Source organism: Lactuca virosa, chromosome 7 (genome assembly GCF_052849685.1).
Source record: "Lactuca virosa cultivar CGN04683 chromosome 7, Lactuca_virosa_CGN04683_v6, whole genome shotgun sequence".
NCBI lineage: Eukaryota > Viridiplantae > Streptophyta > Magnoliopsida > Asterales > Asteraceae > Lactuca > Lactuca virosa.
Window position 1 is genome coordinate 32,072,940 of NC_136432.1, and position 72,089 is coordinate 32,145,028.

The 72,089-nt window shown below is 38.1% G+C and overlaps 2 protein-coding genes, 1 long non-coding RNA gene and 1 pseudogene across 4 annotated transcripts; 2 read left to right on the top strand and 2 right to left on the bottom strand.

Annotated features, from left to right (window-relative positions):
* The first annotated feature begins 626 nt into the window (after positions 1 to 626).
* On the top strand, positions 627 to 5,864 carry PCFS4 (PCF11P-similar protein 4). The gene is made up of 7 exons (XM_079059545.1): positions 627 to 1,193; positions 1,645 to 1,746; positions 1,850 to 2,104; positions 2,401 to 2,997; positions 3,468 to 4,214; positions 4,404 to 4,955; positions 5,665 to 5,864. Exons 1-7 carry the CDS (start codon positions 840 to 842, stop codon positions 5,698 to 5,700), a joined length of 2,643 nt encoding a protein of 880 aa, XP_078915671.1. The 5' UTR covers positions 627 to 839; the 3' UTR covers positions 5,701 to 5,864.
* A 1,676-nt stretch (positions 5,865 to 7,540) lies between these two features.
* On the bottom strand, positions 7,541 to 8,320 carry LOC145126520 (uncharacterized). Its single transcript, XM_079061877.1, has one exon. The coding sequence runs from the start codon at positions 8,318 to 8,320 to the stop codon at positions 7,541 to 7,543; it is 780 nt and encodes a 259-aa protein (XP_078918003.1).
* An 11,785-nt stretch (positions 8,321 to 20,105) lies between these two features.
* Positions 20,106 to 21,284, top strand: LOC145125515 (uncharacterized). Of its 2 annotated transcripts, none has more exons than XR_013716020.1 (3): positions 20,106 to 20,332; positions 20,544 to 20,802; positions 20,887 to 21,284. It is a non-coding gene; the product is annotated as an uncharacterized LOC145125515 (long non-coding RNA). The 2 variants fall into 2 exon arrangements; XR_013716021.1 differs by having other exon boundaries at positions 20,547 to 20,802.
* A 693-nt stretch (positions 21,285 to 21,977) lies between these two features.
* On the bottom strand, positions 21,978 to 24,354 carry LOC145126521 (uncharacterized; annotated as a pseudogene).
* Positions 24,355 to 72,089: the final 47,735 nt, after the last annotated feature.

Genomic DNA, 72,089 nt, shown 5'->3' on the forward strand with positions numbered 1-72,089 from the left:
GTCCCTCACATCTCTCTTGATGTGGGTAGAACCCGCAAGATTGGTTCTTTCAAGATTATGTAAGTAAACATGTAGGTTTGCAAAACTTTCTTCATAAACTCGATTTGACGAACTCATCTTAGATTTTCCAAAAAGATATCTAACTATGCATAAATGTTGCAAATCATGGATGTGTAGTGCTCGCGAAATGAGTAATGAAGAAATTTAGTGCAAAAACAATGAGTATAGAAAATAAAATGATGATTTTTGTAACTCCGGAATACTCTTACATTCCACATGTCATCCGAAATGTAAGATGTCAGTACGTGCATTTCAGAATGTACAATGTTCGTTCCAAAATATCCCATACAATGTAAGTATATATACCCTATACATTTCAGAATTCTTTTACGTCACATCTCATGGACAAACACTGACTTTGGAACAGACACATCTAGTTTGAAATGCCGTATTTAGGAGAAAATAGCTATTTTTCAAATACCGATATAATTAGGTTATTTTTTTAATTAGTTTGTTTATAGAAGTTATTTTAATCAACATCTTTTAAACAAATAAGTTAAAAATCCAATGTTTTTATGCGTAACTTGAAATTTGAAGGGCTCAAAATATAAATTACTCATATTTACCAGATGCACGCATCGACCCCTCGTCCCTCTGCAACTGCAATTTCCCCTCCCAAAACTCTCGCTCCCTCTCCTCCAGACGCAATGCTTTAAGCCATGAACTACAGCTCTCAAACCTTCATCAAAACCCTAACCCTAACTTTAACCCTAATCCTAACCCTAATTCAAAGCACCATTCAAACAATATCCATTTGAACGCCAAAAAACCCAATCCCAATGGAGGGTGCGAGTTTTCTGAGTAGTAGAAGTATCGGTTACAGACCAGCACCGAATGATTCCGTCGTGGGGTTGCCGAACAACAGTAGTCAGAAGTCGTTAACTCCGATTCTTGATCGTTTCAAGCTTTTGTTGAAGGAAAGAGAGGAAGAAATTAGGGTTTCTAGCGGGGGAGACGATGATATTGAAATTCCACTGCTTAGTACTGAAGAAATTGTAGAGTTATATGAAGTTGTTTTATCGGAGTTGGTTATTAATTCGAAGCCAATTATTACTGATCTCACGATAATCGCTGGGGAACAGAGAGAACATGGTGCGGGCATTGCCGACGCAATTTGTGCTCGAATTATTGAGGTAAGTTTGTTCTGTTTACTTATGGGATTGAAGTTCTGAAGATCTGGTTAGGTTTTCTGTAGAAATTATCTTACACTATTCAATCATCCAATATTCTGTATATTCATGATTGTCTTTGCTATCAGTCGTGAGTTATGGAATATGTTGTGCTGATTTCTGAATGCCAAATTTCACCTGTGGAATCCAATTATCGAATTTTATTATGTGACTTGGTCATCTGGCTTAAAAGTTCATTAAAGTTGTTGACTTAGATAAGAAGAAGAGAGCTATTTTCTTACAACAACAGCCATTTTATCCCAACCACCTATATTAGGATTAAAGGACTTGAAAAGAAGCTAATAAAGCATGGAACTCAGTAGCAAACATAAAGAGCTGGACCCTCATTATTTAACAAAAATGGAGGTTTCTTTTGAACTTTATTTGAGTTTATTGTGTTTACTTTGTGACCTAGGTTCCAGTTGAGCAAAAACTTCCTTCTTTATATCTTCTGGACAGTATTGTCAAAAATATTGGCAGAGAATATGTGAGACACTTTTCTGCACGCTTGCCTGAGGTTAGTACCTTAAAATTTTGTCACATTTACACAGTTAAACAGATTACAGTTTCAGAAATATGATCCTATTACTCTTCATTTTTGTGATGACTTGTTCCTTTAGGTCTATTGTGCAGCATACAGACAAGTGCACCCAAGTCTGCATCCTTCCATGCGTCATCTTTTTGGTACATGGTCAACAGTATTCCCAGCTTCTGTTCTTCGAAAGATTGAATCTCAGTTACAGTTTTCCCCTTCACCAAGTTATCAATCTTCTGGTTTAAAAGATGCTGAATCCCCAAAACCAGCTCATGGTATACATGTCAATCCAAAGTATTTGGAGGCAAGACGTCAGCTTGAAAGTTCATCTACAGATACTGTAAGCTTTCTTGATTGAAAAACACTCTCTTTGTCTCATTTGTTTATCATTTCGATTCCCCATTGGGACAACTTTGTTCCATTGTAAGCAATGAAAAAAAAGTTCCCCTCTCCCCTATAATGAAATTCAGTCTTTTGAGACGGAAGCACATGCTCCATTCCATTCCTTAATGGCAAAAAAGAGATCTTTTTCATTCCATAGTAATGCTTCATTCCATTCCCTCTCTGATTACTGCATACCAAACACTACATAAGTATAAGTGTATAACTATATAACATATCTTACAATCGTTGCAGAAACTTCAACATGCAAGACCAATTTCAACTCCAAAGAGTCTTGGACAGCCTTCAACTGCATTTGATGAATACGAGACTGATAATGGACAGTCAATAGGGTCAACTAGTCAACTAGGTCATACTCTATTTGGTCATGGTCATACAAGACCTCCATCACCAGCTCTTGAAGATTTTCCCATGATTGATTCCCCTAAAAGAGTGGTTGAAGTTGCATCACCATCACCATCACATCATGGCTATGGTTATAGACCACCTAGTGGCGGTGGCAGTGGCACACATGGTGTAACTGTAAGTAATGGATTTGATGTTCAAAGACCAAGGGCTTTGATTAGTGCTTATGGGACAGATGAAAGAAATAAAATGATTAATCAGAATCATCAACATGGGAAAAACTTAAACACAAATGGATTAGGTAGTAAAGGTGGTGTGCTGACGTGGCAGAATGCTGAAGAAGAGGAGTTTGAGTGGGAAGACATGAGTCCTACTTTGGCAGGTAGCTCTAAAAGGGGACAAATGGTGGGACCCAATCGGACCGGTTTTGGTAGAGGCGATTGGTCTAACCAGGAGCGGGTTGCCTCCAACAATGCGGTTTCATTGGTAAGTTTGAAGTTTTTTAGTTTCTTTTTTATGAGATTTTTTTTTTGTCTTTAGTTGTTCTTTGACATGTGGATAATGTTTTTATTTTGTTTTCTGGTCAAAAGTATCTGATAAATATGTTCTGTTTTTATGTTTTTCTTTTTCCAACTTGTCTTATAAAGCACCTTTAATGAGGGGTGTGTTTTGTACAGTTTAAAGTTTAAACCCCTTCATTGATCATATTTCATTTTTCACCCTGGTAAATTATATTTAAACTTCAAAGTACATGTCCTAATAAGGAAAAAAGAAAGTACAAAATGCTTCAATTGGGCATAGTTTTTAAAGTACAGCTTTCTAATAAGAGAAGAAATGGGAAATACAGTGTTGTAATAGAAAGAAATGAAAGTAAGATGCTACAATAAACAGACAATTGAAAGTACATTGCTATTTCTTGCATTTATCCCTAAAAAGTAATATTTGTCATTCTGCAGTCTGATCGTGGATTAAAGCGAAAAATGACTGGATTCCAAAACGAGGCTTCAGATATTCCAGTTTCTCGTTACTCTCAAGAACCATTAAACCTTTCTCATGAACAGCAGTGGGCCCCTCAGCATCATTACAATCCACGGGGGCAAAGGCCCCCTCTCATTGATACCTATCCAATTCCCAATCCACAACATCACTTGTCCTCAGCTCCCAGATTGAATCTATCAAGCCCCGGAATTATGAATCCGGAGTTGTCGATTCCAACTTCAAAACCAGCTTGGCGTCCATCTATTCCGTTTCAGAAACACGTCAGGAGTCCATTTGACATGTTGAATCCTTCCAATTCGGTAAATGATAACACATCGTTTTTGCATAATCAGCCGTTTGATGGCAGTGAAACCCAACTACTACCCAAACTCCGGAATCAGCAATTCCCAACTCAGATAGAGGTTCGGCCACCTGCTTTGGGGTTTAACCCATCTCATCTAACAGCACGACCCATGATTCGTGGGTATACCCCACAAAGATTTGATTCCAATCATTCCTTGAATCCAGTCCCTGGAATGCAATCATCAATTCCGTTCCATTTACATGGTGTAGGGTTGCCACCTTTACCCCCAGGACCCCCTCCACTTCATCAACCCCTTCCATCAAACACCTCAATACCTCCAGCTGGCGGTGCACTTTCTGGTTTATTTAGTTCTCTGATGGCCCAAGGGCTGCTCTCACTCACTAAACCGACTCCTGAACAGGTACAGAGTAAATTACATTTTTGGTCCCTGAGTATTACTGCTTTTTGCAACTATCCTTAGGTTTTCCAAAAAATGCAAATGAATAGAAAATCCATGTCCCACCTTTTTGTGCAGTACAACCTGTTCTGTCATGTCAGCTTTTTCCTGTACAACAGTACATCATACCTAATTTTCTAATTCCATTTACAGGATTCCGTGGGACTCGAATTTGATCCCGATGTTCTAAAAACCCGTCATGAGTCCGCAATAACTGCATTATACATTGATCTTCCAAGACAATGCAAAACATGTGGGCTCCGCTTCAAATCACAAGAAGAACACAGTAACCACATGGACTGGCACGTAACAAAAAACCGCGTGTCAAAAAACCGTAAACAAAAACCATCTCAAAAATGGTTTGCAAATGTCAGTGTATGGCTCAGTAGTGCAGAAGCGTTAGGAACCGATCCGGTCCCCGGATTTCTAATTCCATCAGAAAATGTAATCGAAAAGAAAGATGACGATGACGTAGCGGTCCCTGCTGACGAGGATCAGAATGCTTGTGCGTTATGTGGTGAGCCTTTTGATGATTTTTACAGTGATGAAACGGAAGAATGGATGTATAGAGGTGCGGTTTATATGAATGGTCAAAGTGGGTCAACTGTGGGTATGGATAGGTCTCAATTGGGCCCCATTGTTCATGCTAAATGTAGATCCGAGTCTACTGTGGGCCCGCCTGATGATTCTGGGAGTAATGGACGGGTATGCAAATATGCAACTTGTGATCTAACTCTTTGTTTCTTTTTTTTTTTTTTTTTTTTGAGTAAATTACATTTTTTGGTCCCCGAGTGTAACTGATTTTTGCAATTTTGGTCGGGTTTTTGTAATGTATTTGGTCTCTGTTCCAAGTTAAATGACTTTCTGATCCATGGGTATACATATAATTTTTGAAAATTTGGTAAAAAAATAGTTGCTTTATATGGAACAGGGACCAAAGTTGCAGGAGAAAACTTTTTGGGACTGAAATTGAAAAGGTCAGCTATACTGAAGGACCAAAAATATAATTTGCACTTGTTTTTTTTTTTTTTTTTTTGTTGTTATCACTTATATCAGTCATGCGTTAAACGTGGAAGTTGTAAAACTTTTAAATTGGAAAGTACATATTAGGTCCCTGAGTATTGTTGATTTTTTCATTTTTAGTTCCAAAACGTTTTTTCTTGCAATTTTGGTACAAATTTGAGGTTTTTGTTATGTTTTTGGTGGTTGTTCAAAGTAAGTGAGTATAAATTTTGGGACCAAACATGCAAAAATCAGCTTTACTCAATGACCAAAAATTGTCTGTTTATTCGGGACATGGATCAAAAACGTTGCAAGAGAAAACTTTTAGGGACCAAAATCGTAAAAATCAGAAATGTTTAAGCACCAAAAATATAATTTGCTTGTTTCTAAAGCATTTTGGTGATTTTTGCAGGGATTAATGGAAGAACGGATGCGGAATGTTGGATAAGATAAAATGCGGATTTGATTTTAGGTGGAGTTATGTAAGTTAGAAATGAGTTTGTGCTTCTTACATCAATCTGCTTAAATGTATGCAGATTCATTCAGAGTCATCATCATGTACATGTATAGTTGGATAAAATGGAAAAGATTGAACTATTCCTTTCCGGTGTTTCTGTTTTTTTGCTTATTCCGATCTTTATTCTTGATTTTTTAGACATACCATAAACCATTACCCTCCTTATGAAAAATTTGCAAGAAATATCAAGATTGTTTGGAACTTATGCTTGTAAAGTATTATCTGTAGATGTATGCATATTGTTTGTTTCTTACAGTAGTTGTTTGGAAGGAGAAACTATACGTCATATAATCAATGAATTAGTACTTTATATTATATTCTAAAATACACTAGCCATGAACATATTGGGATCTATTGCGTCGGTGTAACCATCAACGATCCTCAAATAGTTGGACACATGGACACTTTAATCGACTCTTATCCTTATAGGGTACATTTCTACAATAATGTTTAACACGTTAATAAATGTCACATCTTTAAAAGTGCTCGTGATAAAAGTAAGACACATCAAACACATGCTAATAAATGTCACATCTTTAAAAGGGCTTCGGATAAAAGTAAAACACTCCAAAGTAGGGGTGAGCGTGGTGCGGTTCGGTGCGGTTATTAGTCAAAACCTCACCATTAACCGCAAATGCGGTTAATCTATTTTCAAAACCGCTTGGTGCGGTTATTTTTGCGGTGCGGTTAGGCGGTTATTTTTGCGGTGCGGTTTTGTTTTTTCTGTGCTGCGGTTATTAACCGCATGGATTTGGTGTGGTTTTTAACCACACTTTGGAGCTCAAACGGCTTTAAGAGTTCAAAAATATTATTTGCAATAATAAAAAAACCATAAGGTATAAGACAATTAACTTAAATCACAAACAACTAATATCTTAAAAACGTCAAATTAATAGTAATTAACAATAAATATCTTAAAATTGTCTAATTTCACAATTTTTCAAAGTTAAACATCACAAAAAACCAACACTTTTGTCTTCTAGTATTTTATCAATCTTTCATCCATGAAACTTGTCTTATTTTTAATATTTAATATATTAATAATTAATAAAAAAAATTGTATATAATAAATGCGGTGCGGTGCGGTTTTTTTACGGTTTTTTGAAAACTAATAACCGCACCGCACCACAAATTTGCGGTTTTAGAAAAACAGAAAACCTCACCATCGGTTTTTATTGCGGTTGCGGTTAATCGGTTGCGGTTTATGCGGTTAATTTTAGTTGCGGTGCGGTTTTTGCTCACCCCTACTCCAAAGTACGGATCAACATAAGGACCATACCGGCACTGGAATTGGTGATTAGAGAGGACCGATAACAGGACCGATTAGCCTACATGGGTGCTGGACTTGGTTTTTTGGTCAAATATCCAGTTGGAACTGATACATGTGCTTATGCAGTTAGTACAAGTAGATAATGTTGAAAAAGAAAACAATTCAACTTTCTTGTAACCCTAATTACGCCTCTATAGTAGCAATTCTTAATCGAGTTCTTCTGAGGCAGTGGATTATAATCATTCAACATACTTTGAACAGGCCCGACCCTGACATTTCGGAGGCCTTGTGCAAAAACTAAAATGAGGCCTCACAAAAATTTCTTGTAAATGTTATTAACTACATTTGCTACCATTAATTCAAAACATAAAGTTGCTAAAAAACATCTCATAAATTCACTACCACAAAATAATGTCTTCATCACTCATTAGTAATCAAATAAAACTGTAAAACTGTTATAAACAACTTTTCAACAAAAAAAAAAAAAACAACAACGCATTACTATTTTCTAAACATTGACCTTCTAGCATTTTTAGAATAAAATTCATCTATGAGACTTTCATAATCAAGAAACTCGTTCTCAATCGAAATCAATGCCAAAGCGTTTAATCTCTCTTGAGACATGGTCGAGCGCAAATAAGATTTTAAAAGCTTTAGTTTTGAAAAACTTTTTTCCGCTGATGCAACTGTAATAGGAACAGTCAACAATATTCTGTATGCTAGATAAGAAACTGGATAAGTGTTCATCATTTTTAGGAAATTTAGTATTTCGTTAGCTGTATTGTGTTCAACCGGTAAATGTTTTTGTAACAACTCCAGTTTGTTGAATAAATCATCAACATTAATGTCTGAGATATGACCATTTTGCAGCCTCTTTTCCATATTTTTGCAACATGACTTTAACTCGCTAGTATTCATTGACTTCAACTTTTCTGTTGTGAATAAGAAACCAAAAATGTCTTCATATTGTTTGTATTGTTCAAACCTTCGCTCCAATGAACCAATAGCTTGATCAACTATGTACACAAAATATTGAATCCTAAATGACTCTTGAGGTGAAAGTTCATGTACCGGCTCTGATGACCCAATGTCATTCTCATCAAAATGTCTTTTTTTAACAACTTTTCTTTTATTATTTTTCTCAACAAACACTGGATAAATTTCCAAATCAGAAGCTATAGCTCTCGCACAATCCAAAGCCTTCCCAAACCCATTCTCTCGATAGTCTTTAAAAAACTCAATAAGTGCTCCCACACTACTCATTGTCTCATCAATACACATAGTCTCAGACTGAAGTTGTTTGCTCAGGTTATTTACTTTAGCCAATATATGATACTATATAACCATACCTGTTATAAAGTCAAATCTACCAAGTTCATACTCTGCTAGACAAGTAGCTTTTACTATTTCAGGAGCTTGAGTAACTATGACTTTCACACTTTCAATCCTACTTTCCCACCTTGTAGTTGACAATGATTTTAAAGTGAGACTTTGTTTCGGTAATTAAAACGCATCGGAGGCCAAATGTTAAAACGCATCTAAAATTGGAACCAAAAGTTACCGGGCTAATTTTATTTATTGATAAAACATAAAAATAGATTTTACAAAAATACCAATACTATAACTATAAATTATCCTAAAAATCGGAGGCCCCCTAAAATCGGAGGCCTGGTGCGACCGCACCGCCGGCACCACCCCAGGGCCGCCACTGACTTTGAATCATTGTCGTGTTCTTGTTCTTAAACTGTTTTGAATCTAATCGATATTTCAAGGATTATTATCCTAACATAATGGAAGAAGGGATGTGGATAAGATAAAATGTGGATTTGATTTTAGGTGGAGGAGTTATGTAAGTTAGAAATGAGTTTGTTGATCATGTTAATCTTATGCTTCTTACATCTATCTGCTTAAATGTATGCACATTCAGAGTCAGCATGTACATGTATAGTTGGATAAAATGGCAAAGATTGGTACTATTCCTTATTACTATTCCTTATTTCCTTTCCAATGTTTAGTTTTTGCTTATTCCGCTCTTGATTCTTGATTTGATTTTTTAGACATACCATAAACCATTACCCACCTTATCAAATATTTGCAAGAAAAATCAAGATTTTTTTTTTGGAACTTATGGTTGTAAAGTATTTGTCTGTAGATGTATGCATATTGTTTGTTCCTTACGGTAGTTATTTGCTAAATATCGCCTCTTTGAAAGGGATTAGGGATTGTGATAAAATACTCCAAAGGATGAATAACAATATATTGAGCGTGTGCACACAAACAAACACACACTTCAATCACAAGAAACTTAATCCTCTTGCCAAACTATCTCCTCACACAACTGAAGACTCCCTTTTTCCTATTTACCATTTGTAATTAATTTTCCATTAACTTTTGTTTACTTATTTTAGTTTTTAGTCCTGTTTTATTCATCTTTTCTTATTAATTTGGGCCTTTAATATTACAGTCTTAGATTGTTAATTTGCTTTGTTAATATAGAGTTATTGTTTACGTTTAAATATTGGATGTATATTGTTATTGTTTGTATAGAGCTATAATTTAACATCTAAATTCTGTTCTATCCACAAATACACACCTAGTAGATTACTATTCGATACCTAGTTTGTTAGTATAGGGTCTTCGTTTTCCTCTTAAGAATGGTTCCTGTAATGAATAATTTTTTTCCTTGTTTTGTAGCTACGTATGTCCCTAGATTTGTTTAAGGGAATCGAGTCCCACCTTATTCAGTTCTAAAACTCGGAATCGGGTAATGAATAATTTTTTTCCTTGTTTTGTAGCTACGTACGTCCCTAGATTCATATTTTAGTTTTCTATTGGGTGTTTTTTCAATAAAAGTTTAATGTTTTGCATGGATTATGTTAGAAATATGGGTTTAATGACACTTGGAAATCTGAAAATCGTGATTATCACTTTCAAATCGAAGTATTTGGGTGGTACTCCCAAATCCTCAATTGCATAAGACTCTAGAAAATCAGAGAAAAAGAAAGAGAATGAGAGGGTATGTTTTCGTGAGTACCAGAAAATGAGACCAAAACTGTCTGAAAACTGTCATATGATAGTTTAAAACTGTCACAAACCACCAAAAACGGTCATAAAAACGGGTATTCGAACCCAGCCAAGGGCTCTGCCCCTTGGACCCCGCCAGGGGATGCCGCCCCTTGGACCCCGCTCCCAAGGGCGCTGCCCCTGGACCCCCGTTCGTTCAGGGGCTTCGCCCCTAAATGACAGTGCACTTTAAAACCTGATCAAACTTAAACAAGTGTGTACTCCACACCTTCCTTACTTGTTTAATATTTATCAAGATCACTTTTGGTCAACAAAGTAATCCCATTACACTTAAATAACATTGATGATAACAAATCTCCCATATTTAAGTGTAATCTTGATTAACTTAAAATGAAACATAATACCAACAAACTGATGCATAAATGAATTGTCGTGACGATTGAATTTCACATTAGTATATTATACAATCCAAATATTCGAATATCAGGGTGTCACTAAGGATTGAACCCTTTCTATCCATAGTGAATAAATGAAGATAATACACACAACAATTTACATTCTCACAAGTTCTAACTTGACACTATATTTTTCTAGCTTGTGTCCCATCCTTCAATAAACATATCAAAGCCAAGTCCTAACTTCTTGAAGCAGCTAAACTTCATGCTTATATAGGTAGTCCTTTTATTCTTGCACCTGCAAATGCAATTTTTCAAAAGAACTATTAAGAATATAAATTCAACCTCCTTTACTTGCAGTACTGAACACATACATTGGGATGATGATAATAATGTGTTCCAATCTTCAAATATGAAGCTTTCCACATTGAATTAAATATCTAATATTATATTAGATGGGAATTGGGTATCTCGATATAAAATATTTTAAGTGGACTTTAAACACATCCCTATAGCCGCCTTGTGCACAAGATCTCTTGTTAACCCTTTGGTTAGATGATCGGCTAAATTCAATTGAGTTCTTACAAACACTACTAGAAAATAGGGGGTTTTCCTATAGAAAATAGCTACGGAAAATTTCCGTAGCTAATTAGCTACGGAATCGCTACGGATCAGCTACAGAATAGGATGCCCTAAAATAGTAACATAATAGCTACAGAATAGCTACAGAATAGCAACGGATGCTAATCCATAGCTAATTAGCTACGAAATAGCTACAGACTAGCGACAGAAGAAAATAGCTACAGAAAAGCTACGAAATACCGACGGATTTATAATTTCCATTATTATTATTACTCCCATTATTATTATTTTTCATTATTCGACTCTTAAAATTTTTTTTGGACCATTTTTCTTACATATTTAAGACACGAACAATTAAAAATCATACTAATAATACTATTAATAATAACATTTATAAACATCATAATAATATATAATAATTGTAACACATGTGTTTAACACACAAACAAACGATTAAATGAAAAAAACTACGTTTAAGACATCAATAAGGTGAAATAATCTATGTTTAATTTATAAATAATGAAAAATGATTATAATAAAGGGAAATATGTATATTTGTATGTGTATCTATGTATTTATGTATGTATGTATGTATGTGTATGTATGGGTATGTACGTGTATGTGGGTGCGTATGTAAATGTATGTGTATATGTGTATGTGTGTATGTATATGTATGTGTATGTGTGTATCTGAATGTGTATGTGCATGTTTATGTGTATGTGTATGTGTATGCATGTGTGTGTATTTGAATGTGTATGTAAGTACATATGTGTATGTGTGTGTATTTGAATGTGTATGTGTATGTGTATATTTATGTTTATCTATGTGTGTATGTGTCTACATGTATGCGTATCAAAAATCGCAAATATTAATAAGTATTACAATATTAAACCATTAAACGAGTAAGAGATCCTGAAGGTGCACACGACTTTATGAACGATATTAATAGCTATAAGTAGATGAAAATATAGATAATCATGTACAATAGAAGTGTGAAAAAAACAAAGCGGAAAAAACGACGTTTGGTGCCCGAAAAATCGGAAATAAAAAAATCCGTAGCTAATCCATAGCTAATTAGCTACGGATTAGCTACGAATTTTTCTTATTTTCGATATTTCGGACACCAAATAATAATAATAATAATAATAATAATAATAATAATAATAATAATAATAGAAGTCATTAAAACCAATTGTAGACAAAGGTAGTATGGATGTGGCATTCCCAACCAAATGGTTGTGTTGTTGGTTGCATGTGCTGTCGCCCTGAGTTCGATTCCCGCCACCATCATTTTTTCATTTTTTTGGCCTTCTCCAGTTTAGGGTTTCACTTTTTTTGTCCGCCTCCGCCTCCATTTTAGCGGGCTCCAACGATGAAATTTTTTAATATCCCGCTACTTTCCTTCATTCTCTTTCCCTCTTCTCTTTCAGTCGCACCTCCCACTCACACCCTCACCATCGATCTTCTGTTTCACCCGCTGTCATCTTCTTGCCGGAGTTTCTTCTTTTTGCCGTCGCCGGAGTTACATCTTCTTGCTATCGTCATCACCGATTCGTCGTCGCTTTCATCTGCTTGCCATCGCCATCATCATATATGTTTCAAGTAAGTTTTTTTGGTTTAATTTCACTTTGGTTTTCATTTTAGGTTAGGATTAATTTTGATTTAGGCTTTGTTTTGATTTAGGGTTTATTTTTATTTTGGGTTAATTTAATAATATAATTTAGCATATGATTGATTTTCGGTTTTTGTAATTTGCTTCTTGATTATTGGTTGTAAAATAGAACGAGGCTTGGCTGGAAAATGGTTTATGTGATTATTGCTTCTTGATTATTGGCTTCTTGATTATGTGATTATTGATATTTGGTTTTCGTTTTAGTTTATTTTGATAATGTGATTATGTTTGAGCAGGGGATAATCCATTAATTGGTACAATAGAATGAGGATTGGCTGTTTTGAGGGGTTAAGAGATCGAACAAGTGTTGAACATCAATTGTTTTTAAACATATGTTATAAACAGTGCAAGAGTTACCGCCACAACCTAAATCACAAAAAGCAGATTCACACATTTGTGAAATTTGTGGAAGAAGCTTATTGGATGTACTTAGATTTTGTTCACTAGGTTATAAGGTTAGCATAGTCTCTTTGCTATTATGGTTTTAAAGTTATGGATTTAAAGTTAAGTTGTATGTTGTTTTTATAGATTAAATTGATATTAAACAAAAGTACGTTGCAATTATGGATTTAAAGTTAAGTGTATTGCTATAATTATAAACTAAAATACATTGTTATAAATTATAATAAACTAAAGTACATTGCTATTATTGTTTAAGTATTGAATTGTGTTACCATTTTATAGGTTGATAGGTTGCGTGTGCAAGTTTCTACCATGGAACAACAACAACAAATGGAAATGGTTATGAGGATGATGAATATGTCTGGAAATCAACCCCGTGGTCCCCCCGAAAATCCACTCGAGGACAATTGATAAGTATTTTAGAACAATTGAATTTGTAATTGATATTGTTACTTTGTTTTGTTAGTGCGTAGTTTGTATGGTATTTGGAACAATTGAATTTGTAAACACTTGGTATTGTTTGTTTGTTTTGTTAGTGCTTACTTTTGTATGTTATTTTGGACAACGGAATGGAATGTGTCAAACTTGGTATTTGGGACGTTTTTTGGTGTATTTTATATGGTATTTGGGACACATGTGAATTTAATGTGGTATTTGACAAAAAATTTTACAATTTTAAATTTTTATTTTTTAAATAAAACGAAGTTAGCTACGGAATAACTACAGATTTCCGTAGCTATCCACTTCTGTAGCTATTCCGTTTCCGTAGCTATTAAGTAGGAAATCCGTAGCTATTTATTTTCGTAGCTATTCCGTAGCTATGGCAGCTGTGGAAAATTCCGTAGCTATTCCGTAGCTATAATTTAGCCACGGGCCATTATGCTACATACATTTTTCCGTAGCAATTCCATAGCTATCCTCTTATAGCTACGAAATAGCTACAGATTGTGCTGTAGCTATTGCAACAGTTTTCTAGTAGTGAAACTCCACATATATCTCACCAGTCATGATGAGCTCACGAATCATGATATGTCTAACACCTAAATGTCTACACTTTCCATTGTACACTTGACTATAAGCCTTAGCCAAGGTTGCAACACTATCACATCTGATAGAAATGGTAGATATCGGTTTGGGCCATAATGGAATTTCATAAATCAAATTCCTTAGCCACTCAGCTTCTTTACCAGCAGCAGACAATGCAACAAACTCACTCCATGGTCGAGTTAGTAATATAAGTCTGTTACTTAGATGCCCAAGAAATGACACCTCCTCCAAGAAGAAACACCCAACCACTTATAGATGAGTGATCCTCTAAGTTGTTAATCCAACTGACATCTGAATAACCTTCCAACACAGAAGGATATCCACTATAAGTTAAACCATAATTCATGGTCCCTTTCAAATACTTGAATACTCTACTCACAACTTGCCAATGATGTGAACTAGGATCACTAGTATATATCTACTAAGCCTTCCCACAACATATGCTATATCAGGCCTAGTACTAATCATGTCATACATTAGACATCCAATAGCCCTTGAGTATTCAAGTTGAGACACTGCAAATCCTTTATTAGGTAGAAGCTTAAGACTAGGATCTATAGGAGTGCTAACAAGAGAACAGTTCTCAAAGTTAAACTTTTTCAATATCTTCTCAATGTAATGAGATTGAGAAATTGAAATCCCATTGTTTCCTTTTCTAATTATTATACCAAGAATTACCTCAGCCTCCCCATGTCTTTCATATCAAAACTAGATGATAAGAATTTCTTGGTTTTATCAACTTCACCTTGATCGGTACCAAAAATTAACATATCATCAACATATAGACAAATTATAACTCCTTTACCAGAAGAATCAACTTTGCTATATACACATTTGTCAGTCTGGTTTAATTCAAAACCATTAGACAAAATCACATCATCAAACTTTTGATGCCATTGTTTTGGTGCTTGTTTCAAACCATATAATGATTTCTTCAACTTGCACACCTTATGTTCATTACCGGGCATAAAAAACCCTTCAGGCTGTTTCATGTAAATTTCCTCATCTAAGTCACCATTCAAGAATGCACTTTTCACATCCATTTGGTGAATCACAAGATTATGTATAGCTACAAGAGTTAACAATAATCTAATAGTGGAAATTCTAGCAACATGAGCATAAGTATCAAAGAAGTCAATACCTTCTTTTTGCCTAAAGCCTTCGATAACTAATCTGACTTTATATTATCAATTGTGCCATCCACCTTCATTTTCCTTTTGAGGATCCAATTACTTCCCAATGCCTTGCAACCAGGAGGTAAATTTGACAATACCTAAGTATTGTTGTGCATGATAGAATCAATCTCATCCTGAATTGTTTCTTTCCAGAAATGAACATCCCTAGATGCCATAGCTTCACTAAAAGTCTTTGGATCCTCCTTAATATTAAAACAATATTGATGTTGACATATAGTCTCATTCCTAGTTCCTTCAACTAGATAAAGTTGAAAATCAGATCCAAAAGACTTAACTTTTCTAGCTCTTGTGCTTTTCCTAGGTTCAGGTACAAAACTTGTACCACCAGAAACATCTTCAGCTTGATTAGTACTCTTGCTAGAAGATTTATGAATCATGTCCCTTGGTCTAGGTATAGATGTAAATCTTTCTTCATCAAAGTTTAAGATAATATGTATTATGGATTATGGATGTATGGATATGGTTAAGAATACATAGTTTTTATAGTTTTCAATAACTAATGAAATATCGATGGCTACCGGGAGAAATCTCATTTTGGTTTTAACCTTCTTATATTATCATTATTATGGAGATTAGAATGTCATGCAACGTAAACAAACGCTTCAGTTTAGACAAAATACTAAACAACCCCTAAATTTAAAAATAATATCAAAGCCCTTGAATACAATTTTTTTTAACAAAAACACCATTTTTTCCGGTATCGAAACCTATATTGGTTCTTTTCAGTTCTATTCGGTTCCATAGCAAATTATAAATGTTTTTTTTCGGTCTTATCCGATTAATTTTCGAATCTTAGAAAATATTGAGATTGATTATTAATGAAAATTTAACACCATCATTAAGTGAAGTCCATGATAAGAAATATGATTGCATAAAATTTATAAAAGAGGTGGCTATACGAAAATTAACCTCTGCAACATAAGTTAACTTTCCTATAGCCATATGTTTTATGAATTTTATGCAATTATATTTCTTGTCATGGACTTCACTTAATGATTATGTTATATTTTCACAAACAATCAATCTCATTATTTCTAGGATTCGAAATTAGCCAAGAGTTTTTGTAGCTTATTTTAGAGCTGACAAAAATCGACACAACCCACCAAACTAAACCGAACCTAACCCAAAGTTAGCAGGTTGGGTTGAGATTTTCAACCCATTTAAGTTAAATGGATCAACCCGTCTAACTCATTTAATTAAATAGGTTGGGTCGGGTAAAAATTATCAACCCGTTTTCAACCCACCAACCCATTTAACTTTAATTTATATTTAATTTAATAATTATTTAAATATTATCATATATTAATCTAAGTATTAGTTTATAAATTACAATGTTCGTATTATTATTTATGTTTTAAAAAATGGAATCCTAATTCCTATCTTTTTTTCTTAGCATCGACAACACTAGTCACTCTCCAAAATCACTTAGAAATTACATATCTTTAATGTTATTTGAACAATTTCTTTGTATATGTGATTTGGGATTGTGCTTTTGTCATACTTTGAAGTTTTATTTAAGTCTAACTATTTCAATGGCGTAATCTTTAGTTAATTAATTAATTTATATTTATTTTAAATGGGTCAATCCAAGTTTAACCCATTTATTTAATAGATTGGGTTGAAAACTACGTAACCATGTCAACCCGATGACAACCCATTTATCTGAAAGGTTGAGTTGGTTTGGAAATATCAACCTACTTAAATAAACAAGTTGAGTTTGGTTGAAATCTTCAACTCAATTAATAAATAGATTGAATCCGAATCCAACTCAGATCGATCCATTGCCCCAGGTCTAGTTTATTTTATTTATTCCTTACACATATTTGCAAAATTTCGTGCAAATGGCGACGAGACACCATTTTCCGGTTCTTTTCACTAAACTTATGGCTTTTTATAAAATATAAAGACCATTTTTATAATTTTGTTTGATAATCATATATTTATAACAAAATGTTAAATCTTAGCGACAAAATGTTAAATCTTAAAATTGTTAACAACCATCAATTGGACTCTCCTTAACATATCCCCTCAAATGCTTCCATTTTATTGTGGCCCGCCGTTCTAAAAAGTTATCTTAAAATATCTAATCAAATGACGGAATGAGCACAATTATTACACAATGCATTGCTCTCTCGCAGATACAATATTGGCCAAAATATAAATATCTTAATGGTCCCGAATGTAGATATATGATCAGTGGACAAAATAATTTTTATTTTGTTGAGGGAATGGACATTTAAGGGTCATGGTCTGGGTTATATCTCATGGGACACTTCCTTAAAATTCACTAATGAAAATCACCTACAAATCTAAAATACAACCTTGTTGTTGTGAAGTCTGGGACGTTATAATCAGGGTGTGGGGCAACTGCCCCCGCTGAAGTTTTGTTATTATGCCACATTAATCACAATCAATAAGAAATGACAAATGAGCAGCTGTAAAGACGTAGACAAAGCCTTCCTAGTTTTCTCCAAAACAAAGCTCATTTTACTATATTCCATATTCCAGCGACGTGGGACAAACAGTGACGAATCTAGACCAAAAAATCATGTTGTTCCCAAATTAAGTGAAGCCAATAAAAAAAATTCAACAACACTTGTCTGGGGTCGGGTCGGGTCGTGTACCTTAAAAAACTGGACGAATCAGTTCAACTTGTTAAAACCGATCAGACACCACCGATTAAAATTTTTAACAAAACGACTGAAATATAAATGAAAAAAGCAGTACGTTTTTAATGAAAAACTAGTTGATTATTAGTTCATTGATAAAACCGTGAACGGAGAGTGAGAGTCTTTAGTATGTGGGCTTCTTTTTATTACAACAATTTATTTATTTATTGATATTTTGAGAGTGCCGATTAAGCGTGGTTAATTTTTTGTTATCAATCCCATAATTTAAAATAACAAATTGATCCTAATAACTTATTTTTTTTCTTCTTTTAAAATGATTTTTTAAGACATTTTTTTAAAAAACAAACTCAAGGTAGGTTTCTTATTTTTTCTAAGGTAGTTCCTAATTTTTATACAATATATGTTGTAAATAAAATTGAAAATTTAGGTAGGTCCTAGGTCCTAGGACCTACCTTAGGCTAAGAGGAGTGGTGACACTCTTGGCACCTTGCCACATAAGCATTTTAAATGCCACATCATTTTTCTCCTTTTAATGTTGGTGATTTTATCACCAAATATATTTTAGTGTAATGGATTTAACAAGTGTTTCAAGAATAATATTTTAGTTATAATACAAGTTAGGAGGTGCGGGAGTGCACATTTGTATTTACTAAATATTATTAGTACCGAACCCTAAGACATTACAAGGTCTAATTTATCATTCTTGAAAGACATTACAAGGTTTAATTTGTAATTCTTAAAAGATGAAAACTGTTCTGACTTATCCGTTGATTGGATAAGTCTGTAAAAAACGACTATTGAAACACGCAGAAACATAAAACGATTTTCACTTCATCTTCTTCAATTGATTCTGATTTTTATGCCTAAAATCGGAATTGCAGCATCATGAATTATCCCAAGTTTGAATTTCGTGGTACCCAAGGCATATAGGTTCGAAATATCAAACAAAGAAAGTGTTTACACGATTCCTGTTTGTTATCCAGATTTCCCATAACCCTATTTCGAATTCCCCAACATTTAACACCCACATTTAACATATGGTAAGGAGTGGTAACACTCTTAGCACTCAACTTTTTGTATTTTCTTTTTTATAATTTAATTTAATTTCTATATTTTAATAAATATATTTTTTGTATTTACTTTTTGTAATTTAATTTAATTACTTTATTTTAATAAACAAATATTTTTTTATTTAATATAAAATAATATAGTAGGGAGTGGTAACACTCCTAGCACTTTTTTTTTCTTTTTTTAATTTAATTAAATTACTTTATTTTTAATATAAATTGTTAAATAAGTTGTTGAAATTAAATTCTAACGATTAAATTCAATTGAATTAGCAATGGTTTTCACATTTTTTTATTAGTATTAAATATATTAATTGTTTAGGAAATTGAAAAAAGTTAGGTGGTAAGCCTGAATTACGTGTATGCATGAAATTGGCTTGACATTCATTAAAAATACCATTTATTAATTACTAGAAACTACAAACAAAAGTTGAACGGTTTGTAACCTCCAATTCAATTCAGTCAACATTTTTGCATTCCAGTCAAACACCCATGGACCAATCACCTTGCACAAAAGTTTGTCTTCCCTCTCGCCAAATTCTTAACGACATTCATATAGCGAGCCCCCTAGTGAGTGCTAGGGGGCGGTGTTCATCAACCCATAACGAGCTTGACGAGTTGTTTTAGCGAGACCACTCCGTCAGGGCCGGTTGGGAGAATTTGAAGGCCTTGTGCAATTTAAGAAAAAAAGGCCCTAAAACTTGAAAATTTAAAAACAATTTACTTAAAAACAAGTTAAGCAAAACATTTTAATATTTTAGTTTTTAATTGCAAAATACATAAATTAAAGGGAATTTTACATTTATATCCTTCTAAGCTATAAATATTACTTCTATATCCTTATAAACTTCAATATTGCATGTATATTCTTTTAAAAATATAAAAATTACATCTATACCCAAATCCATTTTTTAATTATAATTATATCAATTTTATATTTAGAAAATTATATAAAAATAAAAACTACATATAAGTTTACCAAAATACCCCTTTTGGTTTTGACATTAAACGAGTATCTATTTTATCTTCAATGGGGCCTCTTCTTCATTACTTCAAGTCTTCGATATCTATTCAATCGCTTAATAAACACCGGCGACCTCACCTTCTTCTCACTGACACCACAACCCGTAAACGACAGTGCCCCCTTCGTTCCATGCTACTTCAAGAAACCAGTACACCGCCACTCCTCACCATTGTGACCTAGGTATATCCTCCCCTTTCACGACAAAAACAACGTCATCCACAAATTCCCCCTCGTCTTCTCCATGACAATTTAAGGTCTGATTCTCTTCCGTCTTCTTTTATTCTAGGGTTATGCTACGGAGATGCCCTTAATAGTTTAAAGTTTAGTGTGGATTTGATTAGTTTGTAGATTACCATAGTACGCATAGAAAGTAATTGTTTCGTGTTCTATGTTTAGTATTTGCGAATTGGAGTCTTCTGTTGCAATTTCTTAATTCTTCTTGGTATTTTCTTATTTTATATGTAGAAGTTTACATGTTGCTTCTTAAGTGCAACCTGTTTCGAAAGAGAGTTCTAATCATGCAGAATATTTTACACAAGTCGTAAATGTGGGGAGGCATTATCTCAGTGATAACTATCAGCTTTCATTCAGGCTGTTCAAAGCTTCTCTTTTCCTATCTGTTATAGCAACCATAATCACTCTTTCATAAATCTGTCAGCTATCTGTAAAGGATTTGATCGTTTGTTGTTTAGCGTTTCTACCAACTGGATGGGGACTGATACTAGTAAGCAAGCTCTCTTGATTTTGAATCAAAATCTTGATCTTTTTTTTCGTGAAGTAAAAGTAACCATTTTTTCTTCGTTACTAGGTTGGTCAAGCATTCAGGCGATTGACTCAGTGCACGGTTTTGTGGAAATTCACATCACTTTTAGTTATTCAATCACAGGTTCCAAGGTCTTATCATAAGTCATTAGCAGTATCAAGTTGCTACTTTGGAAAATCTCAGCAACAAAAGGCAAACAAAGGCTTTCGAAGTACATTGCTATTTTGGAAACACCACTACAACTAGACTGTTATTTTAGTCTGTTTTCGACCTTGTTTCTTATGGCTTTTGTCTATGTTAATCTAAATTTTGTACCTTCTTGTTTTCTCTGTATTTTAACTTTCCAAGCGTCCTGCTTGTTTTCATATTTAATAGATTTTAGTTATAACATAATTCAGTTGTACAATTTATAGTTGAAAACTAAAAAAAATACTTCAAACAAACATTGTGTGAAAATATTGTTCAACATTTTGAGCAGCATCTATGGAGAAGAGGTGGAGACTAAATTCTGTTTTGTGAATCAAAATTAATCCAATGTAGATTCATAATTGATCGAATGCGTAGTTAATCTAGTGCAAAATAAATTACTTCAAATAATATGACAAAGATGACTTGTTAGGAAGAAGAAGAGGCAGCTATAGCCATATATGGAGAAGAAATTCTGTTTTGTGAACCAAAGTTAATCCAATGCAATACATAACTGATCAAATGCAAAGTTAATCTAATCAGATTAAAATTAATTCAAAGAAGATTACCTGTTGTGATGAGGATGTGAAAATGACTAGGTATGGAGACAGAGTACGTGATCAAGAAGATGATAAATTGATTGCGCCGATTTAAGGGAAGGATACGTAATCTAATATGTCGAGTGATTTAATTTTGGATTTAATTATGAAAGGGTATATTGGTAAACTAATATATACTTCTGAATATTATATAAATAATTTAATATAAAAATGATATAATTATAATTAAAAAATGGATTTGGATATAGATGTAATTTTTATATTTTTAAAAGGATGTACACGTAATATTGAAGTTTATAAGGATATAAAAGTAATATTTATAGTTTAGAAGGATATAATGTAAAATTCCCTAAATTAAAATATCATTCAAAATAATACAAAAAAATACTTTTACTTAAAAACAGCCATCCTTCTAATATTTGTTGAAAAAAACTTTTCTATAATATATTCATAAGTAACTTTATCCAAAAGGTTTCTCTCAATCGTCATCAAAGCCAATCCATTAAGCCGTTCTTGAGTCATTGTAGATCGCAAGTAGGACTTCAAAATCTTCAATTTGGAAAAACTTCTTTCTGCAGATGCAACTGTAACAGGAATAGTCAACAAAATTCTATATGCAATAGTTGTATTAGGAAAACAATCAACTCGTTTTAAAAACTTGAGAATATCAATTGATAGACATTTTTTCCTTAGGCAAAAGATGTAAAGGTAATTTTAACTCAACATATAGGTCATTTCCATCGATATCTGATTGTTCATCTTTCTTGAGTGAACTTTCAAGAGATTTACAACAACACTTTAGGGTCATATCATCTAAGGAAAGTAACTTTTCTGAATTAAACAAAAAACCAAATATATTATCATATTGTTGATATTGTTCAAATCTTGTAGTTAGAGAAGTAATTGCTTGATCAACAATATATATAAAATAAATTACCCTAAAAGACTCTTGTTCAGATTGTGAAACACTAGAAGAATTATCATTTGAAATCTCATCAAAGTGTTTTTTTCTTTTATATTCACGCATTTGAGGAAATTTTGGATCAATTTCCATTTCCAAGGCAATTTATTTTGCAGTTTGTAAAGCATTTAAAAAACCAATTTCTCTATATTCCTTAAAAAAAGAAATCAACCCATTTATTTTTTCTATAGCAACATCAATAAGCATATCTTTTGATTGCAATTGTTTGCTAATTAAATTAACGATATTTAATATTTCATACCAAATTACTAGTGTCAATATAAACTCAAATTTACCAAGTTCATTATTTGCTAAGGAATTAGCTTCACTACTTATTTTTGGATCATTATCACTTTTAGCTACTTGTAATAAAGCTTTTTGCATATCAAAAATTTGAAATCTTATAGCTTTAACACTATCGACACGACTCTCCCAACGAGTTGATGACAAAGATTTAGGAGTTAACCCTTTCACATTATCTTTTAATATTTTCCATCTCTTAGTAGAATTGGCAAATATTGTGTAGATTCGTTGTATTGTTCCAAAAAAATCTTTAGCTTTACCACAAGTCATAGCCATATCACACAAAGCTAAATTTAAACTATGACAACCACAAGGAGTATAAAAAGCTCTTGAATTTATATCTAAAATCCTTTTTCGCACTCCTTGATCTTTTCCTTTCATATTTGATCCATTGTTATAGCCTTGTCCACGCACATTATTAATGTCAAGATCAAGCAAATTTAATTCATTTTGTAAAACATCAAAAAGTCCTTGTCCGGTTGTATCATTTACATCTAAAGAACCTAAAAAAGATTCTTCAATGTAAACACAACTTGACGAGACATCCACATATCTTAAAATTATAGTCATTATGTCGGGAGTACAATCAAGTATTACCAAAAAATATTTTGCTTTTTTTATTTTTTTAATAATCATAGACTTTATTTCGGAAGAAAGCAAAAGTATTAATTCATTTTGTATACTATGCCCAAGATAATGTTTATGCATACGAATTTCATTTGTAATACGTTGAACATGATCATAAGAAACCATGTCAAACTCATCCAACATTTCAATTAAGCCTAAAAAATTTCCATTGTTATTTTCATACAATTTCTCATTACTACCACGAAATGCTAGATTGTATTTAGCAAGAAATTTCACAATAGCAATAATTCTCAACAAAACGTTTCTCCAATGAACTTTTTCTTTTTCTAATTGTTTTTGAGCCGCATTATCAATAGTTTTATTTTTTTCTAATCTTAGACGCAATTCATACCAAGTATTTATATTTTTTACATGTTCCATACTAGTTTCATGCTCTTTAATTCTAGTATTAAGATGTATCCAATCCCCAAAACCCTCATTTGCTAATTGACCCTTTCCACACCCTTTTTGAAAACTTTTACAACAAAAACAAAATATTTTATCAATTTCTTTAGAATAAACAAGCCAATCCCTATCACATTTTTCTCCATTTGGTAAAGTTTTAACAAAATATGTTGCAGAAAATCTCATTAAGTATTTATCTTTAGGACCTTTTATAACAGATAAATCTCTTTTAGGACCATTTAATGCTAAAATATTTATCATATTAGAATCAAGAGCATCCCAATTTCTTGGATCAAATATATCAAATGTGTGAAAATCATCGACATTATCACTAACATCAACATTATCATTACCAACTTCATTAATATTAGCATGATCCATATTAGCATCAACATCAATATTAGTATCATTAACAGTTTCGTTTTCACTTTCTTGAAAGTTTGGTGTTTGTTTCATAATAAACTTATGCATAGACCCTTTTTGTTTTTTATTATCTTCTTCAATTTTTTGTTTTTTTTACGTTTTTCATATCTAGATTCATATTTTTTAAATCTAGGAGGCATCCTAAATTAGAGAAAGGAAAGAAACAACCTTATTTTCGATTTGGGGATTTCTTCTTGGTTCTTGATTTTCAAACCCAAGTAGTAAAGTATAACACAACTGGAACAGAAAAAAAAACATAAATAAAATCAACAAATTATATTACATTGACAGACATTCAATCAGAAAACAAATAAGAAAGAATGAAACAAAATCAGATTTTTGTGTACCTTAAAAAATCAGAAACTGATTTGTTTGCCCTTTAAATAATCAAATTTTCGAAAAGCCTTTGAGAAAGAAAAATAAGAAACATATCAGAACTTAGAATTACAAATCATAACCAAAAACAATAAGGGAAAAAACGAATTTGATTTGTTTTTACCTTTAAAAATCAGAAACTGATTTCTAATTCCTGATAGTGATTTTTGAAGTTGATAATTTTTGAAAAAACTGCAAGTTTAAACAGAAAACAACCAAAAAGATTATAAGAAACATATCATGATATCAAGTATTCAGAACAACAAACATAAACAAAAAATGAAAAAAAAAAACGAATCTGATTTACATTTGTTTTTACCTTGAAATATCAGAAATTGATTTCCTGGTCTGATTTTTGAAGTTGATTTGTGTCTCACTTCTGGTCCCTTTTGGTTTCAAAGTTGAATTGTGTGAAAAATCTGCACTTAAAAAAAACAACCACAAAATTTTTTACTAGATTATGCTTATAATTTTCGAGAATAAAGATTGAAAAAAATGAATCAACAGAACTAAAATCAATTAATCTGAGAAACTGGAGAAAAAAACGAAACAAATCAATTTCCTTGTACCTTATAACTTCGAAATTGCAGCACCTAAAATCTGATTTTCGAAATTACATCTGAAGAAACTTTTCGAATTTTGAAGAAGATTATAAGACTATGACTATTGTTTCTGATTTTCGAGAAGGAAGAAGGAAATCAAAACTTGTTGCTTGTTCTGATTTGCGAGAAAGGTGAAGAACCGAGAATGAAAAATCGAAGGCCTTTTAAAGTTGTAATTGACTGATTTTATGCAAACCTTGTGACCGTTGTTGCTGTCAAAAATCGGAGATGATTCAGTATCCATAATGAGAATCGAAGAGTTTTTCTTTTCCCCAAATTTCGTCTAACTCCCCGCTCCTGATTGATTGGTGCGTGCTGAGTCTTGAGGCAAAAAACGCAGACAAGAAATACTATTACCCTAATTTATATTTGGGCCTAAACTCAACCTAGTCTAATATATATACTAAAAAAATTTGGGGCCCTATGATTTAGTGGGCCCTGTTCATAGACACACTTTGAACTCCCTTTGGGCCGGCCCTACACTCCGTTTAGCCTTAGGCCATACTAGATACGCCCCTGGGGACAAATTGATCAGAAAGCAATAGAAATTAAAAAGGTGCTCTTCTACCTATAAATGATGATGTCTTCAACACGCAACTGCTCACCCACCCTCTTCCCACTCCATTTGAGAGGCCTTTTTCTAAAACATGGAGTTTGATTATAAATCTATTCACATAATAAATAAGAGATTACTTAAGCTTTTATTAATATAGAAAATGAATAAAAGCTTCACTCCGTTTTCAATAAAATAGACTTGATTTAATATAACTAACAAACTGGTTTGTATAATAGCTGTGAAAAGGATGTGTTGAATGGTTATAAACTTAAACTAATTCAAATAATGTCCATGATCATGCTATTATATATATATATATATATATATATATATATATATATATATAAATAAATAATTTTGGATAACAGAAAAGTGTTTTGTTTATTGATTGAAAACTCAATACAATAATACAATCATAGAAATCCTATGGTGCCTTATATAAGGAGTTTGAACTAACTTTAAACTAACACTTATCCCATAAGATAAATGTAACAACTAGATAATGACATATAAATCTTGGGATTATCCCTATATGATAATCTCGGTTCCTTTACTCCTCCTCAAGTTGGAACATGAAGGTTACGAACGCCCAACTTGCTTGATAGTAACTTGAAACATTTTGAACAGAGTAACTTAGTTAACAAGTCAACTAACTGATCTTGTGTAACATCTAAATCCCGAGGTACTTTATATTTTGCAAATTTTGGCATTTTAAGGATTGCCATGACATGGTAGGGAGGCACCACGACGTGGAAAGTCAAGATCAACCCGCGTATTTCATTTAAGCCGCCACAACATGGCAGTGTAGGCCACGACGTGTCACCTGGCAAGTGACAAACCCTATTTTCCGAGTTTTGCTCCCTATTTAAAGGAATGAGGAGGCTAGGGTTTGCTTACCCCAGCCTCCATTAGCCTCTTTAAGATCTGAGAAACCCTAAATCCCTTCTACTCTTATTTTGACCCATTTTGGTGTTCTTTGAAGCCTTTGAAGGGAGATAGAAGAAGAAGATTCAACAAGCAAGTTCTCATCCTTGATCTTGGCACTCTTTTGAACCTTAGTAAGCGTCGAAGACTCGATTTTTATCATGATAGGTTGCTAGATCTTATGTTTTTTCCCTTAATCTACATGTTTTGTGAGTTGGAATGATGAGATCTCATAAAGTTTGCAACTTTATGAATCTCTGAGACTTTTGGCATGATTATTGGTTTGGATTTGGATTCTTGATGGGTTTTAAGCCATGCATGTGTATAAAGAACCAACTTTTATGTTGGTTTTGATATTAGAAAATGATCTGGAGTAGATGAGCTATGGACTTTTTGGAATAAGTGCTTAATGGGTAAAGTCATATCTTATTTAGCCTATCTGAAACCTAAGGTTTAAGATTTTGACCTTTTGGATGGTCTTAGCAGATAAAGCTGGAAATTTTGTCCTTCTAGACCTAGTTTCAGACTAGATTTGAGCTTTGGAGCCCTTAGGATCGAAGGAAGCAACTTAATCCATTAAGCTGCTGAAAACCTAGTGCCCACAGCATGACATCAAGTCGCCACAACATGGCGATGAGGAAAATGATGGGTTTTACATGTTACAAAAAACTTATTTTGGCGGAAAACATAAACCCTAAGTTCACATGCACCCTAAAGAATCTATGTTCTCACTATGATTTGCAAACAAGTATTGGATATTAAGAACCCTAAAGTACATTGCTATTTTTGAAATTAACAAAGGGTTATAAGAAAAATCATACCTTTAGTTTATTATAGCAAATAAACTAGTAATCTTTCCTTGTTGGTCTTCAGATAGCAAGCACCAGAAGTCTCGTGCCTTTAATGGCTCACACCTAAACCCTAGCAAGTTTGAGGCTAAAGAGGAGATAGGAGGAGGAAGGGAATTTTCAGAATTCTCTTGGGAACAAGTGATAGCTGAAAATCATAACCCTTAGGGGGTTTATATCGGTGTTAGGAGGGTAGTGGAAAAGGCAGGTCCTTTTAGATAACCCTAATCCTCTTATTTCCTCCTTAATGCATTATAAGATTCCCTAGAGCCCAAGAATGCCTCCATAACCTCTTCTAGAAACCGTCCCTTCTATGGAAGGTTCTAGAATTGGTCAATGTTCAACTTTGAACATTGGCACCTTTAGTCCTTCCACTTTTAATTAATCAAATTAATCCCAAAATTAATTCCAATTAATTTCTGATTAATTTTTAGTTAAATAATAGTATTTCTATATAAGATATTATTTTTATAATATATTAATAAACTATTTATTTTGATTTCTAATTAATTTATTAACCATATAATAATTTAATAAATCAGTCTCTCTCTCCAAAAAGCATTCCAATCAATTACTAGGTTTGAGGACAACCCAAAAGGACTTTGCTAATAATTTAAGATTATACTAATTTGGTTATTGGCTTAGATACCTAATCCAATATTCTCCCACTTGGATAAGTCTAAAAGTAAATTACAGGTATAACTTCTAAATTAAACAACAAAAGGTACTTTCCAAAGCAACTGTCGAACTCTAATCTGATCAGATATTTGTCCTTTAGACAATCTACAATATAATTCATGAAAGTATTCATTCACTAATTACTTCCTAAAGTATGAGCGACCGTGGAGTTTCGAATAATTAAATTATTCAGGAAGTAAAACATGCAAAACGAAACACAAGAATGAATAATTGAAAAATGGTAGTAAACAAACTCATAAATAATCTCTATTATTCAATCACCAAAATCAATTACATTTATTCTGTTACAAGTTTCAAACTAATCATCTAACTACTAAAACTAATGTCATCTCTCAAACCAATGCTCCTAGCATGTTGACTATGTTTAACCCTACTCATAGCCTTTGTGAGAGGATCTGCAGGATTGTCTTCTGACGAAACTCTCTTTACTATGAGATGACCTTTTCAAATCTATGTATGATATAATGGTACTTTATGTAGATATGTCTTGATTTACAATGATATATCGGTTCTTTGTTCAAACCAACCGCTCCTTCATTATCGCAGAAAAGTTCCATTAGCTCCTGAATGGTTGGAACTACTCCGAGATCGCCGCTAAAGTTCTTTAGCCAAGCCACTTCCTTTGATGCTTCACTTGCTGCTATGTACTATGATTCACAAGTAGAATCAGCCACAGTGTCCTGCTTGGAATTTTCCAAGTGACTGCTCAACCATTTAATTGGAACACCCAGCCAGATTGACAACGAGATTGTCTCTATCTGTTTGAAAGCTGGCGTCGCTATACCCAGTCACTCTCAATGTATCACTGCCACCAAGGACTAGAATCAGATCCTTTGTCCTTTGCAGATACTTGAGAATGTTCTTCACTACTGTCCTATGAGATCTACCGGGATTTCCCTAAAAGCGACTGACCATGCTTAAAGATAACGACACATCAGGGCGAGAATATGTCATAGCGTACATGATCGATCCTACATAAGGAGCATATAGGACTCAACCCATTTCCACTATCTCTTCATCTGTACTAGGATTTAAGTATTACTCAATTTGGCATTACTCTGAATAGGTAGCTCTCTTTTCTTGGAATTTTCCATACAAAAACGTTTTAGTACCTTATCCAAGTATGTACTTTGACTAAGACCAATTAATCTTTTCTTTTTATCCCTTAAAATTCTTATCCCAAGAATATAGGATGCCTTTCCTAGATCCTTCATAGCAAAGCACTTTTCAAGCCAAGACTTTACTTCTTTCAAAGTTGGAATGTCGTTTCCTATGAGGAGTATGTCATCAACATACAATACTAGAAAGGTTACTATACTCCCACTAGCCTTGACATACACACAAGACTCATCTTCACTCCTAGAGAGACAAAATTCTTTGACTTTCTCATGGAAGCAAAGATTCCAGCTATGAGACGCTTGTTTCAATCCGTGTATGAATTTCTCAAGTTTACACACCATATTAGGAATCTTTGCATCTACAAAACCCTTTGGTTGACTCATGTAAACATCTTCAACCAACTTCCCGTTAAGGAAAACGGTTTTGACATCCATCTGCCATATTTCATAATCATGAAAGGCAACTATGGCGAGCATTATCCTAATAGAGTTTATCTTGGCCACTAGTGAGAAGGTCTCATCATAGTCAATCCCTGGGGTTTGAGTAAAGCCCTTTGCAACCAGTCGTTCCTTGAAAGTGTGCACGTTTCCATCCATGTCGGTCTTATTCTTGAAGATCCATTTACAACCAACTGTCTTTCGACCGGGTTCTTAATCAACCAAATTCCATACTTGGTTATCATACATGGACTTGATGTTGCTATCCATTGCCTCTTTCCATTTGGCAGCCTCAAGGCCTGCCATTGCTTCCTTGTAGTTAATTGGCTCATCTAAATTTACCAGTGTACGATCACTGAAAAACGTATCACCATCTCACGTTATATGGAAACCATAGAATGTTGGTAGCATGCTAACTCTACTAGAACATCGAAGAGGTAACGAATTGTCAATGGGTTCAACAGGAGTCTCATCCTCTGGTTGAGTGCTAGTATCTTCTAAGGTTCCTTCATTGGTTGGATCTTGAATCTCTTCAAGGTAAATTGTACTCCCACTGTCCTCTTTGCATATGAGCTCTCTCTCACGAAAGACTCATCTTCGTGCTACAAAGACCACATTCTCACTAGGTCTGTGAAAAAAATATCCAAAAGAGTTTTGTGGGTAACCAATGAAAATACATCTTTTACTTCTAGGTTCTAGCTTGTCGTGAGTCTCTCGTCTAACGAAAGATTCACAACCCAGACCTTGATATGTGCTAACGAGGGAACTTTCCCTGTCCACATCTTGTAAGGTGTTTTGGCAACCTTCTTGGTAGGGACAAGACTGAAGATATGAGTGGCTGTCTCTAAGGCATACCCCCAGAAAGAAATGGGAAGAGAAGATTGACTCAACATGGAACAAACCATGTACAACAAGGTCCGATTATGCCTCTCAGTTACACCATTAAGTTGTGGTGTCCTAGGAGGAGTTAGTTGTGAAGAAATTCCATATTCCTTGAGATAGTCGTGGAACTCGATACTAAGATACTCTCCGCCTATGTCAGATCGAAACATCTTTATCTTCCTGCCTTATTGATTCTCGACTTCATGTTTAAACTCTTTGAACTTTTAAAAGGTTTATGATTTATGCTTGATTGAGTAGATATAACCATATTTACTATAATCATCTATAAATGTCACATAAAATCGATTAGCATCCCTTGTGGTGGATCTGAAGGGTCCACACACATCTGTGTGTATGAGATCTAACAATCCTTCACCTCTTTCACAAGATCCAATGAAAGGTGATTTTGTCATCTTCCCTAAAAGACAAGATTCACATTCATCATCTGGCCTTAAGTCAAATGATTCCAACACTCCATCATTTTGGAGTTGGGCGATGCGTTTCTTGTTAATGTGCCCAAGACGACAATGCCACACACATGCCTTGTTTAAACCATTAGACGAATCAATATGAAATAGACTATTACCTAAGCTATCAACACAAATCACAGTTTCATACACACCATTACAAGGTAAAGCTTCAATTATAAAAATTCCATTCTTATAAACCAAAATCGATCCATTCATATCATTAAATGAATATCAAAAACCTTGTCTAAAAAGTGCATGAAAAGAAATAATGTTTCGCGTCATTTCTGACGAATAGCAATAATTAAGTAAATCTAATCTAACATCACTACTAAGCATAATATTATAAGTTCCAATCTTGGTCACATGAGAAGATCACCTATTTCACATGATTAGATTCATCCTTCCATGCTCCACCTCTTCACTTTCTCTTAGTCCCTGCATATCAGAAGAAATGTGAAAACTATATCCTGTATCAAGGACCCAAGAACAAGTAGGTTGTAAGTTATTAGTTTGAATATTGTAAATACCTGCCGACGATGGCTTCACTTTGCCATCCTTGATGTCTTGCAAGTACTTGGGGAAACTTTGCTTCCAATGGCCTTTATCATTGCAATAGAAGCAAATGACCTCTTTGGGATCACTAATAGAAGGAATATCAGAACTGGGCTTCAGCTTTGGGACATTGCTATACGACCCAACATGGGCCTTACCCTTTTATTTCTGCTTAGGACCACCTTTCCTTTTCTTTCCTTTGTTTTTTTCCAACGGCAAGGAAAGGAGCATTTGTAGTGGTATGAGTTTTCTTCATTCCTAACTCAGTTGTTCGCACAAAGTTGTGGAGTTGGGCCTGATGGGTTTTGAGCATTATTACACTCCTATGGTGCACATACAATCTTAAATACCTTGGATCTATGTTTTCACTAATTATACATGCAAATGGTTTCCAAGGTATTAAACCTATAACTAGCATGAAATTGTCATATACCAAATAAGATACTAGTTAAAGTAACATACCTTTTATGTAGCTTGAATACATGATGTATTTGGCCTTAAGAGCTTAGCCCCAATAGTGTGGAAGCCTCAAATTAAGTCACAACACATCATGGACAAATGATGAAACTTGAGAGAGAATTCATACACACCAAAACCGTCCATATCCTCCAAGAATACATTCGTTGTGATTTTGGATATGGAGTAACATATTTATATGTGGAATTCCAAAGGTCATGGGTTAACCCAAACCTATACCCATGGGTTTATGATCCATGGTTCATGTGGCCCAACTCTTTATGTATCCATACATAAACTTGGTCCAACATGGATCATAAGCCCAACACATATAAATATAACTAATTACCATAATTAGTCCCCATAGATTTAATTAGTCTCTTTTGATCGCTAAATTAATTCCAAATTAATTCTTGATCAATACTAATTAAAACATATGATTTCATATTAATATATTAGAACTTATAATATATTAATAAATCATATATAGCCTTCTCTCAAGAGTCTATCCTAACAAATTGTCCTGATGATATGCAACCTAAATAGACCATGCTACTCTCGGGTCAAGTACATACCAATAATAGTTATGGGCTTAGACATCTAATCCAACAGTCTCCCACTTGGATAAGTCTAAAACTATTATTGCAATTAAGACTCCAAAACCCGACTAGCAATCGTAGCTCTTAAAAGCCGCTGTCGAACTCTGACCTAGTCAATGACGCGTCCATTAGATAAGGGATCATATATTCCTCCATTCTAGATATCATATGGACTGAGACATGGATTATAATCATTCTCTCTGTCCATTTGTTGTTTCCCAATTTCTGATTTATGACGACTGACTAATTGAACAAATCAAATCAGTCCAGGCTTGGCCAAGCACTTAGGGGTGTCATCACTAAATCATCGAGGGGCCCACAGATATCGCTTTTATCTCTCCAAGGGTAAAAGGAATGGATAAACTTCGACCCAAAAGTTCGCTTGTAGTTACTCATCAAATTACTCACAACGATATGTTTTATAACAACCAAGTTACTGGTTGCGTTTACATATGTCAATGTGCAACCGACGCGCAACTACAACTCACACGTCTCCGTTTGAAGAATATAAGATATTATCGTTTGATGATCACTCGTGATAAAATCTATGAAGTGATTCAAATGAGCGTGGATTTAATCCAATACTCGAATCTCATTCCAGGAGCACTCATGAATGTTGCAACAACTTTTGCTATGTCTAAACACTTTAGACATCTACAAGCCCAATTCATGACAGTCTTGATTCATACCTACTTCCAAAGTATGATTGACTGTGGAGAGTTTGAATAACCTAGTTATTCGGGAAATCAAAACATGCAAAGTGAAACACAAGAATAATCGAATCCAATATGGTCTTAGAACTTATGAATATAAATAAAACACCTTTTATTTATCACCATATTGATTACACATTATTCATTGTATAATGTTTCGATTTATCAACCTAATACTTGAATTAAAAAAATAGCTATGCCATGGTCCAAGCATGCACACTATGTTTATCCAAACAATAGTTATGCCATACTCCAAGTATGCACACTATGTTTGTCTATGATCCTTACTTTGTGAAATAGACCAATTGAACATGATTCCAATGATGCTCATTTCACAATCCCAAATCATTACCGTAAATGTAAGAATACCAGATTCTTTGCCATTTACTGAAGTCTGTTAGATTCTAAGCTTATATGCATTGATCCTCTTGTAATGACTATGCACAAAAGTCACAAAGACTTGGCAACAAACATTTACAAAGTATTCCAATGGAGAGCAATTCCATGGAAATGAAGTCTCACATTCAAAGTGCATTCCTTTGAACATCCTTCTTGCATTAAGTTTTCTAATCTTACACAGATTTAAAGAATAACTTTCACCTATGGAAACATTTCCATATTCCATTTTGACTATCACTTCTGAACAAGAGTTGCCTCCTTTCAGAATATGTCAACATAGTCCTTCCAAAATGTACACTATACTTCCAACTGTCCATGAGCAACCAATCTTTGGTAAACCTCAGATTGTCCTCGACAATTGCTTAATCATTTTAGTCATATCCAGTTCTAGTACTTTTCCCCCTGAATTCCCTAGGCATTTGGAAAAATTTAGAACAGATGAATATTACAGAAGATGTAATCGATCCTATATCCGAAGCATATGGGGCACGATTCATGATGTCTCACATAAAGACATGATACTAGACCAGTCTTGTGCTACAATATTTTTTATTTGCCATGTTTTCATAATTCGACTATGAAGAGGGATGTCGTAATCATAATCGAAATTTGAGAACGCAATATATATAGAATTTCCTTATGTTGAACCATTCCAACATAAAATTCATATATATTTCCTTGACTAAAGATGATTAAAATCTCAATCTAAGATTTTAGTTTTGAAATGAAGTATAATTTCCTCTCCCTTAATTATAGCAAAACAACTTTTCCCAATTGAAAGTTTTGTTTTCTATAATTAACATTGCTAACTTGCAACACTTATCATAATTGATTATGCTCCCACTAGCATAATAATTACTAACATAACAATTATGCTCCCACTAGCTTTGACATGTACCCAGAAATCAGCTGGACTTCTAGAAATCAATACTTTATTGATTTTCTTACCAAAGTTCAGATTTCGGATACGAGATGCTTTGATAAGACTTTATCAATACCATACACCTTTCCTTAGATAGCTTACATGTGTGTCTAAACAATTTTTAGAACTATGAAAAGGGATGCCGTAATCATAGTCTCAATTGTTTAGACCTTTGCCATTTCTCACAAGTCCATGTTAGTGTGCCGGTTAACCACACACGCTCCACTAACGACTTTGAGAATGCAAATATCACAATTGCTATGGTGTCATAAGGTTTCTCCCCGATTCATGACAAGGTTAGTGACAAATTCAAACTCATATGGACCGAACTTGTTCAATCTTGACATATAAGACTCTCTTGCCAAGAACCATTCCTTGACAAACAAATATTCAAGAGATAATGAGGATTCTTATCAAGACAAACACTTCACACAATTGGCCTTAGTTGGTCTTTGTTTTATCCAAAACATCACAACTTACCAATTTCAAATGTACAAGAGTAGAAAACATTTTACTCTATATTTGACAAGTGTTATAAACCTTCTTTAAGATATGTCACTCAAGTTACAATCTTGGAGTATGACTCTAAGACTTGTTATGGAACGAAGTATGATTCACCTTAATTGATTTAACCATTTCAACAATTCACGATTTCTCTTCTTAGTCATGCAAATGCACTAAGATGTCCTTAGAGAATCAATTGTGATATGGTTTTCCTGTTTTCCATAAACATTAAGATGATCATAAAACACGATACTAAAGTACTCTCCCATCTTTTCAGATTGAAGAAACTTTTATCTTTATTCCTAATTTGATTATTCTCATTCGTTCTGCCATACATTGAACCTTTTCCAATGTTTCAGAATTATACTTAAACTTGTAAGCATAACCATGTTTACTAAACTTTAGTAAATCATGACGAATAGTCTTATCGATCTTTGTGGTGGACCTTGACTAGTGCACAAGAATGTGTACTTGATCCCTTAGTCCTTCACTTGACCCACATATACATGTGATCAAGGAATTAGTCTTAATTTCCCAAAGATGAAAATTCTCATTCATCACACAATACAAGTTGCATGATTCCAAGTTTCTATCCAATTGAAACTTGGGTGATGAGAATCTTTCCTTATTTGGCAAATACTTGACATTACCACAAACGAAAGAATCAAATTCATATTGCTAAGAATAGAAACATACAAACATCAATTTTTCATAAATGCCATTGTAAGGAGATATAAAATAAAACAAAATTTTATTTATTTATAAAATGCAGAAAAAACTTTTCCTTACAATGCAATTACAAATGAAAACTATGTTATTACATATTTCCTAGCAATACATCACAACTCCTAAGTAGTAGCTCAAAAATCCGATCTTCGAACCATGCGATTGAAATCCATCTTCACGATTAGATTCAACATACTCTTCTTTTAAGCTTCCTTCCCTTTGCTTGATCCTGCAAAACATCAAAATGCAATCTAGTCACATCATGTATTAAGAATCAACAATTAGAAACTTAACAAAGTTAGATAGTATACTTACCTGAAGCAGAGTCAAACATTTTGTCTTCACTTTCTTTCAGATCTTTTCAGGTAGTCAGGGCAGCTTCGCTTCCAATGTCCCTTCTCTTGACAGTAAAAACATACAGACTCTTTGGGAATGGTACACGGGATTATCACAGACCTAGCCTTTCTCTCTACCATTTGGTCAACCGGGTTGACCATGGCCAATCCCTTTCCATTGGGAAGAGAAAACTTTTCCGGACTTCCAATGTTACCATTGTCAATGTCCATGGAAGTTTGAGAAGTAGATCTTCCACCCAAATTTACTTTTCCAATGCGCCAAAACATTTCTGATTCAGCAGCAACAAGCAAATAAGTAAGATCAATAAAGGTCATGTCGTGGTCTGTCACATAGTAGTCCTTAATGAACTCACTATATGACTCAGGAAGTGATTGAAGAACCCAGTCAACCGCCAACTTCCTCGAGACTACGACACCCAGTACTCTCAGCCTGCCAATATGTGACTTCATATTCAAGACGTGAGTACACACAGACTTTCCTTCCTATCAATAGGGCTTTGAGTGACCTAGAACTTGTGGGTTAGGGAGAATTATTGGAGGAGGTGTAGTTTGACTTCCATGATCCAACCGCGGGACATCATCTTAAAGTGGAAAGCTTGTTCCAAAGGATTTGGGAAGACCATAGTTGTATGAACTAGACATCTACAATGGGAGAAATTCAAGTTAGTTGATTTTAGTCCTTAATATAACACCCAAATGAAATATTAAGGCTAGGACCCAACACAATATTTTATAACTTGGAAGAGGGATGCCGTAATCCAAGCTACAAAATATTTGAAGGGAGACAAATGACGATTCACCAATTTCCACCATGAAAACCTAATAGGGTATTGAGTTTTAATTAGATTGAAACTCCTAGATCTTTTGAGATTCATTGAACTTTTTCAATGGCATGTTTAAATCTCGATTGTGCCCTCTCATGTTTGTGACTGGGATGCCGAGGATCACAAACAAGGTGTGAATAACCATGCAAATCAACTTGGTACCCTTAACTTTATCACCTAATCAATGTGCCGGTTAACCACATGCGCTCTACCGATCTATGATAAACATTAAGTTACCCTTTGCCACTCTTACTAGTCCTTGTTAGTGTGCCGGTTACCCACACACGCTCTACCAACAACTTGGTAAGGTACAAAGTGTAATTTCATGGGTTAGCACCAATTTCACATTTTCCTAAAGTAACTAAGATTAGGAATTTATAAGAGGTTTAGTTACTTTATATTTATCATTATACTTTTAATGAGAATTATAGTCCTTGCCCTACCCGTTCGGCTAACGACCCTCCACCAGTCAAGGAAGCGGTGGGTGAGAGTGGATACCCATTAAGCTGCCATTTTATTGGCAACAACCTTATACCCCCTTATAGACCGGCTTCGTGAATGAGGCCTACTAACGGTAAGTCTGACTTGCTCTTATACATATATATTATTAACTTATAATACTATAAAATATAAGGGTTGAATTTTAACTTTTAAAACTCTAGTGTTTTGAATTAAAGGGTGTGTGAGACTTTACAAATTCCAAAACTTGAGGGCAAGTTTTGAAACTATTCAAAAACTTTTGGAATCCATAACTTATGAGTTTAATATAGGTTTTAAGAAAAGACTTTTGACATTCCATAACTTGAGGACAAGTTATGGAGTTCATAAAACCATTTATGGGAAAACGACTCTTCAAGTTCATAACCTATGATTTTAATGAGCCTTTTAAAAGAAAACTTTTCATTTTCCATAACTTGAGGACAAGTTATGGAATTCATCAAAATCATTTAGATCAAAATTCTAACAAGAAAAACAATCAAAATGTCTATGAACTAAATTAAACTCATAAGAACAAGACAATTCATATCAAACAAATTTCATGTAATTAGCCTAACCATATAAACTAATACAAAACATGAAACTTTGACAATTATCTTACAAATTGGATTAGAATAATCATTACCACATCAAAAACAGGTTTATAAGTTCAAAAACAGCTTAGGGTAATGATCCTAGTCCAAATCCAGCCAAAAACATCAAAAATCTACACTCAGGGGCTCCAACTCGTCGAGTGCAAGAACAAACTCGGCGATTTGGATGAGTTTGTACATGGACTCTGCGAGTCCATCAGTGGACTCGGCGAGTCCACTGTCCAGAACATCAGAAAATCGATTTTTAAAGCATTTCCAAGCAAGTAGCATCAAGTATAATTGAAAACAAGCCTAGGATCTGATACCACTGTTGGGTTTTGAGCATTCTAACACTCCTATGGTTCACATACAACCCTAAATACCTTGGATCTATGTTTTCACTAATTATACATGCAAATGGTTTCCAAGGCATTAAACCTATAACTAGCATGCAATTGTCATATACCAAATAAGATACTAGTTAGAGTAACATACCTTTTATGTAGCTTGAATACATGATGTATTTGGCCTTAAGAGCTTAGCCCCAATAGTGTGGAAGCCTCAAATTAAGTCACAACACATCATGGACAAATGATGAAACTTGAGAGAGAATTCATACATACCAAAACCGTCCATATCCTCCAAGAATACATTCGTTGTGATTTTGGATATGGAGTAACATATTTATATGTGGAATTCCAAAGGTCATGGGTTAACCCAAACCTATACCCATGGGTTTATGATCCATGGTTCATGTGGCCCAACTCTTTATGTATCCATACATAAACTTGGTCCAACATGGATCATAAGCCCAACACATATCAATATAACTAATTACCATAATTAGTCCCCATAGATTTAATTAGTCTCTTTTGATCGCTAAATCAATTCCAAATTAATTCTTGATCAATACTAATTAAAACATATGATTTCATATTAATATATTAGAACTTATATATATATATATATATATATATATATATATATATATATATATATATATATATATATATATATTAATAAATCATATATAGCCTTCTCTCAAGAGTCTATCCTAACAAATTGTCCTGATGATATGCAACCCAAATGGACCATGCTACTCTCGGGTCAAGTACATACCAATAATAGTTATGGGCTTAGACATCTAATCCAACATGGCCAATTTGGTTTCTGTGTTGTTCAAATGATAAGCCAGAATGAACTGATCATAAAAAGGAGACAGGGAGTTAAGGACCATGTCAATGGGTAACTCCTCATTAAAATTCACATTAAGCCTTTTAAGGTGCTCAACGTATCATTACATTCTTTGCACATGGTTGCAGAAAGACTCTAATTCCTTCAATTTTCATGCCATAAGAGCTTTAACGACTTCATACTTTTCTTGGCAAGGTCTCTTGTGAAACTTTTCCACAAGATCCAAGTTCATCTCGTATGGCCAGTAGTCCTCATAGAACTTTTGCTACTCAGGTATCATGGTGGCAACCATGATCCAAGTAGCCTTAGTCGTATCGTCATATAGATACTCTCCTGAATTAGGATAAAATGTGCGCTCTTGGTCAATCGATCCACAATGACACAAATCGAATCCACTCCGCGTGCAGTCCAAGACAACTTCGTAATGAAATCCATGGTAATGTCCTCCCATTTCTAGACGGGAATATCCAACAGCTGCATCTTTCCGTGAGGCCGCTAATGCTTGACCTTGACTTTCCTTCAAGTCAAGCACCTCTCCACATACCAAGCTACATCCCGGTTCATGCAGGGCCACCAATAATCGGGATGAAGATCTCTATACATCTTCCTCGCCTCAGGATGAATGGAGAACCTCGATTTGTGCGCCTCCTCCATCAGAACCTGACACACATCGTCCCAATATGGAACCCATACTCTCTGGTGAAGAGACAATAACCCTCGGCTATCATAATCAAAGGAAGCCACATGAACCACAATGCACTTACTCTTCTGGTGCTCTTCCGTCGTATCCTCAACCGAGGCCTCACGAATCCGCTCCAAAAGCGTAGTAATCAATGTCATCCTCAAACAAATATCTCTGATCGGAGCCACGACCGCCTTGCGACTGAGAGCATCGGCCACCACATTGGCCTTCCCTGGATGGTAAATGATCTGACATTCATAATCCTTCACCACATCCAACCATCGGCGCTGCCTCATATTCAGATTCGGATGATCCATCAGATACCTCAGGCTTTTGTGATCCGTTTAAATAGTACAACGAGCCCCAGCTCTAAATCATGCGTCAAATAATTCGTCTCATGAGGCTTCAGCTACCTCGAAGCGTAAGCGATCACACGACCCCTTTGCATCAGAACTATACCCAAACCCATGATCGACGCATCACAATAGAGCACGAAATCCTCAACACCCTCCGGCAGGGTCAAAATCGGTGCCTCACACAATCTCTGCCTCAGGGTCTCAAAAGCTGCCTGCTACTCAGGCCCCCAACAGAAAGTGATGTTCTTCTTCGTCAACCGAGTCATAGGAACCGCTATCTTGGAGAAATACAGGATGAATCTCCGATGGTAACCTACTAATCCATCAAACTACGAATCTCATATGTAGACCTCGGAACCTCCCACCTCATCATGGTCTCGACCTTGGCCGGATCGACCAGAATACCATTCTGGTTGACAAGGTTCCCAGAAACTGCACCTCGTGCAACCACAACTCACACTTTGAGAACTTTGCGAAAACCCCCTCCCTCCTCAAAGTATCCAATACCTCCCTCAGGTGCTCCTCATGCAGCTCCTGGGTCTTGGAATAGACCAAGATATCATCAATGAATACAATCACAGACCGATCCAACATCAGCCTGCATATGCGGTTCATGAGGTCCATGAACGCGAATGGGGAATTGGTGAGCCCGAAGGGCATCACCACGAACTCGTAATGAGTATAACGAGTCGAGAAGGCCGTCTTCTGCACATCCTCTTCTCTGACCCTCATCTGATGGTAACTCGAATGTAGATCAATCTTGGAAAACCAAGATGCACCCTGAAGATGGTCAAACAAATCATCAATCCTCAGGAGTGGATAACGATTCTTCACCGTTAGCTTATTCAACTCCCGGTAATCAATACACATCCGATAAGACCCGTTCTTCTTGTTCTTCACTAACAATATCAGTGCTCCCTATGGTGAACTGCTCGGTCGAATGAACTCGTTGTCTAACAGCTCCTACATCTCTGGAGGAGCTAACCGATATGGTGCCTTGGCTATTGGCACCACACCAGGAATCAGGTCAATCCTAAACTCCAACTGCCTCTTCGGAGGCACCACAGGCAAATCCTCTGGAAACACATCCGGGTACTCCTGTAAAATCGGCACATCATCCACGGTCGCCTTACTCTTATGCCGGGTATCCATAACATAGGCGACAAACCCGAAACAACCCTGATGAAGATAACATCTGACCCTAACCACTAAACATAGAAGCAACTTGTGTTGATCTCTCTCTCCCTAAACCAACAACTCTCCCCCACTTGGGGTCCGGATACGCTCTAACTGATGCTCAAAATCGATCACTGCCCCATTGGGGCTCAACCAGTCCATCCCTACGATAACCTTGTTCCCGCGCAGAGGAATGGGAACCAAATCAATCTGATACTGCTCGCTGTACATCTGAAGAACACAACTCTGATGAACCCTCGATACCCAGACAGATCGATCATCTGCAATCTCTACGTCTAAAGGACAATCCAGATCACTCGGAGCTCCAACAAACCTCTTGCTAAGCGCAAGCGATACAAAAGCTCGGGTAGCCCCCGAGTCGAACAATAACAAGGCAGAAATACCGTTCATAAGGAATGATCCTAAAATAAAATACATAAATATAAGCAGACAAATTAATATAAATAAAGAGATAAGGAGAAGATACATACCTATCACCACATCATGTGTTGTGTGATCCTTCTCAGCCATCAACTGAAAATCCCTGCTCTTCACCACAGGTGCATCCACCTTTCCCTGGAGGCCATCAACGATCCTCAACGTCACTGTAGCGGGTGATACCACTGGTCCCGCTGCTGTCAAAATCGGACAATGGGCCTTCTTGTGGCCCCTTTGGTTGCAATGGAAGCAAATCGGATTAGATACTAGGGTGGTGGTGGTGGTAGTAGCAGTACAATACCTGCTAATATGACCTGCCCGTCCACACTTGAAGCAGCCAGAACCACCCATCCAACATGTCTCATCGTGCGTCTTGCCGTACTTGCCACAACGGCTTCGGCCCTGCTGGCCTCTCGACTTGGAATCAAATACCTAGGGCCTCTTGCCCGAACTGCCTGAAACATGAGCCTGATCTGGCTTCCACATCCTATCCATCTCAAGATCAATCTCCCTCTCTATGGCTCTCGCAATCATATCTCCCAGTGTCTTGCAACTTGATCGGCTCACAAACTGCCGAATATCACTCCTCAACATCTCATGGTATCTCGCCTTCTTCATCTCCTCGTCTGCCACATATTACAGAACCAATAGCACCCTCTCACGAAACATCGTGGTGATCCCAGCCACCGTCTCAGTAGTTTGGAGAAGGTCCTAGAACTCCCTCGCCAGCTGCTGCACCTCAATCACTGGTGCGAACTCAGCTTGGAATATGGTCGTGAAATCATCCCATGTCATCGAATAAACAACCTCATCACCAACTGAGCGCCCAACCTCCTCCCACCAGTTTCAAGCTCGGTCTTTCAGAAGACAGGAAGCAAGTCTGACCTTTTCCCCATCGGGACAACTGCTAGTGCGGAGGGCATTAGCGACATCCGCTAACCAACGCCTGCTCGTAATCGGTTCCTTCTCCCCGTAGTAATCTGGAGCCCCACATGCTCGGAACTCTCTGAAGGTCAGTAAACGTGTCCCAATCAAAGCCACCATCTCAGAATGGAAAGAGCCCAAACGCTCCTCCAACACCTCCATGATACCCTCCATAATCGTACCAAAGATCACAGGATTCTACTCAAATATGCTGCGGGTAATCTCAGACGAAATGAACTCTCGCGTCTGATCATCCAACTGCCCAACTCCAGAATCTGAGCCTGAGCCCTTGACATAACAAGAACCACCAACCGGTCTGCCTCGAAGAGTCACCATACAGAAAATAGACCATACAAACCATCAGAAAATGCATAAACAATATCGAGAAATCTCATACTCTACAATCTTCCTGGTTTCATCGCAGCTCTCCTTAACTCGAGTACGGATCATCTGCTTCTAGTAGTATGGGCCAATACTACCTTCGACATCTATATGTACTTTCCTTAAGGATCGCTTTGAGTCCTCCAAGTCACTCCATATCCACATATACAACCCTCCACAAAACAAGGCTCCCAGCACTAAATCTCTTCCTAGGGCAAACACCACACCACTCTTCGCCATCAGCTGCAGAAGGAACTCCTACCAGCACCCTCTAACTAGCTTACGAATACAATTAAATATCACCGGCACCAGATAATTCTTCGAATGAAAGGTCTCACACTACAACGGCTGGATTCAAACAAGAGCTGCACAATAGAGTTAAAACCTAACCTTCTAAAATTATTTAGTTTCCGTAATATGTAACTTAACATATTCGCTTACTAGTTAGCTGAAGTTAGTGAGAACTCCTAAAAAGCACATGTCAAGCAACATTCGAGCATCGAGTAATCGGAATCAAGGATAACCTAATCAAGCCATCCTATCACTGAGTTATCAGTACTAGCGTGCACGTCTACAAACTCATACAGTAGGCATATAAAGGCATATCTCCTAGCATTCTATCATGCAAATCCTGAGCAGATCCTTAGCCCTATATAGCATGCGATTCACAGATTCATAAATCAAAGCATATCATAAAACATGTATGGGTATTTTGGGAAAACTTACTTGAGTTCGGTCGATTGCATGCATCACACCCTTTTCTTTTATTAGATATCCTTTTTTATAAAACATTTCTTTTTGAAATTTTTTACCAAACCCTTAGTTTGAGTTCAGACATACCCGAGAGTGCGTCCGAATCCCTCAAACTAAGGCTCTGATACCAACCTGTAACGTCCCAAAATTAGGACTCGTGGGATGTCAAGTCCACCAAGCAAATTACACTCTTTGTTTGCAAATAAAATGTAATATAATGGTAAAAAGGGGTATCGATCCTCGGGGAAATGGTTGTATTCAATCACCAATGCAATCCAATAGAACTAGTGTAATAAAACTAACTAACTACAATTAAACTAAGGGGGGGGGGTTGTGATTGCTTGAAAACTAAAAGACTTGAATAACTAAAAAGCTTGTAATTAAGCAAGATGGTGAGATGCTCAAATATTGAAGAGAATTGGTTAAACAAGGCAATTCAACACAATGAAGATTTGTGTGTTTATCATTAGGATTCAATATGAAGCTTATCATTCATCCCAAATTGGTTATAGCAATCATGAAGCATGATATTCCAGGATTCCTCATAGGTAGTATCGAGGTTGGGGAAGCCCACAACACACCTTCTTAATCAAAATAAGGATTCCATTGAAGCAATTGAACCCAAGAAAGTTGATTAGCCTTAAGAATGAAGGAATCCCCAATTTATAGAGCATGTCAGTGCTTACACATCCACAAAGGAGTTATGATCCATAAGCTAGAGATGATTTCTACCATCATAGAGCCCTTGTTCTAGGTAAATTCAATGATTCAATGCTAAACCAAAGAAATAAACCAACAACTGTTCATTCAAGTAGCAAGCTCATGATCAAAGTATTAAACAAGCATAAGAAATATGAAATAGAATCATAAACATAAGATAAATGATAATCAAACATGAATCCTTCAAAACCCACAAATATCTAAGGGTTTTAGCCAAAGTTAACCAAAATGAAGAAACTAGCCACTCATGGCAATAAGATAACAATCACAAAAGTGTTTATGCATCAAGAAACTAACAATTACTTAGAAAGATGAGAAGAATGTGTATCAAGCTCCCAAAAATCGCCTCCACTGCTCTCTAATGGTGGAAAATCAAAGTATGAGCTGCTAGCCCTAACCCCAAAGTAAATCATGAGCAAAATGACCAAAATTCCCCAAATTGTGCAGTTGCGCGGGTGCCCTCGTAAGTGTTGCACAATTGAGACTCCACCCTCGCAAGTGTTGCTGGAATGTTATTGGCTCTTTTCTCTCCACTACACCACCCCAATACTCAAGATTCCCTTGTTCCCCTCCATATCTCACATGATTCAAATTTGGCCAATCATCTTCAAGCTTCAAATATGGATAGTCCAAGCCCAAAATAAGAATCTAAGACCCATCTTCATAAGTCCACTTCATCCAAGTCTTCAACTTTTTGAGCCCAATTCTCCTTTGAGGGATCCGTAAAGCCCAATGACGCCTTGAAAGCCCATAAAGCCAGTCTCCAAGCTAATCCACAACCACATCGAGCTCCAAAACCCTGAAAAATACCTCATGCAAAATAGAAAGTACCCGATACGATCCATGATAAAGAAAATAAAGAATATACAATGCAATACTAATAAAAAGAGCTAAAATTACTAAAATAAACTATAAAAAGAAGGAAATAAAACAAACTATACAATCAACCCAAGCTTAAACCTAACTCGTCCTCAAGTTAGAACAAGATTAAAATGAGCTCGGGATGAACTAAACTAAAAATGAAAAAGAAAGATACCATAGAAGTTGGTCAACATCAGTTAACATGGTCAGAATCAGTCTTGCATGGACCCTACGCATCTTCAAAATGCTCCCCACTTTAGAGCCATAAACCACATTCTCGAACCACTTGAAGGGCGAATAAATCACGTCTGGATGTGGCAACGGTGTGCAAGACAAAGGAAACTGTAACATCCCGACTCCCAGGTATAATATTTAATTTACTTATATTCATGTTGTCAGAGAAACTCGACGAGTTGGAGGCCTCAACTCACCGAGTAGAGAGTTTAAATGGCCGCACGATTTTTAGAGTCTACTCGACGAGTTGGAGGACCCCAACTCGATGAGTAGGTACTGAGTGTGAATACAGTAATTTTCAGGGTTTGTGTCCTATTTAAAGGATCTTAAGCCTTCATTTCCGCCTCCCTTATCATTTTGACACACCGAGAGAAACCCTAATCGAGCTGTATTCATCTGTGAGAGAGAGAAAGGCTAAGATTGTATGTTCTAGTGCACTTTTGGAAGGAGATTAAAGAGCAAAAGGCTTGGAACGAGAAGAAGCCCTTGGATCCGGTGTTCTCTTAGTGCTAGCTACTATTTGGAGGTAAAAAGCTATCACCTTGACCATTGTTTGGTTAGATCTCTTCTCTAGGGCGTTTATGGCCATTTCCATCCTTTCTTTGGGTCCTTAAGTCATTTGAGCTTGCCATGGAGTTGAGACTTCAGATCTAGATAGTATGAGGTCCCTTGTGCCTAAAGATTCAAGCTTTATCAAGCTATTGGCCAGCTTCCATGCATTAAACCCTCTACCGAGCTTGTTTTGGCATTTTGAGCCCTAGATGCAATGCATGGACGTAAAGCTTGCAGCTTTACGTGATACTTCAGCATTGGAAGGCTAGATATAGAGTCTGGGGCCTTAGTTCTGCTTAAAAACGTCTGAATGAGAAAATGGACTAAAGTGTCACACCCCCAAACCGAAACGGCGGAAACGTTCGGGGGCGGATGACTTCATGTATAGTATCACAACAATTGCATCATAGTAATCAAAGTAAACACAACCATTACATTAAATATCTATAATAAGTGTTTACATCTGTTTGCTTCATATTTTTATACATCCAAAAGTAACAAAAAGAAATAAGAAACTCCATACACTCCGTTTAATCAAAAGTCTGTCGAGGTACCTATCTACTGATTTCCTAAAAATACAAGCGGTTTTGAAAGAGAGTATCAGCATAAAAAGCTGGTGAATTCATAAGTATCTTTTTGTAATAAAAACCTGTTTATGAATCAGTGAAAATGTTTGTATGTTTCTAAGAAAAATCCAATATTTTCTTTAGTAAGAGTAAGATATTATCACTTTCATCTATAACCACTTAGTTCATGCTAGTCACGTATAAACCCATATTGAACAGACAGTTGACTATGTGGATCTGCCCTAAGTCCACAACCAAACAAGGAACAGGAAATGAGGCGGAAACCACACACTCCACAGTCTATCGAATATGCTCCATACGTAACCCTGATGCCTAAACTAAGGAACTATAGAATTAACTATAAATGTTTATTATTGTATCCTGTTGTAGTATAGAAAGGCGTTAGTTTGTATTCTAATTTCTATCAACCGTAGTATGTGTGTATTCTTGTACAAAAACCTTTGTATAGTATGTTCTGTATGAAAAACCCTGGTTATTATCAGCATGTATAGTAGTTTTATTTCTCATAAAGAAACCATGTATTTTCCATAATTATGCTATATAATCATTGTTCATGTAATGTATATTACTACATCAGAATATCGTTGTTATCTTCTTGCGAGTTTTATGACCATACTAAACTTGATATGGCGCGAATCGGGCACTAGTATCCTTTATGACTGTCACCCGTAGACCTGTCGGTCCTACTGTAGCTAGCAGCAAGGTGCATGATAGTCAGTCCCGTATATATCTATACACAAACTCACGCTCTCCTTCGAGGAGACTCTGGATCATAAGGGTAGTCTTCCACTAGTGCATGTAATTGTACCCAAAGACGTGTCTCTCAAACTAGATTAACGACATTACAAGTAATAATACGAGAAAACCTTTTGATAAATAACGGAGAAATTTATAAAAGATGTGTGTATGTATATGTATAACCATGTATTGAATTCCCAAACTATACCTACTATAGTATGTGTGTATGTATGTATAACCTTGTATGAATTCCCAAACTATACCTACTACAGTTTGTGTGTATGTATATGTATAACCTTGTATGAATTCCCAAACTATACCTACTATAGTTTGTGTGTATGTATGTATAACCTTGTATGAATTCCCAAACTATACCTACTATAGTTTGTGTGTATCTATTATAGTTTGTGTGTTTGTTTATGTATATTCATGTATTGATCCGAAAACTATGTGGTTAAGCTTGTAATTTGAAAACGTCCCTTATGCTCAGCATAATAGAGAAGGGATAAAATATCTAAATATTGTATACAAGTATAGAAACTGTATGTTTGTATCGATTTCATCCGTTTTAAGTTTATTGAAATCCTTTTTTATAAATTTCATAAAATCATTTATGTTTGGCTTGTATTACCCCCCTGAAAACATTAAAAACTCTGAAAAATGTAGGGGTATGAACTCACCTGCTGCGAGTGATGCGTACGTAAGATTGGTTGTAGGAAGCTAAGTGTTGAGTGAAGACTCGAGTATACACGGATCCTATTTAGCATATAATGACATATATTTGTATCAAATTAGTGTGTAACACATCTAGTTATGATAGGGAATCACCCTAGGGACTAGGAAACACTTGAAACTAAGTGTTAAAATCACATATGATTGAATAAGGGAGGTTCATGGCTACACTAGGGTGTGTACGGCCAGGGGTGTACGACCCATGAGTGTACGGCCGTACACTCATGAAGAAGTGTGCAAATGAGGTGTTTTTAAGGTCCTATCTAGCATCAAGGAAGAGTTCTTGGTCCCATGCTTAGCTTTAAGGAGAGTTTACGTATATCTATGATCATCATCAAGGGTGTACGGTCCCATGAGGTGTGTACGGCCGTACACCTTTATGTTCTTGCTAAGATGGTCGATTTTAAGATGAATAACAAGTGTTTCTGGTAGATAATAAGCATAAGAAGCAGTTACTCACTATTTTGGAAGCTTGATGAGGGTTTATGGCCACCAAGAACTAGTGTATGTTCTTGGTGAAATATGAAGATCTAACCAAAGATGAAATACATGGAATGAAAACATGGATTCATCACTAGTTAAAGCAATGTAACAACAAACTAAGGTAGGAAACACTTACATCTTTGGGGATTTAGGTGAGAAACTTGATGAAGCTAGAGAGAGAGAAAACCCGATTTCTTGACTTGGAGGTGTGAAAAGTGTTGAATGATGACTAAGTATCACCTTTATAGGTGAGAGTGTACGGCCATGAGGGGTTGTACGGCCGTGCACCCATGTGTATGGCCGTACACTCCTCTTGAAGGAGTGTTTGGACCGAAATGCAACACTATGACTTAAGGTAATTCATCCCTAAACCCAAACCTTGATTGTACCAGGCTTAGAACACTTAGAACACTCAAACATGCTCTAATCAATTGTAAAAGATGGCGGAAATGGGCCTGACTTTGATTGAATTGAATGGTTGAACACGATAGAAATTTCGGGTTGTCACATCATCCCCCCGTTAGAGGGAATTTCGTTCCGAAATTCAGACACTGAATACAATTCATGAACTCGGAAATAGATAAGGGTAATTCTGTTTCATCGAACCTTCGCGCTCCAAAAAGAATTCAGGTCCTCGCTTGCTATCGGGATACAGCTTTGTTTCGTTTGTTTAACCTCTCGGTCCATGATCTCTACTGTTTCTCCCACGAGGTTAAGGTGCTCGTCTGGTTCGATCTCATCGAGGGGAATCACAAGTGTCTTATCGGACATACACTTCTTTAGGTTCGATACGTGGAAGACGGGATGTACACGACTAAGTTCTCGGGGTAACGAAATTTGTATGCTATGGGACCGATCCTAGTGGGAATCTTGAATGGCCCTATGTATCTCGGATTTAGCTTTCCACACTTTCCAAAGCGTTTCGTGCGTTTCCTGGGTGAGACCTTCAAAAGAACATGGTCACCAACCTGGAACTCTAATAGTTTTCGTCTCTTATCAGCACGACTCTTTTGTCTATCTCTTGAATATGGATTTGTGTTAATCTCTAAGCTTAAACTTGACCCATTGGACAAGTGGTAGTTCTGAGGGGGTTTACTGGGTATACTTCGGAAGGGTTTCGGAGGGTAAGGTACTCCTCACATGAGTACTTCGGGGTCTAGAATATGAAAGAGAGGCGATTCAGAGATCTATGTCAGGTTGTCGTTACGAGTGACGAGGGTCTTGATAATCGGTCGGTTAAGACGGTGGGTTTTCGTGACACACGAACTTGGTATGGTGAGGACCACACTAATCCCTGTCAAATGACTACGCCAAATTCTTTATAGAAACAAGTGTTAGGTCGATTTGAAAGAAACGTCTGTTATAATGATGGTGTATTCGGAGTGAGTTCGACAGTGTATTATGTGTAGGCTTTCTAGTGCTTTCTCGATATTACCACTGCCACAAATTGTACCGCAAAAAGCGAGTACTAGCAGTGAAAGTGCATTGATAACTAGTTACGATACTTTATGTTATGATTCTTCTCGGTACCTCTATGATCGATTGGCATATACAAGTTATGTATAATTAAGATAAATAAGACGGTCGACTGAGTGACTCTGCCCTGAATCCACAACCAGACAAGGAACAAGATTTAAGGCGGAATCACTCACTCTAAGTCTGCAACATCTCAGCTATACACAACCGTGATGTATAAACTAAGCCATCATCGCTTCCCTGAACAGATATTTAGTTTTCTTATGGATGTCGTGACTTGTTCGGACGATTGAGTTATTTACAATTACTTTTTAATTTCCCCAAATTTTAATATTAATATAGATTAAATCTTTAAGGAAATTTTATTTAGAAGACGTACCAAAATCTCAAAAAGGATGGGGTTCCTCGCTGCTCTTATATGTTATGCTGTTATACTCCTCCTTCTCCTCCGTCATTCCTCTCCGTCGGACAGTCTCTCTTGAAGTGCCCCATTTCACCACATGCATGACATACTTGAATTATACTAGCATCGGTGGTTGAAGTGATGTGTTGAGTCGGGGTCCTACGGAAACGAGCTTCTTCGCCATTCTTAGTCCTTGGACAATTTCTTTTCAAATGTCCAGATTCGCCACAACTATAACAAACTTGACTCACTTCCACGCCAAGAACTTGAGTGATTGATCATGCCGGTGCCCTGCAGAAACGAGTGGTGTTTCCTTGTGTGTTGCAGTTCTTACATCACAATGTGTGGCATCTTCCTATATGATGGAAGTTGCATCTCTTGCAATCTGGTAGATTCCCAACGTATTGTCGTACTGGTGTTGGTACTGGAGTGGCAGATGTCGTGGCTGTAGAAGTTGTCACAGGTTGTTGTCTCTTGGCAAGTTTTTGAGATAACTTGCGCTCCTTTTTGTTCCAGAATTTTCGCTTATTATTCTTAGGTTTGTGAATTGGGGTATCATCATGGCTAGGCCCTTGTCGGTTTCCTGGTGTGTTGCTACGGTTTAAAGCGTTGAAACTGTTTCCATTCTCATTTGGGTTGTTGGCGTTGAATTGCGCCATGATAACTGTCACGACGGATGTGACCGTGGCCTGAAATGTAGCAAAGTCTATCTGTAGAATTGGTGTCTCACCAGTTGGTTGGTTACCTCCTTGTGAAGACATGATTTCTGCGGCATGACGAGAAATGATATTGTGAGTAGCGATGATCATTGGTAGTTGTATTTCACAAATTTATATACTTATAAATTTCACGCCTCGAAGGGCTACCCTGAATGGTTCTGATAATATTCATGAGGTGTATTCTATGGAAGTGGGTATTGTACGAGCATTAATTAAGCTAGGTTATACTGGCTTCCGAGAGTATTATAATCTGACTCTTACAGTGTCCTGATAATTATCCATAAAAGAAGTCTATATGAAATAAACTTTTGGATTCGAAGTGGCGATTCTTGAATGAATTTCTGGCGAGATGTTTGTGAGGTGGCATTTCTCATATATGAATTTCAAATATGAAATAATGATATGAATTTGATAGAGTTACTTAGTTTGCATGCTACTGATCTCGAATATACTTTTGATAATGATAATCTTTAACTGAAATAAGATTGCTGTCATTATAGTTGGTATTGAGATTACACAGAGTTCGGAAAATTTGACCTAGGAGTAGGTCTACATCATACCAACAGAGGGAAAATTTGACAACATAAAGAACTAGTGAAACAGTACTTGCAAGATAGGAATGTTCACGAGGAAAAGAGCTACTTAAAGCATAGATATGAAGGCTATTCCTTAAACCAAAAGAAAGGATGAGTAGAGTATTTCCTATCGGCGACGGGCACCCCTCAGATGAATCCTTAATTCGGCCAGCTGACGCTCCACACCAAGCAGGCGTCTCTCGTATACTGACTGGCGTGCGTGTAACATCCCAAAAATACAGTCTGAAAATTTCGTTTTAAATCAGTAATAAACCATAGTCATCATACGTCATAGAAAAATCACAACAATGTATCTCAGAATAATATAACAACTGTCATGTATATCAGAGTATAAACATCCCAGGCTGAACAAATGGTGTGTGCACTGCAATCGTCCCGAGCTCCTCTTTTGAAAACTGAGTACCTAAAACCAAAACTGAAAATGTAAGCACGAAGCTTAGTGAGCTCCCCCAAACTACCACATACCATACAATAACATATAAAGCACATAGTGGGCCTTGCCCACTGCATCGGACAGAAGTCCGGAACTGACTAGGGCCTTGCCCACTGCATCGGACCGAAGTCCGGAACTGACTAGGGCCTTGCCCACTGTATCGGACCGAAGTCTGGAACTGACTAGGGCCTTGCCCACTGCATCGAACCGAAGTCCAGAACTGACTAGGGACTTGCCCACTGCATCGGACCGAAGTCCGGAATTGCATCGGACCGAAGTCCGGAACTGACTGAACATAGCATAACATAGCATATAATATGAACACATATACTGCATACTGCATCGGACCATAGTCCGGAACACATAACACATATCATGCCTGTATCACAAAGACACCAAGCATACTGAACTACTGCATCAGACCGAAGTCCGAAACTACTGCTATCTAAATGGGCCGTAGACCCGTTCCTACTGGAAAGGAAAACTCACCTCACACTGCTGAAGTCCCGCAGACTCAATCCCACGCTGCTCAGACTCAACCCCAGCTGCTGGATGACAGGTTCCCGAACTATCAACACCAAAATAACACCCAATTAATAATTGGGTCCCATCACATAACCATAATACATACTTGGATAATTACTACATTACTCCAAGCTTTGCTTATTCAAGCCCAAGGCCCAATCCATAGGCCCAAAGTCAACTAAGAATCAAAGTCCAACATATGGCCCAATTTTCCAAATTGGGCCCAAGCCTTTACATGGTCCTATATTAAGGCCCAACATCCTATAGTTATTGAGGCCCAAACTTTGGCCAATCTATGGCCCAATTTTCCAAATTGGGCCCAACTCCTCATATGAGCCTTACCTCATAGCCCATTAATTATTCTAATCCAATTGCTTGACTTTGGATGGCCCATTAATAACCCAATTATCAAGGCCCAATAGAAAGGCCCAACAATACACCCAAGTGAAATTAGGGTTTCACATAAAATGACGATTAGGGTTAAGTGTTTCTCACTTCACCCATTAAGGACTTAACCCACTAAGGACTTAATCCAATAAGTCCAATATTGCTTAGATTAATCTTTGCCAAAGATTATTATTTTAATATTTCAAACTACTAAATAATTCCCGTGTGTGTGTCCCGATTAATTTTCAAAATTAGGGTTTTATTGTCATTAGGGTTTCCAACCCAAATACTAGTCTACTTATCAATTTGTTGGGCTTTTAGGTCCATTAGGGATTTATTGGGCCTCTTAAGCCCACCAGAATATTATTAAGCACATTAGGGTCTTATTTAAGCCCATTAGGCTACATTGAGCCCACTAGGGTTTCAATCACCCCAAACGAATCAAACTCACAAGGCAAGCACACCGCCACCCGACAGGGCGGCCGGTGGCGGCAGCCACCACCCTAAGGTGGTGGTTTTCAATTCCATTTCATTATCCTTCTTTCTAGATACATTTTACAATGCTAACTGCAATAATCAAACACACACACACCAATACAAACACACATAAGTAATGACCTAGCGGTGGCCGGCGGTTAAGGACAATAGCCACCACCTCACGGTGGTGGCAGTGGGGTTTTCCTTATAACTCCGGCCAAAGGACCCTCTTGCAGTCCTGACCATCGAAACACACGCCTCCAACACTCTAATACGAACCCAGCTTCATGAGACCACCAACCCAGCCACCATTTCACGGTGGCAGGTGGCTTATGGAGGCGTCGGCGGGATGTAGCGATTTCCGAATGGCAGCAGCAAACGACGACAACGAAATGCGCCTAGCCTCCGACTAGAACCCAACAGCAGCGACGTCGTGGTTCCTCGGTGACGAAGGAGTAGCGACAGCAGGATCTGACGGCCGGGGGCGGCGGCTGCGACGATCTCGGCCTCTCTCAACAGCTTTCCGACTTCTCATTCGCTTCCAGCAACAGCGATGTGGCGGCACCTAGCGACGATTGGGTTGCTGTGGCGGAGGGAGGATGGGAATGGGAGGTGACGGCGACCGGAGGTGAAGAAACGGGAGTGGCGGCCGGCGTGGGAGGCATAAGGAGGGTGACGACTGATTCCTTCCTTTAGGGTTAGGGTTCCTTACACTTATATACCCGACTCCATAACCAAGTTGCCATAATGGCAGAATTGGTTCCTCCCCATAAGATTTCTTCACATTTAATCCAATATTTACCCTTTTTACCCTGGATTTGGAAATCTTCTTCAATTTAAATCCGATAATTACCTTTTTAACCCATGCCATCTAAATACATTACAAATTAGGTCCGAGATTTACAATACAACCCCTCCCCCCACCAATCCTTTTCATATTTGGCCCAGAATTTACCAAATACCCCTTGTCTTTTAAAAATCTTTACAAAATAAATCCCAGAACTTGCACTTTTAACCCCAAACTTCTAAAACTGACAATTAACCCCTCGAGACCAACACTGTGCCATATAATTACTGATTTCTGGTCTACGATTCATTCATCGATTATTTAATTTATTTATTAAATAAATAAACGGGGTGTTACAACTCTCCCCCACTTAAATTAGATTTCGTCCTCGAAATCATTCCTTACACGCCCAACCACTCTAGTAACATGGTCACCATCCTGAGCACACCCTAGGCTTCCCAGGGTAGCCGTGACCAATCTTCGTAAAGCCCTAAAATCCTCAGGTGAACGAATACCTCGGAACAAGATTACATGTACTCTGTCTGAAATTTGCTGTCTCTAGATGATCTGAATCCCTAACAGACCACTCATACCGAATCATTATAGATGAACCCCACGGTGGGTAACTTAGCATTACTCAACAATATGTTACACTTACCATACATGAGATCCTCAGTTACCATTACCGCTGGAGACCAAAAACTGTCTGAAATACTGATCTGCCTGAAAACATTGAACTGCCTGAACACTGAACTGCCTAAAACACTGAACTGCCCGAAACACTGAACTGCCTGAACACTGAACTGCCTGAAACAGCATGATGCTACATGGCTATTTTACAACATCTATCAAGACCTTCCTGGTCTCAATTCATTCGTCAGTCATCTGAAATACCGGGTTCCCGCCCGACTGCGGAGCCCCAAGGACTCCCTACTTAGTCGCCTCACACAACTTCTGAACGAAATCCTTCTTTAAAACTAAAAACTACTAGTTATCTTGTCACTATGGCCCTAGCGGCCTTCTGATCTAACTGATCGATTCCACACGTCGAATCCTGAGGTTACCAACCCACAGCTAAACGCGATTGCTACATGACCAATTGTAGCCTTGTATTACAAGCAACCTTTAGCAATTCATTGCTTCCTCGGTCTCGAAACTGCAGTGGCGTCCCTACAGTCCTATCACTGGCTCAACCTGATCTAATCCATCAAGATAATCCTAAAAATCCAATCCGTGGATTTCCATATCCTTACTGCTACACCCGAACTGGTGGGTACTATTGTTCTTTCCGCGTCCTAACTACACACTCACGCTATCCACCAACCTAGTGAATGCTACGGCTACACCCGCAGACTTACAACACTCTATCACCATCTGGCTGCTAGTGAATGCTACGGCTACTCCCGCAGACTTACAACACTCTAATACTATCTGGCTGCTAGTGAATGCTACGGCTACACCCGCAGACTTACAACACTCTAACACTATTTGGCTACTAGTGAATGCTACGGCTACTCCCGCATATCTACATCACTCTAATACTATCTGGCTGCTAGTGAATGCTACGGCTACACCCGCAGACTTACAACACTCTAACACTATCTGGCTGCTAGTGAATGCTACGGCTACACCCGCAGACTTACAACACTCTAATACTATCTGGCTGCTAGTGAATGCTACGGCTACACCCGCAAACTTACAACACTTTCGCACACTATCTCATTCGATGTTTATTAATCCGAACGCATCCGACGTTGAGCATACACGCGACCTCATCCAAAACTGAACCCATGTCCTGATTGGAATCCTTGGACTGATTCCCTAAGGCTTGCTAGCAAACATTCCGAGAACGCGATCTCATCATTGGCAAGTTCCGAACTTCCATATCACACTCTCCTCGAACCATACAGCCACATGGGCTGTCTTCCTTTGAGACAAGGATGCAAAACTTATCCTAGTCTCAAAACTGCTCCCGCTTCTGAATCCTTGGGCGATTCTCCCCCACTTTGATTCAGCTAATGCCTTACAGCACACAAAACTGGAAGAATTCCCAATCCTTCTCACCACCCATGACCAATCTGCTAGAAACCACGCTTACCATTGCTAGCGTTTTCAACACCAGCTAATCCAAAAGATCTCACAACTTCTAAAAATCCGAATAAATCTCCGGTAATAACCTGCTAGACCCAGGAAGTTCCGAATCTCAATTGGATACCTCAGAATCTCCCACTGCATCACGGCCTCTATCTTGGACGGTACGACTAGAATACCCTTCTGATTGATAAGGTGCCCAAGAAGTTGCACCTCCTGCAACCAGAACTCACATTTGGAGTACCATGCAAAAAAAATCTCTCCCTCCTCAAAGTCTCTAGCACCTCCCTCAGGTGCTTCTCGTGCTGCTCCTCAGTCTTGGAATAAACCAAGATGACGCTGTACTCTCCCAATCCCGCGATTTGGGATACAATCTTCTGCTATCCGCTAATAATTCTCGGTATGCAATTGGCATGTGACATCTCTTGGAAGTATATTTCAAACACAGATAGAGGATCACCCAGAGTCACACTTACTCAAACCCTTGGAATGAAAGGCTCCCTTGTGCAGTTTCCCGCAAGTGTTGTATTGAATCTAACCCTGCTGGTCTCTCAAAAGCTGATCCAAATTCTAGGGTCTCCTCCCGAGACCCCTCAACATAAGCAACTGATCTAATTCTCTCTTACCAATGTGCTCCAAGTCCATATCTCGTTCTCAAGCTCAAGAAGTCATATCATTCAGGGTCTTGCACCCCGATATACTCATGATCTCCCTGCTATCATTCTACAGTATGTTCTGATAACTTACCTTCTTCATTTCCTCATCTGCTGCATGCTGCGGTACCATATAAGCTCTTTCTCGAGACTTGGCAGTGATCTCTGCCACAGTCTCAGTCTTCTGGTGGAGATCTAACAACTCTTACGCCAACTGCTGCGCCTCAATCGCCTGGGCACACTCTGCCCAAAATCTGGTCTAAAAGTCATCCCATGACATAGCATTAACCGCATCATCACTCAACTCACTACCAACTTCTTCCTATCAATATCGTGCTCTATCCCTCAGGGGACAGGAAGTAAGTCAGATCTTGTCTCCTTTCGAGACAACATATGGTACGAAAAGTGTTGGTGACATCTGCCAACCATCTGCTGCTAACAATGGGGTACCTAACCCCCATGACAATCTGAAGCCTCACAAACTCTGAATTCCCGAAACATTAACGTACGGGTCTCTATCATGACTGCCATCTCAGTGCAGAATGAACTCTGCCTCTCATCATAAATCTCTAAAATGCTCTCCTTGATCACAATGAAGATCAAAGGAGTCTGATCAATGATACTGCGCGTACTCAGAGATGGAATGGACTCCCTCAACTGACCATCAAGCTGCCCGACTGCAGAGTCCGAGCCTGATCCCTCGTCGACGCCAGAACTACCATCTGGTCTACCACGTAGCGTCACTATACTCGGTAATATACCATCACTAACATCACAATGCTCATCAAAACTCGAGGGATCTCACACACTACAAGTTCCCTGGGTTCATCTCAGCCTTCCTTGATTCGAGTACGGATCCTCTGCTTTCAGTAGTACGGGCCTATACTACCTTCCACATCTATCTGTACTTTCCTCAAGTACTGCCTCGACTCCACCAAGTCCCTTCTACTACTACTGCTGATCTCATGCTAATCTCATCCTAGGCTTTCCATAGGGTAATCACCAACCCACTCTCCGCCATCAGCTGCATAAGAAGTCCCTGCTTTATTCCCCTAACTAGCTTGCGAATACTATTACATATTACTCAGACTAGATAATTCTTCGAATGAGAGATCCTACCCTACAACGGTTGGACTCAAACAAGAGCTGCGAAATAGAGCTAGACCTAACCTTCTGAAATTATTTAGTCCTTGCAATATGTAACTTAACATATTCATTTACTAGTTAGTGAAAGACAACTAGAACTCCTAAAAGCACAAAGCAAGCAGCATTCGGGCGTTGAGTACACATAATCAAGCATATACTACTCTGGCTATCATACTGACTAATCTGTACTAGCATGCAGTTCTCAATAAGCTGGTACACATATAATAGGCACATAAGGCATCCTCCCTAGATCCTTAGCCCTAAACTAGCATGCAGTTCTCATAAAGCTGATATGCATATAATAGGCACATAAGGCATCCTTCCTAGATCCTTAGTCCTAGTCTAGCATGCAATTCTCATAAAGCTGATACTCATACAATAGGCACATAAGGCATCCTTCCTAGATCCTTAGTCCTAATCTAGGATGCAATTCTCATAAAGCTGATACTCATATCATAACATAAACTTGTATGGGTAATTTGGGAGTACTTACTTGAGTTCGGCTGATTGCATGCACCACACCCTTTTCTCTTTTTCAAAATTCTTTTCTCTTTTTCAAAACTCTTTTCTTTTTCTAGAAATTCTTTTCTTTTCTCATAGCTCTCTTTCTAAAAATGATTTTCCTTTTAAAAATTTCCATACCAATTCCTCAGTTTGAGTCCAGACACACCCGAGAGTGTGCCCGAATCCCTCAAACCAAGGCTCTGATACCAACTTGTAACATCCCAAAAATACAGTCTGAAAATTTCGTTTTAAATCAGTAATAAACCATAGTCATCATACGTCATAGAAAAATCACAACAATGTATCTCAGAATAATATAACAACTGTCATGTATATCAGAGTATAAACATCCCAGGCTGAACAAATGGTGTGTGCACTGCAATCGTCCCGAGCTCCTCTTTTGAAAACTGAGTACCTGAAACCAAAACCGAAACTGTAAGCACAAAGCTTAGTGAGCTCCCCCAAACTACCACATACCATACAATAACATATAAAGCACATACTGGGCCTTACCCACTGCATCAAACCGAAGTCCGGAACTGACTAGGGCCTTGCCCACTGCATCGGACCGAAGTCCGGAACTGACTAGGGCCTTGCCCACTGCATCGGACCGAAGTCCGGAACTGACTAGGGCCTTGCCCACTGCATCGGACCGAAGTCCGGAACTGACTAGGGCCTTGCCTACTACATCGAACCGAAGTCCGGAACTGCATCGGACCGAAGCCCGGAACTGACTGAACATAGCATAACAGAGCATATAATATGAACACATATACTGCATACTGCATCGGACCATAGTCCGGAACACATAACACATATCATGCCTGTATCACAAAGACACCAAGCATACTGAACTACTGCATCAGACCGAAGTCCGAAACTACTGCTATCTAAACGGGCCGATATTGTGGCCGTAGACCCGTTCCTACTGGAAAGGAAAACTCACCTCACACTGCTGAAGTCCCCCAGACTCAATCCCACGCTGCTGAAGTCCCGCAGACTCAACCCCAGCTGCTGGATGACAGGTTCCCGAACCGTCAACATCAAAATAACACCCAATTAATAATTGGGTCCCATCACATAACCATAATACATACTTGGATAATTACTACATTACTCCAAGCTTGGCTTATTCAAGCCTAAGGCCTAATCCATAGGCCCAAAGTCAACTAAGAATCAAAGCCCAACATATGGCCCAATTTTCCAAATTGGGCCCAAGCCTTTACATGGTCCTATATTAAGGCCCAACATCCTATAGTTATTGAGGCCCAAACTTTGGTCCATCTATGAAAATTGGGCCCAACTCCTCATATGGGCCTTACCTCATAGCCCATTAATTATTCTAGTCCAATTGCTTGACTTTGGATGGCCCATTAATAACCCAATTATCAAGGCCCAATAGAAAGGTCCAACAATAAACCCAAGTGAAATTAGGGTTTCACATAAAATGACGATTAGGGTTAAGTGTTTCTCACTTAACCCATTAAGGACTTAACCCACTAAGGACTTAATCCAATAAGTCTAATACTGCTTAGATTAATCTTTGCCAAAGATTATTATTTTAATATTTCAAACTACTAAATAATTCCCGTGTGTGTGTCCCGATTAATTCTCAAAATTAGGGTTTTATTGTCATTAGGGTTTCCAACCCAAATACTAGTCTACTTATCAATTTGTTGGGCTTTTAGGTCTATTAGGGCTTTATTGGGCCTCTTAAGCCCACCAGAATATTATTAAGCACATTAGGGTCTTACTTAAGCCCATTAGGCTACATTGAGCCCATTAGGGTTTCAATCACCCCAAACGAATCAAACTCACAAGGCAAGCACACCGCCACCCGACACGGCGGCCGGTGGCGGCAGCCACCACCCTAAGGTGGTGGTTTTCAATTCCGTTTCATTATCCTTCTTTCTAGATACATTTTACAATGCTAACTGCAATAATCAAACACACACACACCAATACAAACACACATAAGCAATGACCTAGCGGTGGCCGGCGACGGCCGGCGGTTAAGGACAACAGCCACCACCTCACGGTGGTGGCAGTGGAGTTTTCTTTATAACTCCGGCCAAAGGACCCTCTTGCAGTCCTGACCATCGAAACACACGCCTCCAACACTCTAATACGAACCCAGCTTCACGAGACCACCAACCCAGCCACCATTTCACAGAGGCAGGTGGCTTATGGAGGCGTCGGCGGGATGTAGTATTTCCGAACGACAGCAGCAAACGATGACAGCGAAATGCGCCTAGCCTCCGACTAGAACCCAACAGCAGCGACGTCGTGGTTCCTCGGTGACGAAGGAGTAGCGACAGCTGGATCTGACGACCGGGGGCGGCGGCTGCGACGATCTCGGCCTCTCTCAGCAGCTTTCCGGCTTCTCATTTGCTTCCAGCAACAATGATGTGGCGGCACCTAGCGACGATTGGGTTGCTGTGGCGGAGGGAGGATGGGAATGGGAGGTGGCGGCGACCGGAGGTGAAGAAACGGGAGTGGCGGCCGGCGAGGGAGGCATAAGGAGGGTGACGACTGATTCCTTCCTTTAGGGTTAGGGTTCCTTACACTTATATACCCGACTCCATAACCAAGTTGCCATAATGGCAGAATTGGTCCCTCCCCATAAGATTTCTTCACATTTAATCCAATATTTACCCTTTTTACCCTGGATTTGGAAATCTTCTTCAATTTAAATCCGATAATTACCTTTTTAACCCATGCCATCTAAATACATTACAAATTAGGTCTGAGATTTACAATACAACCCCTCCCCCCACCAATCCTTTTTATATTTGGCCCAGAATTTACCAAATACCCCTTGTCTTCTAAAAATCTTTACAAAATAAATCCCAGAACTTACACTTTTAACCCGAAACTTCTAAAACTGACAATTAACCCCTCGAGACCAACACTGTGCCATATAATTACTGATTTCTGGGCTACGATTCATTCATAGATTAATTAATTTATTTATTAAATAAATAAACGGGGTGTTACAGTGCGGAGCTCTACGACTTCAGCTGGGGTTGCAGCTAGCTCTTGCTGCAGAGCTTCATTGTCTCTCATAGTTCTCCCATGAGTAATTTCAAGGCGATGATTGCGATCCGTACTGACGCTTGAATCTTCCTCAAGTTCCACAGTTCGTTGAATGGTTGCCACACCTAGCTCAACAATGCAAGCCACTCGGCGAACCAGGATTGGAAGAGCCCTGTCTGCAGGGCCTCCCTCGTTCAGATTGTAGAAGTTAAGGTTTCCATTGTATGGGAGGGGTTGGCCTTGCTCGTGGCTCGATCTATTCAAACTCCCAACCCACATAGGTGTTGGACCTTGGAATTCAAGTCGGTGGTTAGGATTTGGTATTGGGGCCACTTGAGGTAGGTTCTCGACTTCAGGTTCTGAGTTTGCCTCTTCAGGGAATTGTTCTGCGAAGTCGTTGTCCAAAGGAATTTCATGATTTTCTTCTGGCTCTGCCTCGAGCCATCCATTATTTCCTTGGTTGGGAAAGTATGGGTCGCTAGGGAGATGGAATCTAGCCATGCTATCTACGCGAGAATAGGGGTAAAGAGATAGTTAATAGACGTCGAATCTAATAATACTTCTATTGTATTATAAGTGCATGCTCGATACTTTGTTGTTATGTTATAGTAACTAAAATACTCCTATAGTATTTTAATGTTGTATGTTCTGTTCTATTGATCTCTTGATGTATATAAAGTTTGGTAAGTTTTAGGCTTGCTGCAACATCACAGTCACTCCCAGACACATGTTGGTCATGTCTCAAATAAATATAGTTGATCAGACTATATTAATCTCATACATGATTACATAACTACCCAGGTTTAACCGTAGTGTCCAACATCCAAATACTTTTGTTTTGTTCTACTTATGATTATGTTTCTGGTACTTATGGATACTTATATACTCTTTATTAAAATACTTATATTTTAAAAGTATACTTTTAGTTCAGAGCACTTCGGCCCCCTTAGTGTTTATAGTTGTATACCGTGTAAGGTTCGGTATACTTAGTTCACTATAAACAATAGCTCTGATACCAATCTGCCACACCCCCAAACCGAAACGGCAGAAACGTTCGGGGGCGGATGACTTCATGTATCACAACAAATGCATCATAGGAATCAAAGTAAACACAACCATTACATTGAATATATGTAATACGTGTTTATATCTGTTTGCTTCATATTTTTATACATCCAAAAGTAACAAACAGAAATAAGAAACTCCATACGCTCCGTCTGCCCAAAAGTCTGTCGAGGTACCTGTCTACTGATTTCCTGAAAATACAAACGGTTTTGAAAGAGAGTATCATCATAAAAAGCTGGTGAGTTCATAAGTATCTTTTTGTAATAAAAACCTGTTTATGAATCAGTGAAAATGTTTGTATGTTTCCAAGAAAATCCAATATTTTCTTTAGTAAGAGTAAGATATTATCAGTTTCATCTGTAACCACTTAGTTCATGCTAGTCACATATAAACCCATATTGAACAGACAGTTGACTATGTGGATCTGCCCTAAGTCCACAACCAAACAAGGAACAGGAAATGAGACGGAAACCACACATTCCACAGTCTATCGAATATGCTCCATACGTAACCCTGATGCCTAAACTAAGGAACTATAGAATTAACTATAAATGTTTATTACTGTATCCTGTTGTAGTATAGAAAGACGTTAGTTTGTATTCTAATTTCTATCAACCGTAGTATGTCTGTATTCTTGTACAAAAACCTTTTTATAGTATGTTCTGTATGAAAAACCCTAGTTATTATCAACATGTATAGTAGTTTTATTTCTCATAAAGAAACCATGTATTTTCCATAATTATGCTATATAATCATTGTTCATGTAATGTATATTACTACATCAATATATCGTTGTTATCTACTTGCGAGTTTTATGACCATACTAAACTTGATATGGCGCGAATCGGGCACCAGTATCCTTTATAACTTTGTCACCCGTAGACCTGTCGGTCCTACTGTAGCTAGCAGCAAGGTGCGGGATAGTCAGTCCCGTATAAATCTATACACAAACTCACGCTCTCATTCGAGGAGACTCTGGATCATAAGGGTAGTCTTCCACTAGTACATGTAATTGTACCCAAAGACGTGTCTCTCAAACTAGATTAACGACATTACAAGTAATAATACGAGAAAACCTTTTGATAAATAACGGAGAAATTTATAAAAGATGTGTGTATGTATATGTATAACCATGTATTGAATTCCCAAACTATACCTACTATAGTTTGTGTGTATGTATGTATAACCTTGTATGAATTCCCAAACTATACCTACTATAGTTTGTGTGTATGTATATGTATAACCTTGTATGAATTCCCAAACTATACCTACTATAGTTTGTGTGTATGTATGTATAACCTTGTATGAATTCCCAAACTATACCTACTATAGTTTGTGTGTATCTATTATAGTTTGTGTGTTTGTTTATGTATATTCATGTATTGATCTGAAAACTATGTGGTTAAGCTTGTACTTTGAAAACGTCCCTTATGCTCAGCATAATACAGAAGGGATAAAATATCTAAATATTTTATACAAGTATAGAAACTGTATGTTTGTATCGATTTCATCCGTTTTAAGTTTATTGAAATCCTTTTTTATAAATTTCATAAAATCATTTATGTTTGGCTTGTATTACCCCCCTGAAAACATTAAAAACTCTGAAAAATGTAGGGGTATGAACTCACCTGCTGCGAGTGATGCGAACGTAAGATTGGTTGTAGGAAGCTAAGTGTCGAGTGAAGACTCGAGTATACACGGATCCTATTTAGCATATAATGACATATATTTGTATCAAGTTAGTGTGTAACGGAACTAGTTATGATAGGGAATCACCCTAGGGACTAGGAAACACTTGAAACTAAGTGTTAAAATCACATATGATTGAATAAGGGAGGTTCACGGCCACACTAGGGTGTGTACGGCCAGGGGTGTACGTCCCATGAGTGTACGACCGTACACTCATGAAGAAGTATGCAAATGAGGTATTTTTATGGTCCTATCTAGCATCAAGGAAGAGTTCTTGGTCCCATGCTTAGCTTTAAGGAGAGTTTAAGGCCATCTATGATCATCATCAAGGGTGTACGATCCCATGAGGTGTGTACGGCCGTACAAGGGTCTACGGCCGTACACCTTTATGTTCTTGCTAAGATGGTCGATTTTAAGATGAATAACAAGTGTTTCTAGTAGATAATAAGCATAGGAATAAGTTACTCACGATTTTGGAAGCTTGATGAGGGTTTATGGCCACCAAGAACTAGTATGTGTTCTTGGTGAAAGATGAAGATCTAACCAAATATGAAATACATGGAATGAAGGAGTGTTTGGCCCGAAATGCAACACCATGGCTTAAGGCAATTCATCCCTAAACCCAAACCTTGATTGTACTAGGCTTAGAACACTTAGAACACTCAAACAGGCTCTAATCAATGCTAAAAGATGGCGGAAATGGGTCTGACTTTGATTGAATTGAATGGTTGAACACGATAGAAATTTCAGGTTGTCACATAAAGGGACTCGACGAATGGATGAGCCAACTCGACGAGTCGGTTAGGGTTTCCCCAATAGTCTGGACGCATGCAAACTCGATGAATTGATGAGATAACTCGGCGAGTTGAGTTGGAGTTTTCCCGATTTGTCTGAGAACAGGAGGAACTTGAGGAGTCGCATAGATGCAGTCAACGAGTTGGGTCAACATGGACTGTTGACTCGAGTGTTGACTTCCGTTGAATTTTAGGGTTTGGTCAAATTATGGATTATGGAGACCATGGAGGGGTAAAATGGACTTTCACCCTTTCCGAGAGTTAGAAAAAGGATTATCTTAACATCTTTAGTGTGGTTGTTATAAAGTGTTAATTAGAGATGATTATGATATGTAGACGGAGTCTAGACCGATCGTTGAGTATGAGACCTACTTGCTTACTTACGAGGTGAGTCTTCTCACTATACTTACTTGAGTGGTGATATTGTGTAACCGGAGGGTCTTATATGCTTATACTGAGTTATTTAATTTTTTGCATTTTTCTTTGTGATATATGATGTATATTATTGCTGTGCCTTGTTGAGTTAGGACCGGAGGGTCCAAACAGAGTTGTGAGACCGGAAGGTCTTCACTGGGACACATTGACCGGAGGGTCCTTATTGAGATATAGCCATGAGAGGCTAATTATTTGCTTGTGGTATTTTGGGGAACTCACTAAGCTTCGTGCTTACAGGGTTGTGTGATATGTGTTTGAGGTACCTCTCAGGATTGCGGGAAGGCGCCGAATTGATTGTAGAGACTTGTTAGAGATTATGTTTTTGAGGATTCTGGGATACTATCAACATTTTGTGGTCTTGTGTTTTGAATAATTTATACATTTGGGTTTTTGAGAAATGTGATATTGGGTTTTATGTGGTTTTAAAAATGAAAAAAATTTGTTTGAAAATTTAGAGTGTTACAAGTTGGTATCAGAACCTTGGTTTGAGGGATTCGGATGTACCCTCGGGTATGTTTGAACTCAAACTGAGGATTTGAGAAAATTTTCTAAAAGGAAATGATTTTTCTAAAATGAGTAAGAGCTTTTAAGAGAAAACGAGATGAAGCAGTGTGTACAATCAGCCAGAGCCCAAACAGTGATTTCCCAAGATACCATTACTTATTTATATTATGAGATACTTATGAGATATTAGAACTGCATGCTAGAGGATAGGTTAGGTGTTTCAGAATTTAGAGCTAGAGTTGACTGATATATGATGCCTTAGCCTAGGGGATGCTATTGGTTGACGTTATCTGCTAACTGCTCTTTGTATGTGCTGAGTAGGAGTACCTAGCAGGAATCTTTTAGAGAGAGTTTTGAGTCGAGGAGTAATCTAGGAGAGATACCTAGATGTACATTGAGAAGTATAATGAGAGAGTAGTTTGATATCCATGAGGAATAGAGTACTCGTGAATTAGGATCCTAGGAGGAGGACTTGGGGCGACTATTGGTTGGTGTGGAAGGTAGTATTGGGCCCGTACTAGCGAAAGCACCAGATCTGTACGCGACCCAAGTAAGAACCTTGGGATGCTAAGGAGTACATAAGGGTGGGTAATTGAGTGTGCGCTTGAGCCAGTCCCTGATGATTCTGTGTTTGTGTTTCAGAGAGACTATGGTGATTACCCGCAATAATCCCGAGGGCAGTGGTACTAGTAACGAGGAGATTCGCCGGATCATTCATGAGGAGGTGGCCGCAACTATCAGAGAGGCAATACCAGAGATGTTCGAGTCTATTAAGACCACACTGATTGAGACTTTTGATGAGCGATATGCTGCTGTCACAGAGGCTGCTGCTGCCGCAGCCACCGCAACCCTAGCTGCTGCGAGGCCTCAGGGGAGTGATTCGTTGTTGCTTTGGGAGTTCAGCAACACAAAGCGACCGGAGTTCGATGAGACCCAGGACCCGATTGCTGATATGAGATGGATTTCTGATATTGAGGGATGTTTCTATACTTGTTCATGCCTTGAGGACCTGAACGTCCGATTTGCGCTGAACCAGCTTCGCTTGGGAGCGAAGGACTGGTGGAGGTTTGTGACGACTGCTTATTCTCCTGCAGACCATGCAGTAGTGACTTGGACGAGGTTCACACAGCTATTCTGAGATGAGTACGTTCCGCAGGTGGAGACGGAGCGGTTGGCCCAGGAGTTTCTGTCTCTCAAGCAGAAGACAGAAACCGTGACAGAGATTACAAGGATGTTTCATAAGAGGGCATTGTTTTGCCCCGAGCACGTGTCTACAGAGCAAGCATGTGTGAGCCGGTACTTGAGCATACTGAGATGAGATATTCGGGAGTTTGTGACGAACTCTTTGTATCGGACATTGGCTGAGCTACAGACCAATGCCAGGAGGAGAGAGATTGAGCTAGAGTTTCAAAGTAGAGAGGAGGAGGAGTCTCAGGGTAGAGACAGGAGGCCAGTACAGTCGCAGCCGGCGACCAAGCGGGGTAAGCGCGCTGATACCAGAGCAGGAGGCCAGAAGGGACGCACTTGTGGAAAGTGAGGCAAGAGTCATGAGGGATCTTGCCGAGCAGGTATTTGCTACAAGTGTGGCAAGGAGGGGCATATGGCGAAGGACTGCCCCAAGGGATTTGCGGTCTACTTTCATTGCAACCAGACCGACCACCGGAAGGCTGAGTGTCCTCAGCTCACTCAGGGATTAGCCCAGGTTTCTGCTCCTGCTGCTTTGCACATTACTGATGGTCGTCCGGTGAAGGCCGAGGATCCGAGAGCTCGTGGGAGAGCATTCCAGCTGACTGCGGAGGAGGTCAGCGTAGCGCCTGATGTTGTTGCTGGTACGTATCTCCTTATTCATGTTATTTTGAGATTTGTTTATGCTTATACTATGCTGCATATAGTTACTTTTCTTGTGAATTCTGTGCCTACCTTGGTGTTATTTGACTCGGGTGTGAGTTGATCTTTCGTGTCTTTATCCTTTAGTCGTCACATTAGTGTTAGACGCGAGGCGTTGAGTCGACCGCTGAGGGTTTCTATAGCCGATGAGCATGCGGTTTTTTCCACTGATGTATTCCGGGGATGTGTCTTAGAGATTTTCGGTGTTGAGTTTCCGATAGATCTGGTGCCAATAGCGATGGGTGATGCCTGTGTCATAATGGACATGGATTGGTTGAGCCAGTTTGGAGCCGTGATTGACTGTGAGCGTCAGATGGTGACCATACGAGACCCTAGTGGAGGAGTACTTACTGTGTATGGCGAGGGAATTAGATCGGGGTCAGCTTTCTGTTCTTCCGCCAGGGCGAGGCAGAGGTTACAACAGGGATGCATGGGGTTTTTAGCGTACGTGATGGATGCGCGAGTTGCCACTGAGAGGCCGAGTTCTATTTCTGATGTTCCAGTAGTATGTAAGTTCCCGGATGTTTTCCCCGAGGAATTGCCGGGTGTGCCTCCTGAGAGACAGGTGGAGTTCCGAATCGATCTGATTTCGGGGGCGGCACCTATTGCCAAGGCACCTTATTGCCTTGCACCGCCCGAGATGCAGGAGTTATCCTCGCAACTCCAGGAGTTGCTGGGGAAGGGTTTTTTTTAGACCGAGTAGCTCACCGTGGGGAGCGCCAATCCTTTTTGTCAAGAAAAAGGATAGTTCACACCGGATGTGCATCGACTACCGGGAGTTGAACAAGCTGACGGTCAAGAATCGTTATCCACTACCGATGATCGATGATTTATTCGATCAGTTGCAGGGGGCGTCTTAGTTTTCCAAGATTGATTTGAGATCAGGGTATCATCCGATGAGAGTTTGCGAGGAGGATAACCAGAAGACAGCCTTTAGGACTCGTTATAGGCACTATGAGTTTGTGGTGATGCCTTTCGGGCTCACCAATGCACCGACAGCATTCATGGACCTCATGAACCGGGTGTGCATGCCCATGTTGGATCGGTCGGTGATCGTGCTCATCAACGACATTTTGGTGTACTCGAGGTCTAGGGAACAACATGAAGAGCATCTGCGGGAGATTCTTGGGGTATTGAGGATGAAGAGGCTCTATGCCAAAGTCTCCAAGTGTGATTTCTGGTTACGAGAGGTCCAGTTCTTGAGACACATCGTTAACCAGAATGAGATTTTGGTTGACCCGACCAAGATTGAGGCAGTTATGCGATGGGAGGTGCCGAGATGCCCATCCGAGATTAGGAGTTTTCTGGGTCTAGCGGGTTACTATTAGAGGTTTATCAGAGATTTCTCCAAGATTGCCGTTCCTCTCACCAGATTGACCAGGAAGGGTGTTACTTTTGTCTGGGGACCCGAGCAGCAGGCCTCATTCGAAACTCTTCGCCAGAGATTATGCGAAGCTCCAGTGTTAACCCTTCCGGAGGGAGTAGAGGACTTCGTAGTCTACTGTGATGCATCCATTTTAGGGTTGGGTGCCATGTTGATGCAGAGGGGGCACGTGATAGCATATGCATCGAGGCTGCTGAAGCCTCACGATACGATATATCCCACCCATGATTTGGAGCTGGGGGCGGCGGTATTCGCCCTCAAGATTTGGCGCCACTATCCTTATGGTGTCCGATGTACCATATACACGGACCATAAGAGCCTGAAGTACCTTATGGATCAGCCCAACCTGAATATGAGACAGAGGAGGTGGTTGGATGTAGTGAAAGACTATGACTGTGAGATTTTGTATCATTCTAGCAAGGCTAATGTGGTAGCCGATGCCCTGAGTCGTAGAGCAGCGAGTGCTCCAATCCGAGACGTGTGCATAAGGATTACGGTGATGACTCCAGTCTTAGATACCATCCGAAAGGCCAAGCGGTGGCGATGAGACCAGATAACCGCAAGAGAGAACGGGTGATTGGGAAGATTTCTGAGTTTGATACGGATGGACGTGGGCTTATGACCTATCATGGGCGGATATGGGTGCCATATTTGGGTGGTGCTCGATGGATTTTGATGGTGGAGGCCCATAAGTCGAGGTTTTCAATTCACCTTGGAGCTACTAAGATGTACTTGGATTTAAAACGTGAATACTGGTGGCCCTGTATGAAGAGAGATGTGGCATGTATAGTCGGGAGGTGTTTGACCTGCCGCAAGGTCAAGGCAGAACACCAGCGTCCTCATGGAAAGTTGCAGCCTTTGGAGGTTCCTCTATGGAAGTGGGAGCAGATTTCCATGGATTTTATTACCAAGTTACTGAGGACTGCGCGAGGTGTTGATGCGATATGGGTGATTGTAGATCGGTTGATGAAGAGTACTCACTTCCTAGCTATAAGTGAGAGCTCTTCTGTGGAGAAATTGGCCGAGATCTACGTTTGAGAGGTAGTGGCACGAAATGCGGTTCCAACATTGATAATTTCAGATCGGGATGTGCGTTTTACTTCCAGGTTCTGGAAGAAATTTCATGAGGAGTTGGGTACCCGGTTGCATTTCAGCACCACTTACCACCGACAGACAGATGGGCAGAGCGAGCGGACGATTCAGACGCTCGAGTACATGCTACACACATGTGTTATGCACTTCGGTGGAAGTTGGGATACTTACTTGCCCTTGGCTGAGTTTTCATACAACAACATCCATCACTCCAGTATCGGTATGCCTCCCTTTGAGATTTTATACGGGAGGAGGTGCCGGATTCCCATCTGTTGGGGAGAGGTAGGGAAGAGAGTGATGGGGAGCACTGAGATAGTGCTTAAGACGACAGAGCAGATCCAGCAGGTCAGACAGAGGTTACTGATGGACCAGAGTCGTCAGAACAGTTACGCAGACCGACGACGTTTAGAACTAGAGTTCCAGGTCGGAGATTATGTACTCCTAAAGGTATCCCCATGGAAAGGGGTGATCCGATTCAGGAAGCGGGGCAAGCTGGGCCCTAGATACATCGTTCCTTTCAAAGTGATCGCCCAAGTGGGTAAGGTAGCTTATCGGATAGAGCTGCCTGCGGAGTTGAGCCAGATCCATAACACCTTCCATGTGTCCCAGTTGAGGAAATGTGTAGCCGACGAGATGGCAGTGGTCCCTTTAGAGGACATTCAGGTTGATGATCGCCTGAACTACATTGAGAAGACGGTGGCGATTTTGTATAAGAAAGTGAAGGTCTTGAGGAATAAAGAGGTGGCTTTGGTTCAGGTTCAGTGGCAACATCGGAAGGGATCCGAGTGGACTTGGGAGCCGGAGTCTGAGATGCGGGAGCAGTACCCAGAGTTGTTTCCGGAGGATGACTTCGAGG

Excerpts from the sequence above, each read along its gene's own strand:
- PCFS4 (XM_079059545.1), top strand. The coding sequence starts at position 840 with ATGGAGGGTGCGAGTTTTCTGAGTAGTAGAAGTATCGGTTACAGACCA. Across the intron at positions 2,105-2,400 it reads AAAGTTCATCTACAGATACT|AAACTTCAACATGCAAGACC; the intron begins GTAAGCTTTCTT and ends CAATCGTTGCAG. Across the intron at positions 4,215-4,403 it reads CTAAACCGACTCCTGAACAG|GATTCCGTGGGACTCGAATT; the intron begins GTACAGAGTAAA and ends TTCCATTTACAG.
- LOC145126520 (XM_079061877.1), bottom strand. The coding sequence starts at position 8,320 with ATGTGTATTGATGAGACAATGAGTAGTGTGGGAGCACTTATTGAGTTT.